Source organism: Euleptes europaea, chromosome 16, assembly GCF_029931775.1.
Source record: "Euleptes europaea isolate rEulEur1 chromosome 16, rEulEur1.hap1, whole genome shotgun sequence".
In the NCBI taxonomy this organism is placed as follows: domain Eukaryota; kingdom Metazoa; phylum Chordata; class Lepidosauria; order Squamata; family Sphaerodactylidae; genus Euleptes; species Euleptes europaea.
In genome coordinates, this window is record NC_079327.1 from 32,613,498 (window position 1) to 32,668,561 (window position 55,064).

Consider the following 55,064-nt stretch of genomic DNA (forward strand, 5'->3'; position numbering starts at 1 on the left):
CAAAAATAAACATATACTGGATACACTGAAGACGATTAGTAATAATCAGATGATGATATTTAATTATTTACATTGGAAGACACTTGAGACTTTCAGTCTAATCTCTTTTAAAATATGCAAAATGATAGGAAACAAATTATAATTATTAATAACTCAGAAAGAGCAATCACAGCCCATTCCTGGGGGGGAGAGTGGATCTGCGGCGGCCGGGAGCTGCGCAGCCATTTCAGCTCCTCAGAGGCTTCCCAGCTGCCACCCCCCCCCAAAAAAAGCCTTTTTAAAACGTATAAAAATGGGGGGAAGGGGGAAATGCCCCATTGCGAACACTGAGGCTGTGCCACCAAAAAAGGGGCATTCCCGAGATGAAAGGGGCTAGGAAGCTGACTATTGTCAGCTCTACCCCTTGGAATGCCACGGGAATGCCCCCCCCCACCAATTCTGGCATTCCCTTTCTGGAAATCTCTGCCAGCTTGGCTGTGCTGGCGGCGGGGGCTGACTGAGTTCTGCAGCTCCCAGATACCAGTGTGTTTGCCCCTGTGCAGGTGTAGGTGCCAACTTATTCTGTGATAATGTGGCACCTACGCTAGCTCCTATGGAGCTTTCGCCCCCGGAACGTACTCTCAAATATTAACAGCATTTGTGTAATTTTGCATAAGAGTAACCTCGCCTCTTTCACCGGTTTTTCAATGTGGGTTTCAGAATTATCAACAATTTTTGCTCGAGATGTGCAAAAAATAAAATTAGGAGTTACATTCAGGTTACTTGTTATTTTAAAACCTTGGCTCAGATGCTTTAAAGTTGAAATTAAACTTAGTGATATTAGCAAATGGATCTGTTCATTATTTCTCTTAGTTTCAAAGGAAAACACATTTCCATCTGCAGCTCCATTCCCCCCCACCCCCGGTTTGAAGATCTATCCAAAAGGTGTATTCGTCACCCAAATGATTCTCTTTCTCAAATTTTGGCCATATATGAGAATTGCCCCTTTGCAGATTATTAAAATCGTCACTTGCACAGCAGGCCCAGGGAGGCACAAATTGACTTGTAAGTGTGGAGGCTTAACTACATATTATATTGTCCCTGGGGATATCCCTGGGTTGGGTTGAGAAACATATTCTGAAGTTCCACACTTCCCAGGTGCATATGGGCCTGGTTCATATTGGGACACTGTTGTGTGAGGAGAGGGGACTTAGACTCCCTCCCATGCTCTTTTTCCAAGCTGAAATGTCCTCAGGGAGACATTGTTTGCTCCATTGGGGGAATATTTTACATTTCCCAAATGGGCCAAACAACTGCTCCACAGAACCATTTCAAGTCAGGGGGGTGTAGCTGCTATACTCCTAGGCCAGGTGAAGGACCAACAAGAATGCACAGCATTCTGGGTCCAATATGGAACTGTAATCATTCCATTATAGCCCTAAACAACAGTGCCCAGAGCTGCTACTTGGTCTGGTTACATCTGTCCATCATCAGTAAATAAATGTATTTTCTTCATTAGCTCATTGTCTGAGAGTCCTCTGGCAGACTTTAACACCCATTTGCTCCTCTGGTCTTTGCCTGTTGGACTTTTGCCCACTTAAGTATTGGAACATGCTTAGCAGCCTGCATTCCTGACTTCCCCTTCCCTAGTTTGTAGAGCTGGTTCTGAAGGAGATCGTGCTCATTCTGAGGTGCTCATGACAGGAGGCCTCATTCAGACAAAATGTTTTCATGCGCGTAAACTCCAGAGAAATCGCTACCAGATCCATTCTGTGGAAGCAAAATATTATTTAGGAACTGACACCTTTTTCATCCGTTTTGAATATCAGTAAAACTGAGTATGAATGCTTATATTTCCAAAGAAGGCAATCCAGTCAGATGGGAAAAAACCTGAGATATTTCCTTAAATGAAAATGGCTTCCCTTCTCCCTTACTTCATTTCAAATTCATTTCAAATGTGTGCTGAGAAATTGCTGCTGTTGCTGGCCTGGCCAGCATCACATCAATTTAATGAGCTTCACTTTTACTGGACGAATACAATAATGGCTTGTTCTTTCTTTACAGCGAAAGCAAGACCTGGGAATTATGTTCTAATTTTTCTGTCCTCAGCCACAGGCACTTATCCAAAGACACTGTGGAAACATTTGATGGAGAAGGGGTGAAAGGCCAGCACTATCTTATTTATTTATTTAGATATTTATACCATGCTTTTCTCCAAGGAGGCTTACAACATTGTTCTACCCACCATAGGCTGGGAATGACTGAATGGTTCAAGGTTACCCAGTGAGCTTCCACAGCAGACTGGGAAGGGGGTTGAACCTTGGTGTTCCAGATCCTAGTTTAAGCACTATACCAGAGACTCACTCAGCCAACTATCTTAGCATTTGCAGTCAGGGATGACTCTCTGGCCAAGCCACTAAAACAACTACTTGGGGTGGTACAATAAGGAGGGTGCCCTTCAGGAATTGGGCTTCCTCCAAGTCTTCAGTGGCACAGAAGGTAATAGATGTACCTTGCCTGACATAACAAGACACCTTGAACTGGCCCTGTTTACAGTCCTCTGGTGAAAGATATGGCTGCAGCTATCATTAAATGTGACAAATCTGCAGGTGAGGCAACATCAATGAACAATTTAGCCAGAGAGACCACATTAGGTGTTTAGAAATGGACATGGAATTTCTGTCGAGTGTCTAAGTAATAGAAAAAAGGTATAACTTGGGAAATGTTATGGTTCCGAGAGCATAACTTTGTCAATACTTGTAACCACATTACTAAAAGAAAAATGTAGGCTCAGAAACTGAAGGAGGAGAGCAGTTCCACTCACAAAGAGCACTTCTTCTACTTAAAGCAATAACCTGCTTTTTCCAAACTAAGTGCATCTGAACTTAGTGAGACTCACGCCCTAGTAAGTGTATTTGGAATTTCAACTTTGAATTAACATTTTAATTCCATTTCATTATTATTTGTCTTTCACTTATCACCTCTTACCTAGAATAACAGAATCATAGAGTTTGAAGGTACCACCAGGACCCCTGACGGCAACCCCAAGAGAACATAATGGCACCTTATTTCTTCATAGGAACAGGCAGCACAGTTTTAAGGCTACGTGTTTAAAAGCAGAGTAAGGGAGCTGAATGTCTGAAAGCAGAATGTTCCATAAAAGTAGATTTGTGAGGGAATGGCTGAGTTTTGTTCCCGTGTATCCCATATAATGGCCTTAAGTAAGGACAAATGTTCCATCAACTATATTAAATTACTATCACCTCAATTATATTAATTTAATAATTGGTCTTCGTTTTTCTCTTTTACAAGCTAGGCAGAAAGCATGTGGGAAAGGTGTAGATTGAGACATGGGAAAGTAACAGAGAAAAACTGCCCGAAAAGAACCTGCTTTGGCAGAGACTGTTTTCAATTCCAGCCTAGCAGCAAGGCACTGAACAGAAGCAGGGACTGGTTATTACTTGCAACAGTAGGAAACAGATAGATTTACCGTTCAAAATGGTGAGAAACTGGTAATGGGATATTAAACTGCTTGTTTGAGAATCCAGCAGAAAATGATTCAGAACTTATGGTTTCCCAGGGAGTTTGGTTAATTTTCATACAGCCTTTGTATTTGAAACTGGAAAGTTTAAGAGGTTGTAAAATGTTTTGTTTTCTTTTCTCTTGTAATCTAAACCATTCTTAACCTGAACATTGGGATGGGGTAAATTAGTAAATTCAGTTTTAAATCCATACATTCTACAACGTTAATTAGTACATACAGTCCGTTGCCTTCAATGGACAGAAGTGTGTAACTCTGCTTAGGACGGCATTGTAGAACTGCAAACATTTCAGTGGGCCCCTGGCCAATGTGTCTTTTAACGGCAACTTGATATGCAACAAATATAGGGTGATAACATTTATTGTCATGCCTTTAAAACCTTCACCAGCCAATTCTTGCCTCTCAAACCACCATTAAGGGTATAGCAATGGGGTAATGGCTGAAAGCTGGCAATGCTTCTGGAAACTGCCTTCCAAATTCAGTCTTCTACCTGCTTCCTCATGAGCAGCACAAGATTCAAACCAGTGTGACAAAGGGAAAGATCTTTCCTGAGACTGCTGAAATGAGTCTTCTCCTCTATTAAATTCTATCTGAGGCAGTGACTTAGTGTTACTAGGTGGTAAGGCCCACTCCAAACATTGATGCAAAAAGAGTTGTTCACCTGAACAACTGATGAGGTGATAAAACTGATTCTGAACTATACCATTATAGGCTATATGTGATAGACAGAATAACATGAGTATGTGTTACACGTATAAGAAAGTATGTGAGAGGATGATGATGCCTAAGGAAACCATGCAGGTTGGAGGACAGTCTCAGAATTGCTACTTCTTTACTGAGGCCTTTGAATGTGTTTTAAGAGCTGCTTCTGTTATAGGTAAGCAGGTTGAGGGAAGATGTCTTCACCTTGCACTTCAGGTCTCATGTAAGGAATGTCATGCAGCAGCAGTGCCCTAGTTGAGGTTGGGGCCCAGTGCTGAGGTGAGTGGATCAACTGTGCCTGTCTATGGCCTGACCCAGTGAGCTGCTGTGGGACTGTGGGAGCTGCTGTGCAGGACTGACATGTTTGCAATAAAATTCATATCCCACTTTAAAAAGCACTTGAGGTACCTCCCAATTAAGAACAGCATTTAAAACTGCTTTTATGCAATCCTGTAGTAGGTGATGGAGTGAAGAGAAGCCTCTTCCCACATTACACACAGGGTCCACACAGTTACACTGACCTGCAGGTTCTGCTCCGTTTTCACGCTCTCTGTGCCTGGTCAGATCAAGAAAGCAGTACAGAGGAAGACTCCATGCACACGACAATCAAAATCTGGCACCACATGCACAATAATCAAGGATAACCTGCAAGTTGTGTATGACTGTGACAAAGTACACAGTGTGGGGACCCTGGACTCAATGTGTGTACTCTGTGGTCTGAGGGCTAAACTAAATGAGACTCCACCCCCAGCAGCCGGCTGTATGAAGGCAAATAGTGCCTCCCAGAACAGTTTTGGATCAGAAAAATTGTGTGGGGGGAGGCAGGACCCTGGCCCCAACAAGAATCAGGGCCCTGTGGCGCACTTTAAAGGAGTTCCCATCTGGGAACTCACTCTTTAAAATGACGGTGCATCCCAGGTCACTCCACGGACTTCCATCTCATCTAGTTTGGCCCTTAGCTATGATGACTGTGAGCTAGATGTAGGGCAGCTCACCAGGTCTTAGAATTTCTTCAGTTTAAAGCAGGTGTTTCCCAGTATTTGAATAACAGGGGAGACTACTATCAAACTTAGTAATTAACCCTAAGCACGCTTACAAAACAGTAAGCCTCAGTGACATCAATGGGACTGACTTCTGAGTATACATCTTAGGAATGTACTGTAATTGGATGATATATTTAATAAATAATCCTTGATTAAACTTTGCAAGGAAGTGCTTTAATAGCAGTACAAGTGAAAAATACATGTCTTTACTAACTGTACCCACAAACCAAATGGATATTGACTAGGTTGTCATGTTTGTCTTTAATTTTCTTTCTGTGATGGATGATTACAATCTTCCCTTCAGGGTTGTTTCCTCTTGTAGCGACACAGAGGTCATATTTCTTCTGCATCATCAAAAAATCATGTGGCATTTGTGCTTGTTGCTACAAAATTTGATGGTTGCATTCAAGTACCATTCAATGTGATTTGTTAAGAGCCTCCAAGACAGAAAGAAATTATATTATGTTATTGCAGGGGGCAAGCAAGCTAACCTTATTAGCTTCACATGGCAATGTAAGTCCACTGGAGGGATTCTATCATAAGCAAAGGCTTGGTATAGAAGTCCAAACATAAGAACAGAAAAGAGAAATTAGAGAGTCTGGGTTTAAAAATAGGTCATTTATTAGTGTAGGAAAATATCGTACATTTGTTTGTTGAGAAACTGAGTACATTAATCTGACAATCATACCTGCTGAGAGTTCAAACCTGAACTCTGTAATATTAGGCAAAAACACCTACTACTCTCTTCCTTATTATAGTGAAAGGTTGGCCCAGCTTCTGTGGAACCTCTCTTTCCTCCTTTGCAGTGGGCATTCTGACTAGCCCTTTCATAACATGTGATTAGAATGTGAACATAATTTGTTGAATATTGCAATATACCAATGATAATGAACTATCACACCTCCACTACCTATGAGTACTTAATAAGGGAGCAACTAAAGCAGGTCTACTTTGAAGTAAGTCCCATTTTATTCAATGAGGATTTCTTCCAGGAAAGTGTTTTTAAGACTGCAACCTAAAATTCAAAAGTGTCATTACTTATAATCATGAAAGATGACAATGCCCTTAGGACAGGTTTTGTGTGTCTCCAGATTTTGCCCAACACAGAATTTGATGATAGCCAATGGGTGGCATTCTCTCACTAACCATTGAGTTAGTGAGTGGTATTTGGCATTCTCACTAACTCTTATTAGTACTCTATTTGTATGTTTTTATGTTTTATGTGCTTATATTATGTTTTATTTAATTGTTCTACATTTTTAATTTGTATTTCAAATGCTATTTAAAATTTGAAATGTTTTAATATTCACTGCCTTGGAGACTGTAAATTGGGTAAAAGGTGGCACAGAAATATTTTTTTAAAATAAATAAAATATAACTCTTATATAAGTTTATATAATTCCAGAATAGAATTAAGATTTAAAATATCTGGAGACAACTAAGTACTATTACTTTTGAAATTCCCATGGATTTCTTGCCTTTTGGACTTTAGAGTGGAAAATCAGAGATGATGTCCCACTGGACAAGTGATAAGTTGTAACAGCAACTAAAATGTAAATTTCAAATTTTAGAAAAATAAATAGATGCTAGGCAACTATGCATGGTTAGAGAAATTTGTATTATAATGATTATGTGCAAATTTATAAACGTTTAACGTTATCAAACTAGGTTTATATCTGAAAATAGGTTTTTTATAGTGCAGAATTCCTCCATACTAAGCCCTTTAAAATCAAGATGAGTAGGCTAGAGTAACTTTGCATAGGGGTGTACATCTTAGTTAGAAATAAAGTCACAGAACTTTGACTCTATTAGGAAAAATAATTGGATCAAGAAACTTGTCTACTGGTGAAGAAAAGGTGGAGAGAGTATCAAAACCCTGCATGGGACCTGCAAAGACAAAAGCCGTGTGGGATGTGGGTTATAATAAGGAGAATAATTCAGTAACATTGAGTGAAAAAAGTGGATGGATCCAACCCAAGTTCTTGTCTTCATATCTAACAAGACTCTCCCAGTCTGACAGATTCATATATCCTAAGGAATGCAGCTGTCAAGGGAAGTTATTGTCATGAAAAGAGACATTCTTTGAGATATCTGCAGAAAGAGTGCTGAGATTGTTACAGAACCTTATATTTCATCCCAGATTTTATTGGATTGTTTTGTTCTGGAGAACTAGAACAGTATTTGAAGGAACAGGGCAACGTGTTTCCCATAGCAGTAGACAAATTTCAGCTGCTGCATACTGCTATAACAAATTTAAATATTAAGGCTCCAATTTTATGCACACTTACATGGAAGAAAGTCACACTGAATATAGAGGCATGGTCCGTTAGACAAAAAAAAACACCACCTTTGGTGCAACTTTAAACTGCTTGGCACGCAGCATCATCCATTTTAAGTCATCTCTTCTAATGACATCTGCAACATCTCCTATAATGCAATTTTAAAACATACAAACTACAGACTTTTTGGAACTTGGAAACATCTTTCTCTTCTCTCGTGTTCCCTCACACTCACACCCCACACCCCAACTATCTAGCTTGAAAAAGAGTTTGCTGAACTGAAAAGCTTGCTCACTATTTTGTAGTGCTTTGGTTAGTGCTAGTACAAGGAATGATGCTGCTGCACAAATTATAAACTTGAAATTTTTTCCTGAATATTGTCCCTGGTTGAATGGATGGGAAAAATAAAGCACAAAGTTACAGAGTAACAAAAAGAAGATAACACATATTATGGTTAGTGTTAAGTCCACATGGGGGGGACACACGAGGTCAGAGACGGAGTTCCAACAGCAACCGCTTTATTAGGTGAACAGGAACAGAATTAACTACAGTGACCAGACCCCTGGTTATATGCCCGCTTGGCCGCCTGCGGCCACTCCTCCCACAACCTTGGTTGGGGGGAGGAACCCCAGTAGCCAAAAGGAACATAGCGGTCAGAAGCCTTGGGGAACTCCAAGCTGCCCAGGGTTCCCCCGATGCAATTACAAGGAGCTCCTTCCCTTGATTCAATCACCCACATGCATACATAACACTCTTGATTCAATCACCCACACCCACACGCATACATAACAGTTAGGGATACCACATCTATTCCATGGAATTTGTGTTAAATACTAAAGGATATGAATGGCTCTTCATCTTACTGAAAGTGATATTATTGAAGAATGAGCGGGAAATCTGTCACAAATTTTATTGCAGAGATGAACGTTGTTTTTAGATAATGGCAAAATCTTTAAACTAGGAAAATTTGAAGAGGCCTCCTTAACTTCCAGTTGACTGCATAGGGAGAGCTAAAATAGTGTGTGTAAACACACAGGGAATCTAATGCAATTGCACACATGTTGGTATATCTAAAAAAAACCCTTCAATTTCTGCTAGAAAATTACAAGATGAATTTAAAAAAAATGTTAACTGGATTTGAGATGAAATAACGTAAGGAGAGGTATTATATGATGGAAATTCTATTTTCAGATTACTCCCTGGACTCACACAGGTTAATAGCTGAAAGTTCAAAGCTTTCACTTTGATTATTTCCGTTCTTCTTAAACTGACATGCCGGGTTTCAATCATGCAGTCAAGCTTGAGCAAAACAGTGCGCTATGTGAACAATAGCCCCCAAAGTAAATGGAATTACTTGTAGTTTGGATTCCATTCTCTGGAGAGATAAAGGCTGGATATAAATTTGATGTGGCTTTTTTGTCCTACTTAGGTAATCTTTTTCCTATTTCCCTTTAAAGACATGAGGTGGTGACTAGGAGCAGAATCCCAAATCTTAAACACCCTCTCTATGGATACCCTCCTGGTGCTGATCTAGTTGACTTTCTACTGCCAGTGAAAAATTAACTTATTATCCCTGCATTTTAGGTGATGGTTTATCTCTTTTCCCCTTCTGACAGAGAACATTTTAGCTGTTTATTGGTTCGTTGCCATATTATTTTAACCCTGGGAACTGGCCACGTATGTTTTAATGTTTGTTATAAGCAGTTCTGAGAACCAGTATGCTGGCAGATGGTCAAGATATATAAACCTTTATAATAATTTTTTTAATGGACTCTCAACAGAAATTTTTGAGGCAGCTCACAAAACTAAAACAGTAAACAGAATACAGTAAAACCAATTGCGGTAGAACACCAACATAAAACAGAAGCAAAAATTAGCTAAAATTAATAGCAGAGTAAAATAATAAATAGTTGACAGCAATTAAAGTTTCAGAGGAAAATTGTATATATGTAAGTCAACTATTATATGCAACATTTATGCTATGCTGTGATCAACTGACAAAACCAAACACACAAAAATGAACAGGAAAAGATAGGGAGGGGGGAAGTTTTAAACTGGGATCAAAAGGTCTGCATATTTGGTGCCAGGAAGATTATTATAGAAACTGCATTCCACAGGCAAGGTACCATAACAAAACAGAACCTGTGCTTAATGACTACTCATCTCATCTCTGAAGGGAGGGGCTCATAAAACAGGTGTCGGATGAAAAAAAGTAGAGTTAAATAAGAACGTAAGAGCCATGCTGGACCAGACCAAGGCCCATCAAGTCCAGCATTCTGTTCACACAGGGGCCAACCAGCTGCCTCTAGGAAGTCCACAAGCAGGGCCTTCTTGTCCATGTTTCTGATATAAAGAGGCATACTTACTCTGGTACTGGAGGGAGTAGATAACCATCATGACTAGTAGTCATTGATAGTTCCGTCCTCCGTGAATTTGTCCACTCCTTTTTTAAAGCCTTCAAAGTTGGCAGCTATCACTGCATCCTGTGGTAGTGAGTTCCACAGTTTAATTACATGCTGTGTAAAGAAGTAATGCCTTTTGTCTGTCTTGAATCTCTCACCCTTCAGTTTCAGTGGATGACCTGAGGTTCTAGAATAAAGGCAGAAAAAGCTTCTCCCTGTAACCTTTTTCCATACCATGCATAATTTTATTATATCTCCCCTTAAAAAAGGTAAAGGTCCCCTGCGCAAGCACCGGGTCATTCCTGACCCATGGGATGACGTCACATCCCAACATTTACTAGGCAGACGTTTTTGTTTACAGGGTGGTTTGCCAGTGCCTTCCCCAGTCATCTTCCCTTTACGCCCAGCAAGCTGGGTACTCATTTTACTGACCTCGGAAGGATGGAAGGCTGAGTCAACCTTGAACCGGCTACCTGAAACCAACTTCCGTCGGGATCGAACTCAGGTCATGAGCAGAGCTTGGACTGCAGTACTGCAGCTTACCACTCTGCGCCACGGGGCTCCTTATATCTCCCCTTACTCCCCTTTTTTTCTAAGCCAAACAGCCCTAAGCATTTTAACTGATTCTCATAGGGCAGTTACTCTGGTCGATCTTTTCTCTACCTTTTCAAGCTCTACAACATCCTTTTTCAGGTGTGGTGACCTGAACTGTACACACTATTTCAAGTGTGGTCTCACCATAGATTTGTATATGGACAGTATGACAGCAGCAGTTTTATTCTCTATTCCTGTTCTAATTATGGCCAGCATGGAATTTGCCTTTTTCACAGCACCCACACACTGGGTCAACATTATCATCAAGCTATTCACTACCACCCCAAGGTCCCTTTCTCAGTCTGTCGCTGTCATATGCTCCAATATGCATCATTTTACACTTGCTCACATTGAATCTCATTTGTCATTTTGATGCCCATTCCCCCAGTTTGAAGAGATCCTTTTGTAGCTCTTTGCAATCCATTTTTGTTTCAACCACCTTAAATAATAGATTTTTTATTTAAATTCAAATTCTGTCAATTATAACAGTTGTTACATTAAAAAAGGACAATTAAAGAATAGCTATTCCACTTGTTTGATACCAAAATTCCAAGAAAGCTTGTCAATAGTTAAAGAAAAATGGTTCTTTCTGTTTTCCATTGCTTAAACATATCTGCTCCATTAACCTTAATAATTTAACTAAATAACTATACTTTTGGAACCAAGATTTTATATTCTTATTTTTCAACAATTAACAATTATGCATCTATTAGTGTCATGTACCATCATTTTATTCACCACCAAAACTTCATCAACTATGATTCCTAGCAAAATAGTCTTTGGAGTAAAGGATAATCTGAGTTAGGTCATGCATTCTAGTTCACTAAAAATGATCTGATGAAAATTTTAATTGTTGGACAGGTTAATATGGGAAACCTTTAAATTTCCTGACTCCTGATAATTTGTGTATGTGTGTTAAATGTCTGCTTTGCTGGTCAATGACCGTAATAAATTGAAATTGAGTGTATGTGTATAAACGCTGTCAAATCGCAGCCAACTTATAGCAACCTGGTAGGGTTTTCAAGGCAAGAGACTGACTGTGAAATCCTAAAGGAGGGGAGGGGATAGGAGCCAGCATGACCTCTGCATCAGCGTTAGTGCCACTTGCAACAGCAAAAGTAGCACAAACACCGGCACAGGGGTACTTACACCAGTGTAGGGGAGCTGTGTGGCAGCACCATGCTTGGGCGCTGGTGCAGCTTCACAGGCAGCATTTTCCTAGAGCAGGGACTCGCACTGGCGTGAAAGGGAGCATTCCCGGGGGTGGAGTTGACTTTAGTCAGCTTCCTAAGCCCTTTCAGCCTGGGAACAACCCTTTTTGCAGGCACCAAGTTACACCTGCAAAGAGGAGTTTCCTTAAAATAAAATAAAAATCCGGCTTGCTGCACTCCTTAACCCAGTCCCCCCTCCCCCCGTTAGGTCTGGGCTGCCCCAGAGGTGGTCTGCCATTGCCTTCCTGTGCATAGTCACACTGGACTTCTCTGATGGTCTCCCATCCAAGTACTAACCAGGATTGACCCTGCTTAGCTTCTGAGATCTGACAAGATCAGACTAACCTGGGCCGGCCAAGGCAGGGCCCAGATCATTTAGGGCCTTATAAATTTGCTGAAGCCAGAAACAAACTCGCAACCAGTTGTTATTCCAAAATATGTACCTCATACTTGGTCCCCCAACAGGCTTGTTGCTTCATTTTGAACCAGCTGAAGTTTCTGAACTACCTTTTAAACCGGCCTGACATAGAACATGTCTTAGAAATCTAATCTTGATATAACTAGAAAGCAAATATAACTGCAACCAAATCTCATTTCTTAAGAAATGTCCACAGCTGACACGTCAATCACAACTGGTTAAAGGTGCTACAGCTGAGATTTGAACGTCCATCTATGTAGACACAGATCTAACAGCACCCCCAAGTAGAGAACCGGCTCCTCTGAGGAAGGGGTACGATCCCATCTAGAAGAGGTTGAATCCCCACTCTTTGAGTAGCCCTGTTGTTAACCTCAGTTTTATTAAATGCCAGGTTTTTAGCCCTGATCAGCCTCCATTTACTGTCCACCACACAATCAGACAGCAAAAGAACATTGGTTCTTGTAGGTTATCCGGGCTGTGTGACCATGGTCTTGGTATTGTGTGACCATGGTCTTGGTATTTTCTTTCCTGACGTTTCGCAAGCAGCTGTGGCAGGCAGGCGAAACGTCAGGAAAGAAAATACCAAGACCATGGTCACACAGCCCGGATAACCTACAAGAACCAATGAACTGTGACCGTGAAAGCCTTCGACAATATTTTAGCACAAGAACAGCTGCGCTATAGCAGTTATTTGCAATTGTATTACACTATGCCAACATTATGGCTTTTTTTGCTGTCAAGTCACAGCTGACTTATGGCGACTCCTGGTGGGGTTTTCAAGCCAAGAGATGTCAGGAGGTGGTGTGTCATTGCCTGCCTCTGCTTCACAACCCTGGTATTCCTTAACCAAAACAGCGAAGATATCAAATGACTACTGCTGAAAATTAAAGCAGAAAGTGCCAAAGCAGGAATACAGCTGAACATCAAGAAGACAAAAGTAATGGCTACTGGAGAATTACTCGACTTTAAGGTTGACTATGGGTGAAAACGCATGGTCGCTTTAGCCTCCTTTATTTCCTGTTTCAGCCAGGATTTACCCAGGATTGAACGCACGTTCGGCGAATACGCATGCGTTCGATCCTGGCTGAATCCTGGCTGAAACAGGGAATAAAGGAGGCTAAAGCGACCATGCATTTTGGCCCATAATGAGGAAATGGAAATTGTTCAAGACTTTCTATTCCTTGGTCATAATATTTCTTTGAACTGCTGGGAAAGACTCTGGTCAAGAGATATGAAAAAGGTTCTTTCCTAGTCAATAAAGGAGAACATTTACAAGATGATTTACAGATGGTATTTGACACCGAAAAAACTGTCCAAAATGTATAGTACAATGTCACCAAATTGTTGGAAATGTCAGGAAAAAATTGGTTCTTTTCATCATATTTGGTGGCTTTGTGACAAAGCAAAAAATTTCTGGGATATGATATATAATGAGTTGAGACTAATTTTACAACAAAATATCCCTAAAACTTCAGAGATGATGTTGTTAAGCATTATACCAGAAAACATTTTATCGCAAAGAACTTTTTTACTTTATGCCACCACAGCTGCAAGAATGGTCTATGCAGCTAAATGGAAAATGACTGAGACACCGGACAAAACTGACTGGATAAATAAAATGTTTGAACTAGCAGAAATGGCGAAATTGACTGCGTTAGTAAATCACAAAGACAATGATGACTTTCTGAAGGAGTGTGAGGCATGGATTTTATATTGTAATGATGAACTTAGTATGAAAAATGTTAAAGGTTATGATTTAGTCTAATTCAATTGTTAATAACAGTTATATTTTAGAATCAAATGAATGAAGAAATTAAGTATTTCTTAATAATTGTAGAATGTTTTATACTGAATTAGAAGATAATTGCAAAGAGGATTACGGAGATAAGTTAGTGACAGAAGAAGGAAGAGGGGAAGTCAGAGAATATCTAGATAGAATTATATATTGTAGATTAAATAAAGATTTAGAATTAAATGACAATGTTAATTAAATGTATGGACATATAAGAAAATAAAAAAAAATAAAAAAAAGATTTTCTATTCCTTGGTTCCATCATCCACCAAAAGGGAGACTGCAATCAAGAAATCAGGAGGAGACAAAGGCCATTTACGTATAGAGGTTTTGCCTTGGGTTTAGATGCACCCAAAATAATAGGCATGCTGTCGAAGGCTTTCATGGTCAGAGTTCATTGGTTCTTGTAGGTTATCCGGGCTGTGTGACCGTGGTCTTTTCTTTCCTGATGTTTCGCCAGCAGCTGTGGCAGGCATCTTCAGAGGAGTAACACTGAAGGACAGAGCAACACTGAAGGACAGTAACACTGAAGGACACTGTCCTTCAGGCCATTTATTCATGGAAGGTTTTGCATTGGATTTGCCACTCTATAGATGCACATTTTCCCCATCTGAATTCTCAAAACTCTGCATGGTGGCTTATTGTTGAGTTTTGAGAATATGGATGGGGGGAAAGTGCATCTAAAGAGTGGCAAATCCAGTGCAAAACCTTCCATGAATAAATGGCCTGTGTTAACTCCTCTGAAGATGCCTGCCACAGCTGCTGGTGAAACGTCAGTAAAGAAAATACCAAGACCACGGTCACACAGCCCGGATAACCTACAAGAACCAATAGGCGTGCTCCTCTGATACTAGAGGGAATAGGTATGCAGCATGACTAGTATCCATTCTAACTAACAGCCACGAATACCCCTCTCCTCTATGAATATGTCCACTCTTAAAGCCTTCCAAGTTGGCAGCCATCACCCCATCCTGGGGCAGGGAGTTCCACAATTTAACACTGCGTCGGGTGAAAAAAAACTTCCTTTTATCTGTTTTGAAATCTGTCACACACACCCCCCCGCTTCAGCAGATGACCCCGCGTTCTGGCATGATGGGAGCGGGGGAAAAACGCCTCCCTGCCCGCTCTCTCCAAACCGTGCCCGTCAGAACAGAAGAAAGGCCCTGCTGGATCAGACCCAGGCCTCTCTCGCGGGGCACGTTTCCCCCATCCGAACGATCAAAACTCTGCACGGGGGGCCTTCGTTGGCTGCGGAGAGCGGCCAAGCCGAGGCGAAGCCTCCCCTGCGCGCGCGCGCCTTCGCTCCCCGGGGCTCCGAGGCGCTGCAGCGCAGCGCACGGGAGGCGGTGCGTCCTGCTGCCGCGCCGCGCGAGCGCCTGCCGGTCCCCTCCCTCTCTCCCTCCCTCTCTCTTTCCTTCCTCCCTTCCCTCCCCTCCCCGCCCCTCCCCTCCCCTCCCCTCCCCTCCCCGCCTCCTCCGTGACCCGTCGCCAGCCGCCCCAGAGGCAAGCGGGGCGATGGGGCCGGAGGCCGCTGGAGCTCCAGCTGGCCCAGGCGGCTGCAGCTGAGCAGGAGACGGCAGGAAGGCGCAAAGGCGACGGCGGGGCTGCCCTCTGAAGGCGGCTCCCTTCCTCCTCCTCCTCCTCCTCCTGCCGCTGCCCCGGCGACGCGGGAGGAGGGCGGCGCTGCGCGGGGCGGGCGCGGGTTGCTGAGCAGCTCCGGCCCGGGGAAGGAGAGGCTTCGCTGCGCAGCCTCGCCCTCTGGCCGCCGAGCCTCCCCTTGCCGCCCCCCGAGGGCCTCGCCACGCCCCGGCAGGGCTGCGAGAGGAGGGGCGGATGCGGAGAGACGGCGCTCGGCCCAGCGGAGGGGCTCGCCTTGGCTCGGGGCGCCGGGCTCGGAGTGAGTATCTGCTTGCGGAGGGGGACCCAGGGATGTCAAGGCAGCGGAGAGCGGGGCTCAATCGCGAGGCTCTGTATTACCCCCCCCCCCCAAAAAAAAGACCTGGTTTCAACTCCCTACTTAAAGCCTGGGGAAATGACAACCGAGGGAAAGCGCTTTTTCTGTAGCAGAGAGCGGGTAGACTGTATGGCCCTTGATGCAGAGGAGCTTTTGCCCTGGATTTGCCGCTCCTTAGATGCACATTCCCCCCCCCCCCATTTGGATTTTCAGAACTCTGCATGGGGGCTTGGGTTTGAGTTTGGAGCATTGGGATGGGGAAATGCGTGCATCTAGAGAGCGGCAACTCCAAGGCGAAACCTCCCGGGGATGGATGGCTGACATCTGTGTGCGTTGAGCAGGCACGCGTTTTGCGGCAAAGGGTCCTTCCAGCAGAGATGTCCGATGCGCTAGATCTGCGTGCAAAGGGATGTACGTCTGGAAAGCTTCAAAGGGAGGGGGGCGTCAAACGTGTCTGCGATGACTCAAGAAGGCAATCTGGGGGTGGGGGTGGGAGGTTCGCAGGAATGTTAGCTCATGCCGCTGTAGTGACAGAAGCAGTTTCAACGTGGGGAATTGTTAAGAAAATAACCCAAAATAAAAGTGCGAGTGCCAAAATGTCATTAGGCAGATCTGTGGTATTGCCAGGTTTGCTATGGCTGCTGTGGGCCTTTCTGTTGCCTCTTTTGAAAAGGGGCAGCCGAAATGATCCTGGTGTAAAAGCAATGTATGTATGACGTTGGATTTCATTTTGTAGAGAATTAGTGAAAAGCAAAAAAAAAAAAAAAATAGAAAGCACGTTCCCTCCCTCACTTAGTGCTAGAACTTGAGAGCCACCAGTCATACTGATTGACAGCGAGTTGAGAACAGACAAAAGGAAATATTTCACATACTGTGTAATTATCTGGTAGGATTTATTTCTACTAGATATGGTCCTGGCTGCTAGCCAGATCATTTAAAAAAGAGTTAGACAAATTAATAGAGGAAAGATCTATCACATGGTAATTACCCATAGCAGCTAAATGGAAATTCCTTGTTAAGGAGCAATACATGTCTTGAGTGCTAAATGGAGGGGGACGGACAACAATAGGGGATGGCTGTTGTCCCTTTGCACTGCTTATGAACTGTGGGCATATTGGTTTAGACCAGGAGTCAAACCTTTTTGATCCTGTGGGCACTCAGGGTGGTGGGCTCAACCATAAAATGGCTGTTGTGGGAGACACCTACCCAGAAGAAGTCCAAGTGCAGAGGACAAGAGGGGTGATTTTTAAAACACACTGGGAAACAGGAGTGAAAGAATCAAATCGACATTATTTTACTCTGCACAGCCAATCAGCTCTCCACTGCCTAATCAGAAGCAGTGCTGAGCAAAACCCCCACCTGGCTCTACCCACTTTCTGAAATACTGGGTGGGTACCAGATATGGGTGTTGGCGGGTGCCCTGGCACCCACGGGCACCCCATTGTGGATCCCTGGATTAGTCTAACCTTGGCCTGATCCAGCAAGGCAGTTTCTATGCTTGTGCTGTTGTCTCATCTTCAAGAGGATGCATGCTATTTCCAAGCAGAAATTGTTTCATTTGTAGGAGTCTTCTCAGCCTAGAAGTGCTCCTTACCCAAGGCCATTTGAAATGTTGGAAGATCTGCAACTTGATCCCCAGCACATCTCTCTCTTGCTCTCTCTCAGCACTTCAGAAGGTCCCAATTCAGATTTTGATTGAATATGACATAGGACAGTTTAAAGGTTTTGTCAGCCTCAAAAGCCCTGAGTTGATATTTGCATTGTTGGGCGGTATCATACATGTGCCATGATTCCAGTCAGACCTGGATGCTTTCATGGCTTGTTACAGAAAAAGAAAACATGCTGGAACTTCATTCACAACATAGTCTGGACCTCAGTAGATGGCATATAAGGAAGTCTTTCAGCCTTCACTCAGTTCTCATTTGTAAAACAGGAATGGTGATGTGAGAGCTAGTGTGCCGTAGTGGTTAGAGCAAGGGGGGTCCTCAAGCTTTTTGAGCCTGCAGGTAGCTTTTGGATTTTGAGAAGTGGTGGTGAGTACCACCCCAAATGGCTTCCACCAGAGATGCAGCCAAACCTAAAATGGCTTCTGCAGGAAGTGGAGCCAAATAAAAAAAAATGGCTGCCTCAGGAGGCGGAGCAAAACACAATACCTTCCTCCTTTCTTTGCAAAAAAAAAGGAAAAGGAAAATAAAAAGAAACAAAGGAAAGACCAGAAGTGAGGAAGGGGCAATAAAAACAAAGGAATCCTGAAGGGGAAAGGGAACAACAAGCACAGCTGCTTACCAGTCCTTTTGATCTTCCAGTAGCTGCAGCAGTCTTTCATTTGAAAGAAGACAGCCAATAACAAGCCCTGCCTTACAATGGCCATTCCCCCTTTCTGAATAGTTTAATGGGGACATGCTAGAATGTTGGACTATGATCCTGGAGACATAGGTTCACGTCCCCGCTTTGCCACGAAAGCTTGCTGGGTGACCTTGAGCTACACACACACACTCAGCCTAACCTTCCTGCTGGAGAGGAAGTTGATGTAAGCCACTTTGGGTGCCCGTTGGGGAGAAAGTCAGGGTATAAATGCATTAAATAATAATAATGTGCTCCTGAAAGGGCTTGGAAGTACATTTAATAAAGCTACATAAAATGGAACCTGTGAGGATAATGTGTTGAACTATGGAGGCTGAATTCAGTTCATTGTTTAACCAAACAAATTTATGAGATAGCCTCAACCAAGTGATTGTTATCAGCAGTTAAAATGGAAGAAAAAATTGTCTGGAAAAGCTGAACTTGAATCAAACCATATGCAAATGAATGCTAAGAACAGAGATTTCATTCTGGGGGAAATTTCGTTTATAAGAATAAGTGTATGTGCCTCTGTTTTCTTGTGGCCACCTAAGGCCCTAATCTGTGGGGTCTCGCTGTTCCTTTGCAAACTAAATGAAATCTCACCTGTCAAACCACAGGTTGGCACATACTGAAGTCTCCATGGAATAAAGTGAAAGAAATAAAATCTCACTAATTACTGTGGGGGCTTTCAGAATTAAACAATCGATGGCTGTGAACCTCTTCACTGTTTGCCTGACTGTATAAAGGTAAAGGCAAAGGTCCCCTGTGCAAGCACCGGGTCATTCCTGACCCATGGGATGACGTCACATCCCTACGTTTACTAGGCAGACTTTGTTTATGGGGAGGTTTGCCAGTGCCTTCCCCAGTCATCTTGCCTTTACCCCTCAAGCTGGGTACTCATTTTATCGTCCTTGGAAGGGTGGAAGGCTGAGTCAACCTTGAGCCGGCTACCTGAAACCAAGTTCCGTTGGGATCGAACTCAGGTCATGAGCAGAGCTTGGACTGCAGTACTGCAGCTTACTACTCTGCGCCACGGGGCTCCTGACTGTATCTGTGTTTTAATGCCAAAAAATCTTGCTGGTTCCATGTTATGATCCTTTTTAATTTATATTTCTTCTTCTAATGTGCTCAAGAGATGTAGTTACCTGGAAGGAAGGCAGGGCAATAAACATTTTAAGTCAATACATTTTAATAAGGTGTTGCTTACCTCCTCACAACAACCCTGTGAGGTGGGCTAGGCTGGGAGTAAGAGAAAGGGAGTGCCAGGGCCAGTCAGCAAGCTTAATAATTGAGTAGGGATTTGAATTGGGCTGTGGCTCAGTAGTACAGTATCTGCTTGGCATGCAGAAGGTCCCAGGTTCAATCTCCGGCATCTCCAGTTAAAGGGAATAGGCAGGTAGGTGATATGAAAGACCCCTGCCTGAGACCCTGGAGAGCCGCTGCCGGTCTGAGTAGACAATACTGACTTTGATGGATCAGTATAAGGCAGCTTCATGTGTTCCCAGTTGTAGCCTGACATTCTAGCCTTTACACACTGAATTGGCTTTCTCCCTTTACTCAGCATATGGCACATATCTCCATTAAATTTGATTTTCATGTACCAATAAGAAAAATAAAAAATTGGTACCTTTAGTTTAGATAGGTCCATGGTAATATTGAAATTGTTCAGTGTGATGTGTGTACTAGAACCCTTTCCACTCTTATAAGGCAAACTTAATGTCTAGCATTTCAAGGATGAAAGGTTTAAAAAGTCCAATTTTTAGACTTTGCTTGCGTCTGAATATAGTGAGCTGCCTATGTACTTAAATTTCAGATTCCCCTCTGCAATGAAAGTATTTTAATTATTTTCACATATGTATCATTTAATGAGTAGAGACATAACCTGCAGTACAGAGAAAATTATTTCAGGTACAATCCCATGCTGCTCTGGGAGTGTGCATTTAAAAGATGGCAAAGGTTTCTTTCATATAAACATTGCCAGGTTAGTGTTTAAATAAGAAGGAATCATGTCATGATCCTGCTTACTAAGTTACTTACAGTTCCACTGGCTGTCACCTTCTGGTGGTCCCCCTCCCTTAAGGTTGCCTGCTTGGTATCTACCAGAGCACCCCCCCTTTTTTTCTTCAATAGTAGATCCCACCTTGCCTTCCTGTGGAGGCCGCTGCCTTTAGTCATTTTTAGGAGGTGCTGTAAGGTTGTCCTAAAGATCACATAATTGTGATCAATTATGCATCCCCAGCAAAAATACGGAGCTTCTGAACCACACATGTGAGTCGTTCCCTCCTGAAAATGCTGCTTTGTAATTGGCTGTGGTGTTTTTTAAAAATTATGTCACCAGCTCCTGCCAGCACCGCAGTGGGATTCGTTCATTTGATCTGAACTGAGTAGCCATTTGACAGCCAAAGCAAAGAAGGGTCTGGACAACCCTCCCCCCCCCCAACCAATTTGTTTCGGCATAACTCAATGCAGGGGTCATAAGAAAATAAAAACACTTGCACAGCCATTTGTGACATTCATCATTTCATCTGTAGTTTTGCACTCACAAAAAAAAAGGCTTTGATGCCTATAAGAGGACGCATATAAAGGGAGGGTGGCAAATCAGCCCAGCTCTGTTCCATCCTGCTGAGAACTGAAACTGACCCACACTTGCTGTGAAAATGACCAAATAAGCAGCCTCATGGTATTCCAGCATTATTCTCTCACTAGTGCACTCAATAATGGCTTTGAGGGGAGGGGTTGGATGAGGGGGACAGACATGTGGGAGATAAAAGCGAGAATGGGTGTGGAGAGAAAAACCCGAAGTGACAAGTATGCAAAGGACCAGCTTTCGATTTGTGATCGAGGCAGACTTTAAACTTGGGGTAAAACAGCATCCTGAAAACAAGGGGAAAGCGAGAGGCGAGAGCGAGGTGACTTCTGAAGATCAGAAAATACATGCATAATTAAAATTAGCCCCCAAGGTAGTTGGGGGGTGACTGTGTCTAGAACAACCTGTGCATAAAAGGCCGCTGTCTTGGTCATAGCTTTCACACGTATGTGCAAATGTGATTGTCAGAGGTGTGCATAAAAAGTGTTGTGGCATGTTGAAGTTTAACTGGTTTGTTGTTGCATGAACTTCTGTAGACTACTGTGCATAAAACATCATTAGATGTTTGAGCATCAGGTAGCTGATGCATGCTGTGGCTTGCTGATCTTACCGTCTGTATAACAAAAACACTTGAACAGACATTCTGACTTTACAAAAATACACACTTTCCTTGACAAGCAGATTTACAGCTTTGCTGTTAACAGGCTAGCACAGTTTTTCTTCTTTCCTTTTGTGTAACGATGGCGTCAGTTAGTTCTGAGCCAAGCTACATTATGCTAAAAAAACTGTAAGCTTGTCTTTTAAAAATATTCTAATCACTAAAAGTATGGTTTCCTGAGAATTTCTCTTGCACAAAACTATTGAAATGAATGAGAATTGTTGTGGAAGGGCTGTGCAACTCCCTCTCATGTCAGTAGTGGGTGTGCTGGGAAAATTCTTTGGGGAACTGATGCTTTCCTTACTCTGTGCTCTTCTGGTTAGATATGTGTCTGGTTAGATATGTGTCACTGCACAGGATCGCACTGGTATAAGCAAAGAGGGCTTAGACTAAAGTACGTCTGTTGAAAGTAACACTTGCGTGGTTGATCCTGTGGTGGTTAAAAAGTCATTATATGAATAATGGGCTAAGATGCATGAATCACGAAACTGATTTGAAGAAGAAGAAGAGTTGGTTTTTATACCCCGCTAATTCTCTAACTTTAAGTAGTCTCAAAGCAGCTTACAGAGCCATGTGGGGTAAGGTGATTGTCATTATGACAATCGGATGCCTTGCAGAGAAATTTGGGGTTTGTTATTTCATTTTTGCTTTTAAACTTAAAATGTTTTTAACTATTGTTGTAAGCCGCTTTGAACCACAGGGAAAGGCAAAATATAAATATTTTAATAAATGTACTGGATCATCAGAAATAACCAACAAATGTTTAGATTGGTAGCAAATAGTAGTTTAGCCAGCGGAAAGTTCACCATTTTATCCCACATTTTAACAATTAATTGGATTTGTCAAGTGGCCCAATTTCACGTTGATATCACAATGAAGTGTTTTTGAAGCACTTAATGTTTATCTCCTATCTATCAATTCCATAGCTGAAATAAACATTTGTTTCTTTTTCTGTGTGTGATAAGGTATGTATGTCCACTGTTCGTTTAAAAGATGCAAAAGCCAACCCAAAATAGAAGTATTCTAAGCATTTGTCCTTATATTTTTATGGGCTTAGGCTAAAGCAGAAAGAAGCTTCTTCAATCTACTATTGAAAAAAAAAGGAGGGTGCTCTGGTAGATACCAACCAGTACCCTCCTATTGGTCACAGTTGCAGGTCATAAAGGATACCTTGTCTGAAATCATGAGCATTGTTGTCTAAAAATAAGCAAATGCACCACTTTCTTAATATTTAACTGTACAGCCAGCGCAGGAGGGAAGGGAACACATGGGCAACTATATTATGACTGTAATGGCTTATTAAACCTACAGGAGCAGTTACCAATTCACACAAAAGAGAGAGCTGTCTGGTGGCAGACACATGTAGATAATTGCTAGTGGGAAATATATTAGCTGTCCTGTGGTACTCATTGAGTAAAGTCGTGGCTTTTTGAAAGTTCTATTTAAATTGTGAACAGTTCTATTTATTAAAGTTCTATTTAAATTGTGAACAGTTGGCCCCTGACACTAACCAGTGTCCTGAACAAGCTGCAGCTTCTGGGTTGTCTTCAAGGACAGCCCTACACAGAGTGTATTGCAGTAATCCAACTGTAAGGTCACAAAAGAACGGGGCAATCTGGCCAAGTAGTCTGTCTACGAAAAGAGAGGTGGCAAACCAGATGCAGCGTGATAGAAGGCACTCCTGGCCACTATGCCAAGCTGCTTTTCAACAGAAAGGCTTTTGTGGCAGTAATAATTATACCTGTGCTATTCTGGAGGGTTTAGGAAAATAAGGTGATTTCTGTACGCCTTTTTTAAAAGAAGAAAAAAAATGAGCATGTTGAATATGCTTGCATCCTGGCAGTTAAAATAAAGAACAGGCTATTAAATTATGTAGATTCCTTATGGGTGAGGTTTGTGGAAGCGCCAGTGTTGAGGGTGTATTTAAGAAAGACTGAACCCACCCATCCCCATATACAGCACATGTACATGTTTAAAGTGGGTCTGATACTCAGCATCCATAGTGCCTATGTTGAAACATTGCCTTTCAGCAGCAGAACAGGAGGTCCTAAATACATTTATACAATCAATGGCATCCTTGCTGTGACATAAGGCCTAATGAGTTCTGTACGACTTGCTTCTAAATTAGCGAGACACAGGTGTGCTGTTTAAAATTGTTGTTACCAACCTATAATTCTCTAGCAAGTTTTATTCATTCTACTTGCCCTCCAAGGCAGGTAGGGAGGTATGTGTTGCTGCAGCAACTCTACAAGGTAGCTGTTCCAGAAAAAGGGGCTGGACAAAGGCTATCCGACAAACTTCATGTCTTAGTGGGGATTTGAACCCAGGCTTCCCCCGTCAAAGTCCAGCACTCGCAGTGGCTTTCCCAGCTGCTGTGCATTGCCTTCCGATCCTGCATTGTTTGCTTTTTTCTTTTTCTTTTTAGCTAAACCAGTTAATCTTTGTTCTGTGCATAGTTTCCTGTTTATTTTAATCGATTTGCCTCATGCATCAAAATTCACCTTTGAGGGACAAATGTTTTTACTGTGTCTCTGTATAGGGGGTCCCATTATCCTAGTCAGATAAGGTTGACCTCTTTGAAGATAGTAGCAAAGATATTAACCAAATTATGTCTGTAGATTAGGTAGTTGAAAGGCTATACTTTAATCTTATTGTAACTGTCTACAATGAAAATATATTTTTGCTAGCTATTTAAGTCACACATTCTCACAAAATAGGAAAATGGTTCATATATATATATATATATATATTTGTGGCTTTTTAAAAACAGGGACCAATAAAAGTTATATGGCTCACATCTGACATCATGCACCACCGGTGGCTGCTGTTAGCTGCATGCTTTTGGGTAATATTCATGTTCATGGTTGCAAGCAAGTTCATCACACTGACCTTCAAAGACCCTGATGGTAAGTTTAACTTATTTTTATTGTTGTCACCAATGAAGGTTATGAAGAATGTTAGCAGCATATGTCCAGAGTTCTTGTTGATATGTTTGCTTGCTGTGTTCAAAAGATTAAAGGAATTGAATCATGTTCTCTTTCACTTATAAATCATGGGATAAAAAAGACCTAAATCCTATTTGTTAGACATAAATGATTAAAAAAAATCAATCCTTAAAATCATTTAACTAGTTCAGCATAAAATATAATAACCATATGATAGAAGTATTACAAATTCACTTGGCTTGGCTTTTCCCTTCTGTGTGTGTAAAGTGCCATCAAGTCGCAGCCAACATATGGCGACCCCTTTTGGGGTTTTCATGGCAAGAGACTAACAGAGGTGGTTTGCCAGTTACTTCCTCTGCACAGCAACCTTGGTATTCCTTGGTGGTCTCCCATCCAAATACTAACCAGGGCTGACCCTGCTTAGATTCTGAGATCTGACAAGATCAGGCTAGCCTGGGCCATCCAGGTCAGGGCGGCTTTTCCATTACCCCCATTTTAATGTGTGTTGACTTTGGGAAAACATTGTCTTGTCTACATCAAAGATGGCTATGAAAACTATGCCTCTGGCATGCGACTGTTTTGCATAAGGAAGTATTTTTCTAAATGACTACTTTTATCTGGGCAAGTAGTCTTGTGTTAAACTCTCCTTTGGAAAATTGCTAGAGAAAGAGCATTAAAATAATATGCGTCAGTTTTCCTCCTGCTTCCTTTTGCTGGCAGTGGGATCTTTTTGTTTGATGAGGATAAGTGATGGAGGCTGATCTACCCCTGAACCTGACAAGGAGTGGTAGACTGAAGTGGAATTCATGTGCAACATGACAGCTGGAATGCTTTAAAATTTTAATATTGCATGTGTGGATAGGTGGTAATTTTAAAGTACCTTCCTTTTCAAGGGCCATTATAAAAGTTTTTTTTTTGCATTTATCTTTAATTTGTTCTCTCGTACTCATTTCTATCTAGGGTTGCCAACTCCAGGTACTAGCTGGAGATCTCCTGCTATTACAACTGATCTCTAGCTGATAGAGATCGGTTCACCTGGAGAAAATGGACACTTTGGCAATTGGACTCTATGGCATTGAAGTCCCTCCCCTCCCCAAACCCCGCCCTCTTCAGGCTCTACCCCAAAACCTCCCACCGGTGGCGAAGAGGGACCTGGCAACCCTATTTCTATTCTCCACTGTTTGGCGAGTGTGGTTGAGGCTTTTGCTTCTCCTAGGCACCCCAGATGGTATTAAACCAATAATGTGCTTTAATTCCTTTGATGACACTGCATGATCTTTATTCTCTCCCTCTGTTGATGAGCTGTTGTTAAGAATCCTGTCCTTGAAAAGACTAGACTGAAGTCCTTTGTGATGCGCAGTACAGGTAGTGTTCTGGTTTATACGTGGCTATGTGTCATGGTGCTAACTGCCACATTCTTATCAAATGTAATAAACCTTGCAGTTTATTGTGGCAAGCCAGAATTCTGAGTTTCAACTTAATATAAAATGGCTTAAAGAAAGAGACTAGTGCTGGTTGATTGGGGGTCTGCTGACATGGTTCATCTTTTTTTTTTTTTTTTTTTTGCACAATAAATTCTGATATTTTCTGCCTTTTTCACAGAGTACCCACCTGTCTTTGTTTAAGATAGCTTCATTATTGAGAGATCACATTTTGTATGCATCTAAAACACAGTATTTGTTGCCATTCAACTTCTGAGGTAGAGATATGAAACAAATTAGTTAAATGAATGAATACATTTTGTACAAAAGTGATCTCCTATCCAATACATTTTAAAAGAATGGCAACACAGCTCTCTATTCCCAAAGCAAGGCTATTTCCCTTCCCCTTATAAATGTTAATCTGGATTATCCTTAGCATATAACTGCCTGGAACTTGAGGGAAGGAACATGGGGAGCGCTGGTGTTGTGTGTGCCATGACATCACTTCCAGGCACGGGCAACGTTTTTAAAAGAATCTCCCATTGCCGGTCTGAGCGGCAGCAGGCAATGAGGGTTGCCAGCGGAAGCTCTCCTGCCTAATTATCTCACTACTGCACAGTGGGTAAAACAATTTTTTAAAGATGTGTTGTCCCATTTCCAGACTTAAACTTTAAAAATTATTGAGACAGAGGTCTGAGAGAAGTTGCTTGCACTGTGCTGCAATAAAGTCTTGGTCCTCTTGAGTGTGGATTCATATGTCATTCTCGGTACTCAGGTGCAGGTAGCAGAGTACAAAACCAAACTTTTTTCATATTCAGAAAATGTGCTGCGTAGCTTGCACAAAGCAGGGTCCAAATTCCGTAGAATATATTGTACAAATTATATCGCTTTTTAAATATTCATGCACTTGTGCCTCCAAGATTTAGGGCTGTCAAAGTCCGTGGGAAGGATTTAGCTGAGAGAAGCTAAAAATGCAGGACGCCATATAGGACAACAAAGTTTTAGATACTAGAAATTCCTTCTGTTTTTTTGTTTGTTTGTTTTGTTTTACCTCCTTGAACAATGTTGATACGTTTCTGTGTTATGTTTGTAGGCTTTGTGGTTGCAGAGAGTAACTTTAAAAATGAAAGTTGTTATTCTCAGTATGTACAATCCTGTACCAGTTTCTATACCTCACACGTATATGATGGAACATGCAGATAATGTAAATATTTCTAGATATCGCTGTGAATAAATTTAACCTTGTGGCTTTAGGGAAAGATTTATTCATCTTGCACAGCTGACTTGATATTAGATTATTATCATTTAAAACATTTCAGTGTGATATACTAGAATACGTTTTATCCTCTGAAAAGCTCAGCAGATTTATTTGTTTGGTTAAAAACGGGAGGGGCTTAATGAATCATCTTAATGACATTTTTTTTCAGCGGGTATTAGAAATATCTACATGCTGAGTACTCAAAAAAGGGTGATGTTTTCGTTTGGCTAACCTTGGCTGAATTAATTGAAAAATAAGTCATCTGCTGTCAAATCGTCATTCTAATTTCACCTCTGTAATAATATAAAAAAAGTCAGTTGAACTAAATTTCACTTGTGGTGCTAAATTCAGGAATGACTGATTTCCCCTTCCTACTGAGTTTTCTCTTTCAAGTATGATCTGTTAATAAAATCATTTGAAAGGAGATGCTTACTTTTAAACGCAAGCAGGCAAGCAAGCTGGGAACTTCATAGATTGGTATAATAAAATCATTCACTAACTATTTGATCTACAGATCCTGCTGAATTCTACACAAAATGACCAAGATATTAGTAATGCTTATTGTCTGAAATGCTCCATTGTAGCACAGTGCATATCTTTCAACAGGCTCTTGCTCTGACTGAGGCCTAGTTGCTTCCACAGACCATAGCAGAAATTCTCAAACTTAGTCAGAGCTTGCACCTCTAAATTTAAAACAAATATATTAACCTCATATGCTACTCATCTGACATGGTATAGGTAGTCTGCTTATTAGAGAGGGATAATGGCTTTGATCCCCTGGAGCTTTTCTGGAGCACAAAGCATGACTTTCTTTCCTCCCCCCTCCTGCTGCAGACTAAAATGCCCCCCAAATGCTGCTCCTAGGGTATAGGGAACCCCTAGAAGCAGTACTCTAGGGCTGCAGAACAAGGAGGTAGGTGGAAATGTGTAATACTCCATGGGTAGAAATATGTCTGCCCCCAGAAAAACTCTGGTGGATCCAAGCCAATGTTTATTTCATGTACATAGGAATCACAGTCTTCTTCTGCATAGCATATGGTGTGGAATATACAGTTCCATGTAGTCATTTCAGTCATGATGGCATACACATGGACATAACCACACGTAAAGCAGCATTAAAGGTAAAGGTCCCTTGTGCAAGCCCCGGGTCATTCTTGACCCATGGGGTGATGTCACATCCTGACATTTTCTAGGCAGACTTTGTTTACGGGGTGGTTTGCCAGTGCCTTCCCCAGTCATCTGCCCTTTACCCCCAGCAAGCTGGGTACTCATTTTACCAACCTCGGAAGGATGGAAGGCTGAGTCAACCTTGAGCCAGCTACCTAAAACCAACTACCTAAAACCAGCTTTGGACTGCAATACTGCAGTTTACCACTCTGTACCATGGGGCTCATTAAGACCAGACAAAACCAAATTTTTTTACTCCTTTTGTCAATTGGGTGACAAGTGATTAACACCAACTATTGACTGCTCAAAATCGATGTGTCATAGAACTTTTATTGGAGGGAAGGAAAGGGGGAAAGGGAAGCAGACCATGCTTTGAAATCCCAAGGGAATGGCTTTATAAGAAAAAAGAGCAGAGTGGAGCTTTGCTGTTTGCATGCATATGCATAGTTGGGAAGTAGGAAACTTGCAGAGAGTACAACTGTAGGAAGGTGCAGTAATTTTTTTTGGGGGGGGAGATATCAAGGTTCTGTCATTTTGCCTGCTGCGCATATTCAGTGTTCTCAGTTTCACTGTTTTCCAGTCGAATAAATTGCATGATTTTGTAGCTCTTCAAGTTACACCTAGAAAATTCCAAACTAGCCCCAAGAAATGTGACCAGTTCTGTTGAAACAGATGCATGCATGACTGTTGCGGGTCCTCTGGGGATATGGTAAAGGATGATTTCCAAGCCACATGAATATTTGCTGCTCTTGAAAAATGATTCTTTTAAAACTTTCCTTCTTCCCAAAGAATATCTAGCGGTTTGAATGACTTTGCTTATTTTAAATAAATAGTTTTTCTATGAACAACGAGAAATCCAGTCTGCTGCTTTCTCACCATGGTAAAATTGACGGACACAGAAGATGTGTGTTACTTGGACTAGTCAGTTTCAACGTTAAATTGATTTAAATGGAGATAATGGAAGAAGTTGCAATTAAGAAAATTGATTGAACATGCACCCCCACCCCCACCCGCATTTAGGGTCTCCTCCATTATACTTTTATAATGACTAGGGTAGCCAACCTCCAGGTACTCCAGCCAATAGAGAGCAATTCCCCTGAAGAAAATGGCAGCTTTGGCCATTGGATCCTATGGCATTGAAGTCCCTCCCCTCCCCAAACCCTGCCCTCCCCAGGCTCTGTCCCCAAAATCGCCAGGTATTTCCCAACCCGGAGTTGGCAACCCTAATAATAGACTTAACCACAGTAATGCCAAATAAATTTATTCTTCTGGTTGAAATGGTTTTCTATACAAAGACTTTCAGAACTAGGGTAACTGAAGACTCAACAATATAAATGTTACTAGATTTTTTTTAATGCTGCCTTTCCTTCAAAGATCCTCTTTCCCCCTTTTTTTACTCAGCCTATGGTGCTAGGCAAGAGCCATTAATACTGACAGCTATCACTGAAGTGGAGAAGATTCATATGATAAAAGAGAAGAGCTCGCTGGGAGAGTTTCAGGTATGTGTTGCTGGATGCAGAGCAGAAGTTCAAAAACAATGACTTGGGGCATGGCAGCGCTGGCACTGCTTGGGACATTTTATTTCCACAGGGTTTACGAGTTGTTCTGTGCAAAGGGGTTTTGTTTGTTTGGTTGGTTTTGGAAGGGGAGGGGATAATCCTAGAAGCTAACTAGCCCTGAGATTTTTTTTTTAATGTATTCATTGGGAATGAACGTGACTATGGTCTAATTTTATAGTGCAACACTGTTCAGGACAATGATTTGTGCATCAAGAATAAGTTTTTTAAAAAATAGGTCTTTGAATGACTAACTGCAACTTCACTCCTAAACTGAATTTGACTAAGAAAGCAAGAACTCACAAGGATATAAGAACTGCCTTACGAGATCTTCCCAAGACTCCATCTAATTCCATGATTTTCACCCTCCTTGGTTCAAGACCCTCAGGTTGGTCTGTGTCCCACCTCTCGAGTTACCAATCCCTTATAGCACTACCATTTCTTTTGCTGATCTTTGGAATGATGTGCTGCTAAGTACACCTATGTAGAGAGCAAGAATGCTCCTACCCCTCTTGCCATGCAAAGTGAGATGGGGAGCTTTCCTTTTGCACACAGGCAATTTTGGAGACTCTGGCTTCTCCTCTTCTCTGCTCCGTGACCATGATGTCATGTGGCTTTGTGTCCTGTGTTTGCAGCTCAGTGTGTCCTGTTCCATGTATTGCCACTGCTCAGATTATCTAATCACATTATGATACTGTTGGACTTCTCTTAAAACTTAGTTATGTTTCTACTGTGGCATGATTTTTTGGTTTGCTTAGGTTTAGATATTTTTCTGAATAAATATAAGAAATGCTGAATTACCAGCAGGCTAAATTGTAGAGCACAAAGAGCTGTATCTAACAGCTCAGATTTAACATGTTTCTTATGGGCACATTTATTTAAACTGCAGTGACTTCAAGTAACTGCGCTTATAGTGCAGCCCTATGCAGAGTTATTTCAGCCAAAAGCCCGTTGAAATAAATATGCTTAGATTGGAGTGCACTATTAGAATGACAACCTATGTGAGAAAATTGTTGCAAACATAACCTGTCTCCATGGCATCATTTTGCTTACGGAATTGCAGATTTTCACCCACACCCAAAATAAATAGGTGTAAGAAGCTTAATGGGAAAATAAAGCAGTTTAGCACCATGGAATTAGGTCGTCGCTTACTTTAGATAGGCATCTTGAGTTCAAATTACGCAAACCAAATATATAACCCCACATTTCCCGGCCATGTATCATAATGCAGGCAGGCTGTAAGATGTTTTTCCTAGCAGCTTGTCTGCTGAACTTTTCAACCCAAGCAATTTTACCTTGCAAGGACATCACTTAAATTCTTTCCTTTGTGTTCCAATACCCTACATTCTCTTGCTATGTCCTACACAATCTTATTTTTTCTCTGAACTTTTAAAGCTGGTACAGTTATACTAAACAGAAATATCACACACAGGCTAAAGGATGGGAAGTTGCACTGATGGAATTTTTTGTATACAACTTTGCCAGTATAAAACCTGAAATGCTTCACCAAACAAGCCAGTGAGTTTTAAGGGTTTTTAGAATATCTAGAAAAGGAAGGCTATCACAATTACTTTTCTTTAGCCATCAAATGTATCTGCATACTCGAGCTTTAAAGCCCTCAGTAGTAAATAGAGACCAGGCGTTGCATCATCGCACCTCTTCAACTGCTTTAGCTGGCAAACACTAACCAGAAAGGAGAAAAGTAACTGCAACCTGGCAGTCCAGATATTGCTTCATGGGCAATTTCATTTGCCTGAATCACACACCAAAGCAAACTGGGCTATGGATTGCTTGCAAAGGCCTCCAGTTTATCTGCTATTAAAAAGGTAAAGCCAAAAAAGAGAGAAACGCCCTACTGATTCCAAAATCTTGTCGCTTCAATTGCAAGTTCTGGCACCTGTGGGCTGCTGTTGTGTGAAGAACAGAAAGGCAGTGTTCTTTATGAGATACCTTGATGATGGAAGAGTTATGTTCTAACTTTGTTATGTATAGCTAATTCTGAACAAAGGTCAAGAGTGCTGATCAAAAAGTCTGCCCACTGGGGCCAGGACCAGTACAGATATGTTTTTTGCTACAAACCAGGGTTTTTTGCTACAAACTCACTGGTTTACAGGAAAATCTGAGAAGTTCAAAGCAGTTTTTTTTTTTAATCCCAAACTGGTGACAACTTTTGTAAAAAACACAAACCTATTGCTGACCATTGGATCTCACAAGGTCACTCCTGGCTAGGGTTGCCAGGTCCCTCTTTGCCACCAGCGGGAGGTTTTGGGGATAGAGCCTGAGGAGAGCAGGGTTTAGGGAGGGGAGGGACTTCAATGCCATAGAGTCCAGTTGCCAAAGCAGCTGTTTTTTCCAGGTGAACTGATCTCTGTCGGCTGGAGATCAGTTGTAATAGCAGGAGATATCCATCTAGTACCTGGAGGTTGGCAACCCTACCACTGGCATTACAACCAGACATTTAAAAAAAAGTATCAGCCAAGAGAAAGCGAGAAAGCAGCTGGAAGGTTGGGAGAAGGATGAAGATACAGCAATATCAGCAAAGTTCAGTATTGTCACATTTTTAAAAAGGATCAAAACTTTATAAATCTAAAAATATGTAGGCCATAGCAGGTTCTCATTTTAAATATCAAAGCAAAATCAAACTCAGCTTCCAATGAATGATGCAGATAAAGAACATTTGCTTTGGTCAGCAACAATTAAAGTGTAACCCAGGGACTCTTTTCCAGTTTATTATAAATTGTGAAATATATCTAAATTTGGGGTGATAAGTATTGCGTGCAATTTCTACAACTTATTATTTTATCAGTACTGTTTTAAAAAAACCTATTTTGCATCATGTTGAAAAAATAGTGAAGCAAATGGCTCTTTGGAAATATCTAACAAGATTAAAATTATACCAGAGATACAACAGAGATAGGTAACACTTCATTTTCACATAGGAGGTGGAAAATCTGTATGTGGTGGGGAGGAGTGATAATAATATCTCTTTAAAATGTAAATTAAGAACTAAATTTCTTCCTTTGACTTCTCCATTTTCTTTCCCCCCCAATTTTTATTCTAAGACGATAGGAAGAGGTCTTTCTGAAGACCATCAACATCAACCTCTGGTCCATATGGAAAGGCTTGAACTACTCAGGAATATGTGCCAAGATACATCACTGAGAAACCTCACCCATAGTACTGTTTCTAAGTTTGTTTTGGACCGAATATTCGTATGTGACAAGCACAAGATCCTCTTCTGTCAAACCCCCAAAGTTGGCAATACTCAGTGGAAGAAAGTCTTGATTGTTTTAAATGGTATTGGTTAATTTTTAAAGTTCTGAAGTGTGTTTGCTTGCATACATTACAGTTGAAACAGCAGTCTTCAAAGTGAAAAAAAATCAATTGCTTTGTTGAAAGTTTCCCCAGTATTTCATTACTTGCATTTTATATTCTGTCTTTTCTTCAAGGCCCAGACCTGGATGGCTCAGACTAGCCTGATCTTGTCAGATCGCAGAAGCTAAGCAGGGTCAGCCCTGGTTAGTATTTGGATGGGAGACCACCAAGGAATACCAGGGTTGCTGTGCAGAGGAAGGCACTGGCAAATCACCTCTGTTAGTCTCTTGCCATGAAAACCTCAAAAAGGGATCGCCATAAGTCGGCTGCGACTTGATGGCACTTCGCACGCACGCACACACACACTTCAAGAACTCTACAGGCTTTCAATACTAATTGTTCTGCTTAGATAATCTCGGCCGGTAAATAACAACTTGGCATATGGTAGATTTGCTTCTATGGTTATTAAAGCAAATTTTGAGCGGAGATTTCTTTGCTCAGCCAGTGCTGCTAAAGCTAAATGGTCAATTTATGCCAAACTGGATGATCCCACTAGTTTTTTCAGACAACAAAACAGTGAAACAACATATCTTTAGCATCCCAGTTTGACTTCCTTTCAAATGAAAGTCAACAGAGAACAAAAATAGATTTTAAACAGTGAGAGAGGTTTCAGTGTGGTGCTGATTTAATAAGCAGGTTAACTTCTAAGCAACAAGACAGAGTGGACAGGTTTTTCTGCTAAGGATGTGGTAAGTGTTGGAGACTATGGCCTTTTATGCAGGGACGTTTCCCTGTGGTCACCCTTGTCGACTATCCACCCATCAGAGGTCACCTCACTCTCCCCAAGTGTTTTGCCCACATTTTCCAGATTCTGGCTAAAACAGCATCTGGAAAACATGGGCAAAACATGCAGGAAGAGTGAGGCGACCTCTGCCGGGCGGAAAAGGCATGCATAATCAAAAGGAAGCCCTGAAACAGTCAGTAGGGGTGACCACGGGGAAACGTCCCTGCATAAAAGGCCTGTGAGATTTAAATCAGGAACCTTAAGACCTGTTGTTTACACCAGTCTTGGTCTTGTGAGGTGCCTGAAATTCTTTTGCTTAGGCTTAAGACTTAGAAGAGAACAGGGGGACATCTGATCTTGGTTGGCAGGAGAAAAGGAAGCCTTTGGATTGGCCAGACCAGATATAAATAATAGAAGGCAGACCTCTTTCATTTGCCAGAACAATACCCTTTGTCTGCTGCACTTTGGACTCTGGCTTTTCTAGCTGAAACCACCAGCTTCAGTTGTTGAACTCTGGGATAGATAACATACTCTGCTGTTCCAGATTCTGGTATGGGAGCTAGTTGCAGCCTGGCCCATTCAGTGGACAACTGATAGAAAAGAGGCCACATATGCATTCTGGGTCTCCCTTTTGTATACAATCTTAAAAGGGGGTTGGGGAGTTCGTTAGAACCGTGAGGAACTCAGCTTTTTTCAGTCTTAAAAAATCTTTTCAGTCCACATGGTACAGACATAAGCAATCACATTATTGCCAACAATACAGCATGGGGAAACATAAGACAAAGGGATCTAAAAATATTTCCTGCCTTATTTCTATAGGAGCTTTTTCTTCTATAGAAGAGATCCCAGAGAGCATTGTGCATGACCATGAGAAGAATGGTCTGCCACGCTTATCTTCGTTCAGTGACACTGAAATTCAGAAAAGGTAAGCAATGGCTTGAAGTAATTTTAAGTTGGTGTGTGAACTAGGGAGACGTCTTGTTTTGAAAAATGGACTCAACGAAATGAACTTTTGTACTTAGTGCTTAGACAGCCAGTAAATCGTGCAAATGGGCTTAATGTAAATTTACTTACTTAAATCAATATTTTATAAAATGAGGTATTTGGGCCAGAGAAAAGTCTAGAAGCACCAGATGCTGTAGTACAGCTAGATTTGATTCCAGTAGCACCTTAGACTTCACAGGATTTTTGGAGTATAAACATCCGAGTCAAAGCTCCGTTCATCAAATTCAAGATGCTGTAGTGTTACACTGAAGCATTCCTGAGGGTTTGGACCTGGTCAGCAACCCGAATCAGAGACCCCTGGGAACCTTATGTGTATAATATTTAAAGTAAAAAATTTCTAATGAAAAGTATTTAAAATTAAAATAAAACAAGATGTTACAGGCTTCAGTGTATTTGGAAAGCCAGAGGCACAGGAGAAAATGAACAGACATGAAATAAATAGTGTGTATGTACTGTAATTGCCCTGACCTGGATGGCCCCGGCTAGCCTGATCTCGTCAGATCTCAGAAGCTAAGCAGGGTCAGCCCTGGTTAGTGTTTGGATGCGAGACCATCAAGGAATACCAGGGTTGCTGTGCAGAGGAAGGCACCTCTTGCCATGAAAACCCCCAAAAGGGGTCGCCATAATTCGGCTGCAACTTGACGGCACTTTACACACACACACGCATGTACTGTAATTACAGTTTTGTTTAAGGGAAGTGATTTAATGGTTACACTGGGAAGAGCAAAATGAGAATGGTAGGCGTTCTCTCAGGTAGTTATGAAAGTTAAGCCAGGAGTATAATGGTTATATTCGAGTTTTTCAATTTAGTTATAATGGTTAATTTTAGCAAAAAAAACGAGCTGTGTTTTTAAAAAGCTTAAACTTTCTGAAGTAATTATTTGTGAAGCCATGTTCTGGGACTTCACAAGCAGGGAACATGCCACATGGGCCCTTCCAGCAGCACCTGTTGGAGAAGGTCACAAAGAATATTCCTGCCCCACTACTGAATGCTACCTAGGGGGGAAAGAGACATGGCACCCTCACTGGAGAACATTGCAAGGTGGCAGGGAAGCTCCACAGCTACTATGTGGTTGCCAAAACTCTCTGCGGACACAGTTGTGTTGTATATCACTGTTGTAAAAGTTGCACGTTATTTGATTTGCAGCTCCTAGGGCTGATTCACATATGCATGCATATCACATGACTTCACCTTGCTTGATTACTCAACATACAATGGATTGCAGGTTCTAGTGGATTCAATTGCAGGTTCCAATGGATTCCGGTTAAAGCATGGTGATGTAAGAGTATGTTCTGTCTGTGTTGTTTGGTCGGATAGTTGATTGACGTAACATGTAACATGTAACATGTACGCCACTGTTTGACCTTGTAGTGATTGATGGAAAAAATATGCACATGTTAAATAGCCTTTATCTTTTGAGAATGGTAAATGGAGAATGTTTTTTTTTAACTGCAGGTAAAATCTGTTTTCCCTTTCCCCTTTAGGTTGAAATTGTACTTCAAATTCTTTATTGTAAGAGATCCATTTGAAAGGCTTATTTCTGCATTTAAAGACAAATTTGTTCACAATCCTCGATTTGAACCTTGGTATAGACATGAAATCGCACCTGGCATAATTCGAAAATATAGAAAGAATCGCACCGAGACCCGAGGGCTGCAATTTGAGGACTTTGTGCGCTACTTGGGTGACCCAAATCATCGATGGCTAGACCTACAATTCGGAGACCACATAATTCATTGGGTAACCTATGTGGAACTTTGTGCCCCTTGTGAAATTACATACAGTGTTGTTGGACATCATGAGACACTGGAAGAAGATGCGCCGTACATCCTGAAGGAGGCAGGAATAGACCATCTGGTGTCGTATCCCACAATTCCACCAGGCATAACAGTATACAACAAAACCAAGGTGGAGCGCTATTTCTCAGGAGTCAGCAAGAGAGACATATGGCGCCTTTATGCACGCTTTGAAGGAGACTTCAAGCTTTTTGGCTATCAAAAGCCAGATTTCCTACTAAACTGACACCTAGAAGCTATGAATATAATGAACTACTACATTAAACAAAACTGCATACCTGAGACCTATTCTTTCCCCCTTAGGTTTCAGAAATTATTGCGTATTTCTGTTGAACACTTAGGGTCAACTTGAAGTATGAATTGTTAGCTACTGAAAATAGTTTTAATATATGACACTGCAATATGTTATGACCAGAATATATTAAGAGTGTTCCTCTTTCCCTTGCCAAATAGAGGATGGACCAATAACTTATATTAAAAATTTGGACATGAATGCATTATAAAGAACATTTAGAAAGGGTAGTAGTTTTACTCTAAAGTAAGTGGACTAAAGATTATGAAACTTTGAGGTCAACCATGGACCAAAAAAAAATTGTTTTACACCAGAAGAAAACTTTCAGATTTTACTCTGGGCTTTCAAAGTTCTTTCTTTCTTGTTTCTTGCCATAGCCTGGTAATGGCTATTCATTGCTGTTTGTTCAGGCCATACAGTTGTGCATTACAGCCAGTAACCTCTGAGAGCATCCGGGATCAAATGGAACTTCTGCAAGTGGATCATAGGTCCCATTTAAAAAGAGACCATTGAGAAAAATTGCAAGTTTTTTTCTTTAATTTGCAAGAATGACTTCAGCATCCAACATTTGCTGTGCGTTTTGCCAAGAAGCGATAAACCTGTGCGTTTTACCATGGGTTGTTTTTCTAATGGTGCTGGCTATCCTAATAATTAGATAAGCCATGAAAATATGTATGCGTTTAAGAGTTGGATCAATCCTCCACTCAAATCCAGTATTCTGCCTGTTGGGAGTGGTTCTCTATTTGAGGAATACCATACAATGGAGCAGTGAGCCTCCATGCTCTTCACCTCTGTATGTGCAACGTCAACATATATAACATGAGACATGCATAATTCCTATAATCCAAGCCACTTTGAAAAGGCTGAAAAGGCTGAGGGATATGAATCCCACATAGACACATTCACACTATATTATATGCCGAGTAAGTCACAGGTGCCCCACTATTCCATTGTGTGCTTGGTATTTCGAACATTAAAAGTACAAATTGCTTCAAATGGAGGGGAAAACCCAAATTTGTATTTTTTCAAAAAAATACCTTAGTTTTTACAAGTGGATTTTCTCCGAATGTAAGATCATTCTCCATATAAAACAACAAACGAGTAATTGGACACTTTGAACTAGGAGTTCAAAGAGCAGTATCTCTGCATACATTTGCTTAAGTTTTAACAACAAAACTAAATGCCCAGTAAAATAGTAGTACGTTCTAATTTGTGCATGTGGTGTTCTTGTTGGACCAAGGACAACCAGCAATAAAAACCTCCTGTTGATCATCTTTGCTCCAATGTGTTGCCAGGAGGAGAAAGAATGGTTGCAGTTTAGGTACTGTTGAGCCAAAGTTTGCTTTAGGACAACCCTCTTGATGTTCATAAAGGTTGGAGGATTATTATAGTTGTGTCTTACTATCTTGGCCAGTAGTCAAAACAGCAAGTAAATTAAGGAGAGTTTTTCTTCTTAAATCTTGCCACAATATAATTCTCAAGGATATGTTTTGTATTTCTAAACTTGAAAAATAAAATCAGTGCCAAAACTGCTTCTCACAAAAAATGAAACCTGTATGAGCCAGATCTTTCACTGATTAAGTTCATTCTACACCGAATGAGGTGTTGGGTAGATAATGGGAGAATTCTGGAATGTAACATCACCTCACTGAAGATTGAGGATGGTTTATTGTTTTTAATGGTCCTAAGCTCGTTTCTGAAGAAAATTGTACATGTAATAGACTCACCCTCTAGTTTCTCATCAAAAGCAGAGCGCTTTAGTTTTTATGAATACATGAAGCTGCCTTATACCAGATTGTATCCAACCATATAGTTCTAAAGACTTTAGGACACTTAAGTTTTTGGAAGAGGATGGTGCTATTCCAGCGGTACCTGCTGCAGACCCCTAACTAGTCTTCTGTGTTGCTCTTAAGGGTCTGCTGAACCCTGAGGGACAAAATTGTGAGGGGGGGCAGTGGGCTGCAGTGGGATGGAGGAATAGGTAGAAATTTCTGCTTCCTCATCCAAAAATTTAAGGCCATGAAGTCTTCTAGGTTTTTGGTTGGACACAAGCCACTTAGTCAAACCACTGATGTGTCTATTTTGACTGATGTCTGTGCTGACTTGCAGTTGTTCTCCAGAGTCTCAGGCTGGGAAGGGAGAGCCAGCATGGTGTAGGGGTTAAGAGCAGTGGTTTGGAGCGGTGGACTGTAATCTGGAGAACCAGGTTTGATTGCCCACTCCTCCACATGAGCAGCGGACACTGATCTGGTGAACCGGGTTGGTTTCCCCACTCCTACATGTGAAGCCAGCTGGGTGACCTTGGGCTAGTCACAGCTCTGTTAGAGCTCTCTCAGCCTCACATACCTCACAGGGTGTCTGTTGTGGGGAAGGGAAGGTGATTGTAAGCTGGTTTGATTCTTCTTTGAGTGGTAGAGAAAGTCGGCATATAAAAGCCACCTCTTTTTCTGAATACCAGCTAGTTGAGTTCCTTAAGCTAAAGATGCCTGTGATTGAGTCTGGGACTTCTGTATGCAAAGCATGCGGATCACCCACTGAACCACATCCCTGGCCATTTAGGGGAATATTCCAAAATAGCGCTTTCATCCTCCCATGCATAGATGTGTGGCCTGAAGTTATTCATTCCAGATTTTCATACCTCATTTCACATAACATATAGAATTACTCAGATTTATCTAAGGGAGAATCGTTAAGGGATGTTTCTCATGCAGCTGTGTCTTTCATGGATATTCCTTCTCTGCAAGAAAACCACGTGCTTTGTCACTGATTTTGTCCCCATACAGAAGTGATATCTGTGTAAGGCAATCATTACACATGAAGCTGCCTTTAATATTAACGAGAGATATGTCCAATGTGGCAAATCTGAAAGTGCTCTTGTAATATTTTTTGGGGGGAGGATCATACAATATCTTCAGTTCAGTAGATCTTAACTGATATTTAAATCTCAGTTATTTTTATACAAAGTGTTAGAAAAGTATATTGTTTAATGTATTTCAGGACTAATGAGCTGATCCAGTTACCTCTTTGCTAAATTAAAATGTAATAATGTGAGAAATGTATAGCAAATTAAGGCCTTAAAAAGCTAATTCTAATAAAGAAAAGTCCATTTCCCCTCTCCCCCACTTTCTCTGAACTAATTACCAATAATACTGTTTTTGTGTGTTCTTGGTATAGAATCTAGATAATCAGATAGAATTTGCAACATGCCTGGTAACATGTTTTTTTTTGGGGGGGGGGCTCTTTACTGTAATCAACTTCTCATATCTTTTAATAGAGTTCAGTGTGGTGGTAAGATAAGGTCAATGGAAATATAGTTTGCTGCAATAGTTTGTTGGGAAGTATTGGCTTCCAGCTCTCAGCAAACCAATCCTGTGTGTCCGCTGCCATGCACAAGGCACTACAAGTGTTTTCAGAGCAGGAGGATGGCAGAAAAAGGAAAATTGTATGGAATTCGATTCACACATGTGGAGCCCACACATACAGACTTTGTTCATGGCTGCTTCTGTGGGATTCTTGCTCTCAATAGAGGTGATGCCATTTATAACATAGTTCTGTTGCTTATGTAAGAGTTTGTCCTAGGATTACTTTTGTGTACATGGCAGAGAGATGGTGCAATCTGGGCTTGTTTGCTTTCTTCCTGTTACCCATCCCCCCCCTTTAGAAGGCAATGTGGAGTCCTGTGGTAATTTGAAATTAGGGTAGTCCTTACACTGTTTGTTTATTTAGGTATTTATGCCCTTCTTTTCTCCACAGTGGCCCCCAAAGCGGCTTGTAACATTATTTTCCCTTCTTCAATATTAACCTCCAAACAATCACGCTGTACAGTAGATTAGGCTGAGACAGAGAGATGAGAGCAAGACCATGCAATGAACCGCCATGGGAGAATGGGGATTCAAACTTGGGTCTCCCAGAACCTAGTCTGACACTACTACATCAGGGGTCCAAAATATGGGCCTGTGGGCACCATGATACCTGCCGACACTCTTCCTGGCACCCAGCAAGGGTTTTAGAAAGTGGGTGGGGGCCTTGCCCAGCAGGGAATATCATTAGCCACTGGAAAGGTGATGGGCTATACAGATTTTTTTTAAAAAATGTTTCAGTGGCAATTACCTCCACAATGGTGGTTTTATTGTGCCTGTCCCAGTGTATTTTTAAAAATTACCCCTTCCCTGCACTTGGGCTTCCTCTCTCTGTGTGGCGCCATCTCTTGTGGCATCCATTTTGTGGTTGCACCAACCATACTGTATCAGAATTCCAAAGGTACCTATGGGCTGGAAGAGGGACTAGAGAGGCCAACATAGTGTAGAGCAGGGGCCCCTAACCTTTTTGAGCCCATGGGCACCTTTGGAATTCTGACACAGTATGGTGGGTGCAACCACAAAATGGATGCCACAAGAGATGGAGCCACACACAGAGAGGAAGCCGAAATGCAGGGAATAGGGTAATTTTATATTGTGCCTGCCATCATATGGCTGAAGCTCATTTTTTCTGTGTAAGTGTGTGTGTGGGGGGAAGAGTCACTCTGTAGACCTATCTGCACTAAAAATCAACTGGCAGACATCAAAAGGGCTTGCAGGAGATTTTCAAAGGCAAAAATAGGGTCTTGTGCTTCATTAGATAGCTCTTGACAACTTTATTATTTAAAGCTTTGCCGCTTGAACAACCTGCACAAACTTCAGTTCCCACACTAGCATCGAATGAATGCTATCTATGATGGTAATTATTGCTTCCCGTATGGAGTGCATGGCAATCTGCCTTTGTTGATGTTTGATAGTGTGTACCTTGAAATGTGCAACTCCATCAAGCCTACATTAATTAAAACTTTCTAGGAGGTTCCTTAATCACAGGAAGGAGCAGCATGATAGCGGGGAGAGTGAGCAAGCTTAGAGGTTTCCAGTGGGGCAGAGTTGACATTGGGTTGTCCCGTTGAAATGGATAGTATTGCATTTGCTTGTCTTAGGCATATAATGGGCATATAATTAGGCATATAATAGGCATATAAAAGGGGTGGTAAGGGAACTGTCCTACCCACCTCGATAAGGAAGATTTTACTCAAGATACTTTCTCATTGATAAAGATGGGGGTAAAAAACTCATACTAGACCTCAGAAAGCTGAATAAGTACCTCAGGATACCAAAGTTCCATATGCTGTCCCTAGCAGAGGTCCTTCCACAGCTCCTCCCAAATGCATGGTTTACAATTCTTGCCCAGAAGGACGCCTATTTTCATACACAATACATCTCAATACACAAGGCTGATAGGTAATTCCTATGTTTTGAATGTGTGGTATGGCTTACGAGTATACAGTACTGCTGTTTGACCTGGCTACAGCCCAAGGGTGTTCACAAAGTGTCCATCAGTAGTAGTGGCCCACCTTAGACTGGGAAGATGCATAATCTACCCATATCTGGATGATTGGCTACTAGTGACAGGTTCCCCACATAAGTTGTCCCATGATTTCAAAATTATGACACAATTGCTGGATAAGTTAGGGGTGGTGATTAGAAATCGAACCTACAACCCTCTCAGTTGGTTGAGTTTATTGGGGCTGTATTGCGATCCACAGACAATTGAGGGTTTTTTGCCAGAAGAGCTAGAGACATTCAAAATATGGCGCAAAAGTTTATGATGTGCAGATTTCAGAAGGCACTGCATGTTCAAAAACTGATATGTCTAATGGCGTCCACCACAGCGATGGTACCATATTCAAGGCTGAGAATGAGGAAGCTACAAAACTGGTTTATTAGAGTTTTAACCCCAATAAGATCCACAGTGGCATAAGGTGACTATCCAGAGGCCAGTGATTCGCTCTCTATGCTGGTGGAGCCTAGACTCCAATTTACTTGTTGGACTGCCCTTAGGGCCCAGTACACACAAACTAGTCTTGTTCACTGATGCTTCTCTTTTGGGCTAGGGGGCTCACTTGGGTTCTGAGCCATTTCAAGGTCATGGTCAATAGGGGAAACTGCAATACATATTAATCAGTTGGAAATGAGAGCTATTCATTATGTCCTTATTTCTTTTATAGATGTGGTTTCCAGCAAACGTCTCCTAGTGGCTACAGACAACTTGACTGCAAAATATTATGTAAACAAACAAGGTGGCCCAGGATCATTAAGCTTGTGCACTGAAGCAGAGAGGCTATGGCTATGGGTGATTGCGCATGGCATCACTCAGCCATGCACACAGCTGGTCATGACAATGTTGTAGCAAATGCTCTGAGTAGGAACATGATTGCAGATGGGGGTTCCCAGTAGTGGACAAAGGGTCAGAGGTAGCTTGAAGATGCTTTTCAGTTCTGGTGGGAAGGTCAACCATGTTATGCATTCCCTCCCATCCCCCTTCTACAGAAGATAATGGCCAAACTGAGAGTAGAGCACATCCATTGCATCCTAGTCACTCCATTCTGGCCCAGAAGGATCTAGTTCAGCATGCTGTGGAAGCTGTCCTGGGGCACGTATTAGCAACTACCTCTGGCAGTAGACCTCCTAGAATGGGGACCCCTCAGACACCCAGAGATCCAATCCCTGCACTTAGCGGAGTGGTAGATCCATTCATAAAGGATTGGCCAGATAAGGTCCTAGAAGTAATGACAATAGTCAGAAAACCATCTACGAGACGTTCCTACATAAGCAAGTGGAAACGGTTTGTAGAATGGTCTAGTATACAGGCTTTGAGATCTGCCCATTGCCAGACATCTTTAGATATCTCTTGGAAATGCAAGAGCAAGGTATGACGCACCTCCCTTTCAACCACTTCAATATCCCACTCACTCAGCCCGGCCGTATATGCTGAGGGGAAAAAGCGTTGGCCTGAGTATATTTGTGAGATTATTTTCCTTCTCCTCCAGTCCCACACCCGTATTTACCTCAGTGAGAAATAGGAGACAAGAAGCTTTTCAACTTAAACAGACAAAACGGGGACGTTTATTAAACAGAACTCACAGAGATTGGTTTTCAAGAAAAGGCAGAAATTGGAGGGAAAACTCAAGTCAGATTTATATTCACAAGATTACTTCAGAGAAATAGCTTAGGTGTTTTCTTCACTCAAGTTCCTTCAGTTCTCAGTTTCAAGCTTACTCAGATTCCGTTTCAAGCTAAGCTTAGTTCTATCCCTCAGAACGATTATTCAGACGCAGACTCTCAGACTCTGTCCCCAGCCTAGCTCTCTCTGACTACCCCACCTCAGTGGCTGTAATCCTCCACACCTCCCTGCTACCGGAATAGCTCCACCTCAGAGACTAATTCCCCTTTGTGACTTGAGAATGGGCCCTCTCTAGCCCAATTCTCACTCCTGTCACTACCACAGGTTGTGTGTGTCAATAGCTTTGGCTTTCACTGAACCCTCAGGTTCAGTGTACAGCCTCGCTTCTTCTTCGTCCCTTCACCCAGCTCTGAATGCTATCTGTCTCTGAGCCCAGAGTGTCCGCCCTAGCATCAAATGGTCTGTCAGCTCTTGCTGCAGATTAAGCCCTTATCCGTCACCCCTTATCTCTTGGAAATGCAAGAGCAAGGACTGTCTACTAATTTGTGGAAGGCTGACCTAGCAGCCGTCTCAGCATTTCACCTCCCTGTAGGAACCCAAACAATATTTGCAGCCCCACATACTAAGAAATTTTGGAAGGGCCTGTACAATTAGTATCCTCCGGTCAACTTACCTACTAATCAGTGGAGTTTATCCCAGGTATTGACCCACCTTATGGGGCGGCCTTTTCAACCGATGGCCATATGTGAACTAGCGGAACTGTCCTATAAGACAGCCTTCCTAGTGGCAATTACTTCGGCAAAGCGAGGAGGGGGAATGGCTGCTTTGAGGTCAGACGTGCCCTTTACAAAATTCCATGTGGATAAAGTCATCCTACGTGCTAGCTTAGAATTCTGGTTTAGGATTATATCCAATTTTCACATGTCTCGGGACATGTGATTATATCCAGTTTTCACATGTTTCTTTCATTTTTGGCCCTGGAACTCCCATGATTGGCTGGTGGCCAGTTTTGAGATTCCTAGTGTTATTTTCTGATGAGTTACTTCTGCCACAAATGGACAGATGGATGGACATGCAGATTCTTTTATTATTATACATGCATGGTAACAGCTAGCCAAGTGATTTGTTTTGTCATGATATTTGATTTGGATCAGGGTCATGGGTGGGGGGAGGTGGAATCTTTGTCTGGGGGCCCATGGTGGCTTTCAGCAACCCTGATTGAACCAAGCCATGAAGTACGTAGGATTGCTTTGACTGATAACACCATGCTGTTGCGAACCTTTGTTATAAGCTTGTAAATAACCATTCACATAGCTGGCTTGGCTAAGTAAGAATTTGCAGCAAGGCATCCACGCATAGAACCTTCTGTAAACTGGAAAACTGTGATGGTATCTCTGTTTGACCATTGATGAATTGTACAATGTCTTGGCAAGTAAGCTATTTTGTACATATATCATTGCAGCTTTGGGTTACATTTAGATGGCTGATATGGAAAATCACCTTGGGTGTAGACAACACTCTGGGATACAAGCATAAAAAAAAACTTTCCAGTAAAATTAATTTATTTTATTGCACATAGCTGCACCAGTGAACTTGTGTTAACTGTGCTGTTTGAATGAAACATGCAGCTTTGTATAATCCACAACAGAAACCTATCAGAACTGTCTGGTATTTTTTCTTTAGGAATTTTTTTAATATAGAACAATCAGCCTTGCAACTTTCCCCTGAGTGTACCAAATTGCTGATCGTTGTTTGTCATTCATGCCCTCCAATGTGTTTTGGAAAATCATGATAGCACCCTCCAGTGGCCAAAACATTGTTCAAACCAACGAGTTAAACCAATGAGCTCACCAATCCAGTTTGGTTTTGGTTGTTATTCCTCCTCCTCTGTGCTAATGAATCAGTAGAGACCCTTGCATGGTGATCAGAAGGATTATGACTTAAAGGTAATGAACTATTCTTCTTTCTCAAGCGTAATTCTGTGTGTTCTCTCTCTCTTGCACTTACTCACTGACTCTCTCACACACAAAAAACATGGTTTAAGGCCCAACTATTTTTTTTATGCAGTGATCTTCTCATAGCATCAGAGATGGCGAAGAAGTACATAAATTTCTGCTGCAGCAATATCTGTAATCACAAGAGCTTCCAAAAGGTATTATTAGATTGTAGAAGTTGCCATGGCTAAAATATTTTACTTCCAAAGCTCGCTTATTACAGTGTTCGCATGAGTATTTATTTAAGAAATGTTATGCAGTGTCTCCAGTGACACAGGAAATAGGTTATCTTGAGTGAAATAAATATCTCAAAGCAACTAAAAAGTAGCCCTTGCTGGAGCACAACAATGTACAGTGGATTTTAAATTTGGCAAAAAAAATTTGGCAAGCCCACAATGGGCTTGAAAAGGGAGAAGGTATTAAAGAGCAATGTCGGAGTAATAGCATGCCATTTTTAGCTAGGTTCCCTCTTTTTAAAAAAAAACCTTTAAAATATTGTTATTCCAGATGGGAAAATTCAGTCTCTGTATGAACCTTCCATTTTTGTTAATTATCCAGAAGCATCAGGGTATCTCTGCCATGGTCAGAATTGCCCTCTGTTTTGGGAGGAACACGTAATTCACCAGAAGCAAGATATGACAGCTCCTCTCTCAAAGGCCAACTAAGCTACCTAGTACATTTTATAGGATCCTTTCATACCTCAGAGAGACATTGCAGCTAGCCGTATTCATCCAAAGCAAAATCCAAAACCAGAAGCCTCATAATACCTTTTATTAAGACAAACCAAGATGACACCCAACAATGTGCTTTTCCTAGTCTATGTTCTGTTTTTACGACAGGACAAAACTTGGTAACATGCTGGGGCGGGGGTAGGAGTAGCTCATAACATTTTTAATTGTTTCAAAGTAGAACTTATTAAAGGTTGGAAACCCCCAAATTATAGTGATTTTTTTACGGCAAACGTCTTCCAAGTATATCTTGAAATCTTGCAGAGAAAGGTATCTTGTGAATAAATTATCCGAGCATCATGTGCTATGCCAACAATTATTCCGTTGTTCAGTTGGGGGGTTTCAGTGTATTAAATTTGTACTCCATAACTGTTGCTTTTTACCACAAAGCCAGTAGACGTTTTAAACCAATCTTGGGCAATGCAAGATGTTTACAAAGAATGACACAGTAATTATTGGTTAATGTTGCTGCTAAAGCTCTCTTCCTAGTCGGGATCCATTTCATTGTTCACAGGGCTAAGGAGGTTACCAGCTGTAAAAAAAACTCCTACAAATCCACAAGGAGGTAAAATCTCAGTCTGTTTATCGCCTGCAGCACAATGCCAGTCTGGACACATCATCGGACAATTGCTCAGAGCATAGAACAGGTTGCTGATTTACCAAGTCTGAAGAATTTCTTGGACCAGTGAAGTTGCCGCTTATTATTATGTTCCACCTAGTGAGTCACACCCAAATTATATCCTTCCCGTGTGGAAAGCACTGCACAAATCACGTTTTGCATTTTCAGGAAGAGAGAAGAAATTCTAGGTGGCAGTGTCCTCCTAACAACGATGTTTGTCTCACTCAATTTTTCACACATACTCTGCTGAATCAGGTCGAAAGCAAATACGTAACAGAAGCCATGCTTGCTTGGAGAGGAAAGGTTAAAAAAAAAAAAACCTGCAAACCTAACAACGGTGGGTCAATCCTTCCTTGATAAAATGAGTATTTGTGAGGGAATGTTTTTACAGACACAGCTGAAATGGTATGGCACACAAGATCTCCACATGATGTGTGCGTGTAAAAGTACTGTCTATGGAGCAGAGAGAGACAGAGAGAAAGGTATAGGCCCATAACCAGGCTAGCCTCAATGTATGCAACCCAAATGTAAAATAATTGCTCTTTGCAGCTTTTGCAATATAAAACGTAAAATAATTGCTGTTTGTAATTTCAGCACTATACAGCCTGACCCTGCTACTCTGTAATTTACTGTGACGCTCTCTGTTTTCAGAGTTGGGTATTAAAATAAAAGTGGGCAACTCACAGCCTGGCTTTTTGTTTTTTTGGCTGTATGCATAAGCTGAGGAGGATGACGAGAGAGTGAGAAGGGGACACTTTTTGTTCTCTTTACAGCCATTGTGCTACTCCTAATCTCTCCCTGCAGCAAATGGGTAACAGTCCCATGTAAAGACCCTGGTGGCAGCAACTCTCCAATGCCAGCATATCGCCAGAAACACTGGCATGGCTTAGAGATGCACCAGCTTAACTCAGAGATGTGCTGGTGCAATGCTCAGTTGTTGTCTGGGCTGTAAATTTTCTATGACAGCTTCCAAAACAACAATAGAAAGTGAATAAACAGTCACAGTTCTGAAAAGTTGGAAAACATTGCAAAGCGCGGGCTCTGGGCTTACCTGGAGCCCTGGTTTGCTGGCCCTCACTGAGAAAGGGGGTGGATGAGGGCTTGGGGGGTGGCATGACTCCAGCTGCTCATGGCTGCAGCAAGGCTGTAAGTGATTGGCCCGGGGAGTTCGTGCGACTATGCAGCTCTCCCCAGCAGTGGTTTTCCTGCCCGGTCATCCTCAGCCTATCAGCTCTCTCCCCCATTTAAATGGGCCAATCAGGCTTAGCCAGGGGGCCGGAGGGGGAGCTGGGTGGCAGACCTCAGAAGCTGTGTTTCCATTGTGGTTTGCCTGCCCTTTATTTAAACAGCTCTGATGTGCTGCTTCGAGTCAGTTGCCTCTCAGCTTTGCCGCACCCTCCCTCCCTCTCTCTTTTCAAATTGTACTTGGTTTTCATTCTCGTTTCCTGCTAATCTTTCATCACAACTTTTTTGGTGGTGTTTGCATGAGGGGGAAAAGCTGGCCATGGTGCCTCTTTCCCCCACCTTAGGGGTCCCATTAAGGGATTTTGGGGGAGGCCTTGACATGCCCAGTTTGGGGGCTGTCAAGGCAGCCTCCCCACAAGTCGCAGGGGAATCATGGAGTGGCTCAGCCCAAGTGGAGTCCCATATGCTGCCATCTCATGTTACTCTCCGGCAGGCGGGTTGGGAGTAGGAGATTACTCATCAGTTGGCAGGTGCGTTGGCCAATGTTGTGGATCCAGCCCCTATGCTATGCCAAGGCCCTATTAGCTGTAACCAATAAAGTTGTGGCCTTTTCATCCCAGCAATGTGTCTTGGTTATTTGCATGTGGGGGTGGGCTTGGTTTCTGCCCCTTCTGCCCCTTCCCCTATCAGCGCTGGGTCAGCAATGAAGGTCACAAATATTGATGTGAAGAACTGTAAAAAGAGATCTTCTATGGACAACCAATGAATGAAATACACCGGGGGCTGCTGTAAGAGAGACGGACACTGGAGGCAAAATCAGCAGAGGCCAGGACGTCAGTTCTTATTGTTCTGAGAAGTATTCATGGAGCTGATAAGGCAAAAGATAATAAACTGACCCATGGCCTTCTGTCCACATACATTTTCATGAGCTAGAGCCCACCGGAGCCAAATATATACAAGAGTACAAACTCTGAGCATTTGAAGAAGCTCTTAGACCATAGATTTGTTGAGGTGCCACAGGAGCCTTTGTTGTTTATTTTAAAGAGATACTTAACGACGTTCATGAATATTGTGTTCATAGCCAGAAAGCTCAGCAGTTCATATTATTTAAAAAGTTAAAGTAAAAATAGCAAAGTAGTCTTGGGGGATTTGAAAGAATAACCATAATTTAGAAGAACAAAGTAGGAAGTGCTCTGAAATTTATTCCTGTTTGGCTTTTATATTCATCTGGACATGATGTTTTGTTTGTACGCAAAGAGCCAACCCACCATCTACCCAGATGAGAGGTTTACAGGTATACCAGAGGAGTTTGAACTGTCTGTGTGATGCATACTATTGAGGTGTAGTCAGCTCCTACATAAAACTGGAGCATGACTATAGCATTCTTAGTACTGACAGCCTGAAATATATTTATGTTTTGGTTGGTTTCAACATTACCCCATTATATATACGTTATCATCTCAAGCAACTGCTGAACTTTCAAGATTCATATTTTAAACTGACAACCTTAACCTTGCCGTGTTTACCAGAGGCACAAACAATTCTGATCCACCAGCAGATGTCGCCAGTCAACAGTTTATCAGCATCATCTGTCACTAGCCCCGTTTGCAAGTTACAGTGAATGTATGTACCATCTGTGTACAGTTTACATTTGATTTTTCTTTATATGTGCCTTGAGTAATTCTCATGCTACATGCAACACATGTACAGTGCAACGTGTGATTTAAACCCCATATTTATCTAGGTACCAGTCCCTGGCTTCATTTGTAAAGCGAACGTATGTTGCCTCTTTCTTACACACAGATGTACACTATAGGCATGTTACAGTGAACTCATGTACATCCTGCCTATACATCTGTCTGTAAAACAGGCTAGTGACAGAAGTCTTCTGCCAGTGGATGGAGTCTTTTTTGTTTTTTTTCCATTTAGAGTTCCCTCCATGATCTGTTCTTCCTACCCTATATTTTAATTACTGTTTTATATACTTTTAATATGTATTTTAGTTTTGGTTTTAATTGTTTTTATAATACGTTTTGATAATGTCTTAACTGTTTGCTGCCATTGTGGCTGTGATTGGGCACAAAAGTGGCATACAAATGTTGTAAATTAAATAAATATCTAAGCCAGTCATCAGTATCTATAAGGCAAAACAGACAGTAATCACGGCATTTTAAAGACTAACAGGTTACCCCCCCCCCCCCACCTCAGCATTTTTGTGGACTAGAGTCCACTTACTCAGATGTTGTTATTTTAGGGTGGAAGCATGAAAAAATAAATAACAGGGTCAAGGGGACATGAAATGGTGGAATACAGGTTGAAATATGAGGCAAAATTCAAATCTCCCAAGACTATTCACTAGTTATTGCTCAGTTAACACCTAAATTTTTGGGTAGTGTGTACCTTCCTACTAGACCAAGCTGCTGAGAAAAAAGTGTTTTTTTAGAAATAATAAAAAAAGACGAGTTGGTTTTTATATGCCGACTTTTTCTACCACTTAAGGAAGAATCAAACCAACTTACAATCATCTTCCCTTTCCCTCCTCACATAAGACACCCTGTGAGATAGGTGGGGCTGAGCGAGCTCTAAGAGAGCTGTGACTAGCCCAAGGTCACCCAGCTGGCTTCATGTGCAGGAGTGGAGAAATCAACCCAGTTCACCAGATTAGCGTCCGCCGCTCATGTGGAGTGGGGTATCAAACCCATCAGCTCCACCCCTTAGAACCCCCCACTGATGCCGATGCAGCCTGCTGCTTCTGGGATTTAGGTCCCAGCATTGCGGCAGAGGCGGTAAAGGCCTGTGCAACTGTGGGGCGCCCAGGTGCTGGCGTGTGTGCTACCCAGGATGGCCTACGTGCCTGTTTTCCTGAGTTAAACAAGCACATTGGCACGAGGTCATTCAGGCTCCTATGGAGCCCCCCCCCCAAATGGGCTGTAAATCTTAAAACCCTGCGTTAACTGTATATATGGGTTTATTTTGGACCTGGTCTTTTAAAAAGTATGCTGATTATAACTTGTTTAGATCTAATTTAGAAAAACAGGATACACATTTTTAAATACATCATGATAGAGTGTAAAATATCAAAACTGGAAATAAAACATCTGAGAGTATGGAAAACCTCAGTAGGGTAATTATTTCGGGGATTAAATTCAACATCCCCTTTAATACATTAGGGAATGCTCACAATAGACAATACCTGGCATACATTTAAAACATGCAATTTAGTCTGGCCATGATCTTAAGCACAAGGAAGTATATTTAACTGAAGGTAGCAAAGCCTTTTGTCAAGTTAACATGTATCGGACTGAGTGAGGTATAATGTTATGGGCTAGTGTTCATACTTTAGAAAGGAAGTGAAATGTTTGTTCCACATTTAGAAGAATGATGTGGCACAGACTTCCTGGGTCTACAGTATTTCATACTACAGGTGTGTATCATATACCCAACCAAATCAAAATATTCCTGCCCATGAATGTCAGGGAGGGGCTTCTAGAATAAAGTTCTCTTGATGCGCTTGGATTTTGTTTAATGTGCAAGGATTTTAAATCTGTGTGTTTTCTGAAATGGTTTTCTGAAATGGTGCAGGTGCCAATTGGCACACAGAAGAATTTCTAAAATTTCTATTCTCAAATTTTACACACTGGCAGAGCAATCCTAAGCATAGTTATGCCCTTCTATGTCCATTGAAATTGGTGGGCTTAGAAGGGTGTAACTCTGCTTAGTATGCAACTGTTAATGAGTCACCCAACCTTTTTATATGTCATAGTATACATCTGAATGGCTTATTATAGCACACCTAGAATGCGGTGACCAGATTTCATCCCATTGCTTCTCATTTCAACAAATCAAAGGTTCATTTGCAACTGAGTGGAAAAACTAGACCATAAGCTCTGACAATAAACCACAACAACTTTATATAAATCAATTACCATAACCTGCTTGAATCAAGAGGTTAAAGACAGAGGGATGGATTTAGGAGATCAAGGTTCAGATCCTAAATCAGCAACAAAGACCTTTCAAGGTAGGACTGGCATCTGATTGACCTACTTGCCAGAATGGATGTCAAGATAAATTAACGCTAGTGAAATAACAGCACAGCTCTGTCTGCGGTGGCCCTTTTTCTATTTATGCCCAAGGGGTTGGCCACTAGATATGGAAAACAGGTCATGTCCTGTTTGTCACAAGCACAACCTGCAATTTTATCCTCCAGTCATGGTGAGGAGGTTTGCAGGGACAAACAACATTGCTGGTTCAGCTTGTGGTCAATGACACAGATATCCAGGGAGATGGGATTTACTGGGAAATGGAAGAAGCAGCTAAGGGCCTAAAGAAATACAAAATGTACACACATTTCAGATGGCTTTTATCTAAAATGTATTGACCAATAAGGGGGCGGTTCTTGCTGCGTCTTGTTGAGGAAGGCTCTTGCTGTTTCCCTTCCCAGTCAAGGGATTATATTAAAATTTGGGTCAGGGCTTTTTGAGTAGGGCTTTATAGAATCAACTATGCTCTGAGACTACCTTACAGTGTAGGTCAGGTACAATCAATCTGAAAATATATTTTAAAAGTTTGCTTCTAAAGTAAAGTTGATAAGGGACTTGCTGTACATTTTTTTAAGGACAGAGGCCACATGCACTGGCCAGAGTGTATAAGTTGCCAGAAGGAAGAGGGGTCTACAAAAGACCTTTAAATCAAAATGGGTGGATGAAGATGAAAAACTGCTGACATAAACCTTATCATTGTTCAGAGGAGGGGCATTGTTCAGTTTGTAGAGTATCTAGCTTGGCATGCAGAAGGTCCCAGGATCAATCCCTGGCTCTGCCTTATAAGGAATCAGACCCTAAGTCCATCAAAGTCAGTATTGTCTACTCAGACCGGCAGCGGCTCTCTAGGGTCTCAGGTAGAGGTCTTTCACATCACCTACTTGCCTGGTTCATTTAAGATGAAAGGGATTAGAACTGGGGACTTTCTGCATGCAATGCAGAGGCTGTTCCACTGAGCCACGGCAAGTAGGTGATGTGAAAGATCTCAGCCTGAGACCCTGGAGAGCCGCTGCTGGTCTTAGACAATACTGACTTTGATGGACCAAGGGTCTGATTCAGTACAAGGCAGCTACAAGGCAGTACAAGGCAGTACAAGGTTTGGCCTTGGATTCGCCGCTCTCTTAATGCACATTTTCCCCATCCAAATTCTCAAAACTCTGCATGGGGGTTTATTTTTGAGTTTTGAGAATTCGGATGGGAAAAATGTGCATCTAGAGAGCGGCGAATCCAAGGCCAAATCTCCCATGCTTAAATGGCCAAAGGGTTTTTGGATGCAACGGCTAATAAATGGTTGTAAAAACAACTTCACCACTAAAAGGGCCAAACAAAATGCGAACAGTATTTTTTTATAACATTTTCAAACTTTTTAATACATCGCTGGGAATACTTGGCGCAGTAAGCCCCACACTAGGGTTACCGCATTATGGGGGTTACTGCATTATGTATTCCCAGCAATGTATTAAGAGTTTGAAAACGTTATAAAAAATACTGTTCGCACTTTCTTTGGACCCTTTAGCTGTGAAGACGTTTTCCAACCATTTTTTAGCGGGTGGTATCCAAACACCCTTTTAATGCGATGTTTTTTTATAACATTTTCAAACTCTTAATACATCGCCGGGAATACATTGGCTGTCACCGCACTTGTATTCCCAGCGATGTATCAAAAGTTTGGAAATGTTATAAAAAATTCTGTTTGCACTTTCAGTGTATTCCCAGCGACGTATTAAGAGTTTGAAACAGTTATAAAAAACACTGTTCGCATTTTGTTTGGACCCTTTAGCTGCGAAGACGTCTGCCAACCATTTTTTAGCCGCGGTATCCAAAAACCCTTTTAACTCGATGTTGTTGTTTTTTATAACTTCGAACTCTTAATACATCGCTGGGAATAGAGAGCGTTTACATAAATGCAAGTCCTATTTATCGACAGAAATCCGCCCCCTCCGGTTCAGCGCTATGTCCTTGTGAGTGGAGGAGGAGGGAGGGGGAACCGGGCAGGGGGAACAACGCCGCCGCCCACAGCGAGGCCAAGGACATCAGCTCCGTATCATCTCCCCCTTTCTCCCGTGCAGAGCTCCCCGGCTGCACCCACGGAGGACGTGTTAAGCCCGCGTGGGAAGGACTCACGAGATCAGAGCTCAACAACACAGCTTTATTTGATTTCAGCACAGAACAAACTCACACACTGAACGCGCCCTGCTTATATGGCCCCCTGGCCGCCTGCGGCCACTCCCCCCGATCCGTGATGGGGGGGGGGATCCCCTCTCGGCGACCAACGGGACATGCCGGCTTAGGGCCAACAGGATCCGTTCGCTTGACCAACAGGGTGAGCAGGGCTGAGGCTCCTCCGTGCAGAACTCCAGCTCCGGACTCCCCCTTGCTTACTCCCCAACTATATGCCTACGCAACAGGAAGCCTCCAACCCGCCGGCCACTCTCCGGCCACACACGTGCCAGCCGGGGGCATGTGCGCCT

The 55,064-nt window shown here is 41.9% G+C and overlaps 1 protein-coding gene across 1 annotated transcript; it reads left to right on the top strand.

Moving 5' to 3' along the window:
* The first annotated feature begins 24,282 nt into the window (after nucleotides 1–24,282).
* Nucleotides 24,283–37,018, top strand: CHST10 (carbohydrate sulfotransferase 10). The gene is made up of 5 exons (XM_056861996.1): nucleotides 24,283–24,409; nucleotides 29,696–29,793; nucleotides 32,913–33,147; nucleotides 34,769–34,874; nucleotides 36,440–37,018. The coding sequence occupies exons 1-5, from the start codon at nucleotides 24,310–24,312 to the stop codon at nucleotides 36,975–36,977; spliced, it is 1,077 nt and encodes a 358-aa protein (XP_056717974.1). The 5' UTR covers nucleotides 24,283–24,309; the 3' UTR covers nucleotides 36,978–37,018.
* Nucleotides 37,019–55,064: the final 18,046 nt, after the last annotated feature.

What these genes read in the sequence shown, in the direction of transcription:
- CHST10 (XM_056861996.1), top strand. Translation starts at nt 24,310, where the DNA reads ATGCACCACCGGTGGCTGCTGTTAGCTGCATGCTTTTGGGTAATATTC. An exon ending in GCTCGCTGGGAGAGTTTCAG is followed by an intron (nt 29,794 to 32,912) that starts GTATGTGTTGCT and finishes TTTTATTCTAAG; the next exon opens with ACGATAGGAAGAGGTCTTTC. An exon ending in AGTCTTGATTGTTTTAAATG is followed by an intron (nt 33,148 to 34,768) that starts GTATTGGTTAAT and finishes TTATTTCTATAG; the next exon opens with GAGCTTTTTCTTCTATAGAA.